The sequence below is a fragment of the Rhinopithecus roxellana genome, chromosome 3 (assembly GCF_007565055.1).
Source record: "Rhinopithecus roxellana isolate Shanxi Qingling chromosome 3, ASM756505v1, whole genome shotgun sequence".
Taxonomy (NCBI): Eukaryota; Metazoa; Chordata; class Mammalia; order Primates; family Cercopithecidae; genus Rhinopithecus; species Rhinopithecus roxellana.
This window is the reverse complement of record NC_044551.1, coordinates 54,032,215-54,104,303: the sequence shown is the minus strand read 5'-3', so window position 1 is coordinate 54,104,303 and position 72,089 is coordinate 54,032,215. Positions and strand designations below refer to the sequence as shown.

The window sequence follows — 72,089 nt, the reverse complement described above, 5'->3', positions numbered from 1 at the left end:
AAGCCATTATGTTTAGCAAACTAACACAGGAACAGAAAACCAAACATCACATGTTCTCACTTATAAATGGAGCTGAACAAGGAGAACACATGGACACAAGAGGGGAACAACACACACTGGGGCCTGTTAGTGGTGGGGGTGGACAGCATCAGGATAAATAGGTAATGCATGCAGGGCTTAATACCTAACTAATGGGTTGATAGGTGCAACAAACCACCATGGCATACATTTACCTATGTAACAAACCTGCATGTCCTGCACATGCATCCTGGAACCTAAACTTAACTTAAAAATTTCTTCAGCTTTTTTTTTTAATTGAAAGCAGGCATAGCATACTTTTGCCATATGAAAAAGAGTGAAGGAATTGGTTGAAAACCAATTGGTTGAAATAATAGATTAATTGGTAGGACAAGTTTTAGGCAAAGTATACTCAGATATGAGCTTTCATTATTTTGTACTACATATTTCTTTTTAGTTAGTTCTGATATCGACTTTTAAAAATTATCTTTAATTTTTATTTTAACTAAATTTACCGATTTTATAAGCAGTTTAGGGAGTCAAACAAACTTAACAATCTTGTTATAAATATCAACTTCATTTCTCACTCCCAACTCCACCACCATACCTCCAGGCAACCATTTTGAACCTTCGTAGCAGATTGTCTTCCTTTACCTTTTTACTTCAAATGATTATTACACGATTTCTTGACTTTTCCATTTTAGCCATTATCTGCTGATTTCCCAATATAGAAGATGAAGATTTGTTTATCTTTTGCTTCCTGTTTGCTCACATAAATACACACTTTTAATTTCCAATTTTGGCTCTATGGACAATTTTAGTTAGATCACCATTCAGTATTCACTCACATTACTTAAATGCTATCCTCACCTGTGCCACATAATATATTTCCTTTCTGCATAAGTTTTTTCTTTTTTATTGAAACTGAGATACACAGATTTGGATTAATTCTAATTTATAACATATACTTATCACTGGTTTATGTATGACCTTCTTTTAGTTATAATATTTAACTAAAATATTTAAATAATGTAATTAGCTTCCTTGGCCTGACATCTCAGATGAAACCTAGAGACTCGGAAATAACCTTCATCTAACCATCTTCTCCCCACACACAACCTATCTTGTTTTTGTCATGTCCTTACTACTTCCTTTTTTTTTTTTTCAATCACTCTGTTGCCCAGGCTGGGATTATAGGCATGAGTCACTGGACCCAGCCCTTACTTTCCTTTTTATATAACTTTATTGCATCTACATATATTCCTACATATAGGGATACACAGAGTTAGTAGATGAAAAGTGTTTTGGACCTCCCCCCAAAAAATCATTATATGAAAAAGACATGTAAACACGTTTATAGCAGCACAATTCACCAATTGCAAAAATATAGAACCAACCTAAATGCCCATCAACCAATTGTGGTTAAAAAAAAATGTGGCATATAGGCCAGGCACAGTGGCTCATGCCTGTAATCCCAGCATTTTGGGAAGCCAAGGCAGGTGGATCACCTGAGGTGAGGAGTTCGAGACCAGCCTGGTCAACATGGTGAAACCTTGTCTCTACTAAAAATACAAAAATTAGCTGGGCAAGGTGGTGCATGCCTGTAGTCCCAGCTACTTGAGAGGCTGAAGCAGGAGAATTGCTTGAACCCGGGAGACAGAGGTTGCAGTGAGCCAAGATTGTGCCACTGCACTCCAGCCTGGGAGACAGAGCAAAACTCTGTCAAAAAAAAAAAAAAAAAAAAAAAAAAAAAAAAGAAAAAAAAGAAAAAAAAGGAGTATAGAGACTACTCATACTCAGTCATAAAATGGAATGAAATAATGGCATTTGCAGCAACTTGGATGGAGCTGGAGGGCATTATTCTAGGTGAAGTAACTCAGGAATGGAAAACTAAATATCATATGTTCTCACTTATAAGTGGGGGTTAAGCTATGAGGATGCAAAGGTATAAGGATAATGTAATGGACCTTGGAGACTTGAGGATAAGAGTGGGAGTGGGGTGAGGGATAGAAGACTATACATTGGGTACAGGGTACACTGCTTAGGTGACAGGTGCACCAAAATTCTAGAAATCACCAATAAAGAACTTACTTATTTAACCAAAAACCACCTGTACCCCCAAAACTTAAAATTTTTAAGTACATTTTGGGGGTTCACTTGAATGGCAAACTTTGTAATTAGAACCAACCCTTTCACTGAGAACAAGTTGAAAAACTAGACAAAATATTTTTCAAATTTGTTTGAAATTATCAGAGAGATAACAAAACAGTGAAGAAAGATCATGATCAGGAAGAAGGAAGAAACCCAGAGAGGTGCGCTGGAAATTTGAGGCTGTATTCACCTCAGTTACTGCTGATTTTAGAAGAGGTGGCTGAATAGCTGAGGAAAGCTTTGATCGACTCAAAAGGTCAACAGGACAAAATTGGAGTTCAGTGCCCATTAGGATAAAGAATAGGATATTCCCCAGGTTTTAGACTGAGATCATTAAAAGCTAAATCCTAGAAATAGTGAACTGGAAATAGACTAGCCCTCACAAAAATTGGAGCTCTCCTGAAATTTTCTCAATCCTCTAAGAGATTAAGGTGATACAATTCTCTGAAGGTAATCATAGTCTTTTTGCAGATTTTCTTACTTTTAAAAATAAATTTGTAGGTAATTTAATGCAAATCCTTCCCAAAGTGTGCAAATTGCCTCTTGAGATACTTAAATTATGTTTGATCAATTTCATCTTCCTGAAGAGATTCTTCCTGGAGTCTTCTGACCTGTTCTATCCCAGGCATGTTCTCTAGGTACTGCTGTCACCTTGAGGTCTCCTTTCTCCATCCTGGAGACTCTCCTTGTCTCTGTTTCTTGGGTCCCAGTTCTTTCTCTTTCTTGCCTTAAATCCTTATTTTGGTGGAGCACATCCTCCTGTAACTTCTAGACAAAGAGATCAAGGGAAATAGACTTTTAGAGATCTTCATTCTGCCCTCACACTTTTGGATTGGCATGGAATTGAAACTGGAAAAATAATTTTCCTTCACAAGTTTGAAGGCACTTTTTCATTGTCCTATCACTTCTACTGCTATGTCTTGAGAAATATGGTACTATTCTGATTCCTGATCCTGTTATGAAAGTCTTTTCCCCATATCTCTGGAGATTGTGGGATTTCCTCTTCATCCCTGATGCTCTGAAACATCACGATGATATGAAATGATGTGGGTTTATTTTAGACTATTGTGCTAGGTAAACATGGCTTTCAGTTCTGAGGAATCCTCTTAAATTACTTTTTATACTTTCCTTGCCTTTCTCTGTTTCCTCTTTCTAGAGCTCTTAATATTTAAGTATCAAATCTTCTGGATTGGTCTTCCAATTTTCTTATTTTTTCTCTCCTACTTTCCATATATTTGTGTTTTTATAATTTTACCTTCTGCAATATTTACTAAATTCTGCCTTCAATATCTATCTCCTATTTTATCTAAACTCCCTTTATATTTGCTATTGCAATTTTAAGTTCCAAAAGCGTGTTTTTTTTTTTCTTGGTTGTGATTTTTTTTTTTTTAAACGTAGCACTTTGTTCTTTTTTAATAAAGGTTACGACTTCTCTTATGTTTCTGAACTTGATGGTGTACATCTCCCTGAAGTGCCTCCATTTCTTCCAAGTATATTTGGTGTCAGTCATATCAAGAGGCTTTCCTTGCCCTTCTGGTGTTCTCTGGCTGTTTTGCTGAAACCAAAAGTTGTCCACCAGAAAGCTGATTAGAAACTCTTTGCATGTGCACATAGCTTGTTGGCTACAGTCTTCACTGCTGTGCCATTTACCTGGGCCCATCCCTTGGGGGATGCCCAAGGTCGACGTGTTATTCTTTGAGGAGTTCCTAATGTCAAGGTCTGAGTTCTTTTCTCTCCCCTGAATAAGATTTCTGTTTTTCTGCCAGTAGCCTGTTGGTTTGACAGCCAACTGTCTAGGAGCTTAGAGGGTCAGGGGCAGTTGCTGTACAAAGTGGGAAAAGGATAAAAGAATAATTGCTTCATTAACACACTGTCATTGAAGCCTTAACCTCATCTTCAGCCTCGCTTTCCAGAGATACCTGGGTCTTGGGGGATTTTGTAATGTAAATTGAGTTTAGCTTTCCTCACTAACAGTTTAAAAATCTGCTTTCTCCAGTCCACTAAGTCCAAAATTTTGAGGCTGCTTTCTTCTTTCCTGTTCTCCCTTTTATTATACATGTGCCTTTAACTAGAAATTTGACTTAAGCTTTTTAAAGGATTGTCAGATCAATTCAACAAACATATACGGAGCACCTATCATGTTCCAGGTTCACAGATTAATCATATTAATGGATCTGTGGGCTTTTGGCTCTTATTAAATGCTGATCCAGATTGATAGATGTTTTTCAAGCTTCTATTGTTCTCTTGAAGCCAGTGGGCTACTTCATTCAGCTTTAATGTCTTTTGTTTAGTATAGTATCTCTAGGGTGCCATTAGTTATTTTTCTTATCTTCTATCAACTAGAAATTTTTTCCCATCTTTTCCTTTTAGATTTAGTACATAACGTATTTCTGAGTCTGTGTCTTCTATGTAATAATGCCTCCTTTACCAACCTGCAATAAATAGAGAGAACTTTAACCTCCAACTACTTAATAAAATTACTGCCAATTTGTGTTCAGGCTAAAAATGGATCATCCTCTCCACTCCAATTGGACAGTGCCATGATTCTTCCTGTGTCATAGACCTGATAATAGTGATTCAGATATATTATAATTAATCACTTTATCCATTAACATAATTATTACTTAATAGCACCCACTGTGTAGCAAACACTGTACAAGGGGTTTTCATATGTGTCAGAATTGTTTTCTGGAGGCATAGTGTCTGGATTACAACCATGCCAGTTATTAGTTATGTGAGCTTGAATAAATTATTTCTTTGTACTTTATTTCCTCATCTGAAAAATAAGATAATGGCACCTACATCAAATGACAACTGTCTCTTCTATAATATGAATATAACAGCATGTCCTCCAAAAAACCATTTTGGAGATTATATGACCTAATATATGTCAAGTCCTTAGTATGGTACCTGGTGCATAGTATGCATCATGTGTAATCTATCTTCATTACTATTATCTTATCATTATTTTTATTATCATCCCATTTAACAGACAAGGACATGGAAATATTAAAAAGTTGATTTAATTTCTCCATGGCTGCACAGTTACACAACAGCAGAGCTGGAATATACACTCAGGTAGTTCAATAATATCTTCTTCAAAGTCTCCATATAGAACATGTCCATTAAAAATGCAGTTTTTAAGTCACTGAATACATATTTATTATTTGCCAGTTATGTATGGATACATTGAATAAAGCAGTTTAAATTGAACATGACAGACTCAGTTGGCAGGAAGAGAGGAGAAAGTAAGGAGGGTGTCCATGTGTATTAGTCTATTCTCACACTGCTATAAAGGATTACCTGAGACTGGGTAATTTATAAAGAAAAGAAGTTTCATTGACTCACAGTTCCACAGGCTGTACAAGGGCATGGCTGAGGAGCCCTCAGGAAACTTACAGCCATGGAGGAAGGGTAAAAAGGAAGCAAGCACATTTTCACATGGCAGCAGGAGGGAGAGAGCAAAGGGGGAAGTGTCACACTTTTAAACCATCAGATCTTGTGAGAACTAACTATCATAAGAACAGCAAGGGGGAAATCTGCCCCCATGATCCAATCCTCTCCCACCAGATCCCTCCCCCAACATTGCAAATTAGATTTGGGTGGGTACACATGAGATTTGGGTGGGTACACAGAGACAAACTAAAACATTCTGCCCCGGCCTCTCCCAAATCTCATGTCGTTCCCACATTTCCAAACACAACCATGGCTTCCCAACAGTCCCCAAAGTTTTAATTCATTCCAGCATTAACTCAAAATTCCAAGTCCAAAGTTTCATCTGAGACGAGGCAAGTTCCTTCTGCCTGTCAGCCTGTAAAAACAAAAGCAAGTTAGTTACTTCCTGGGGAGACAGGCATTGGTTAAATGCTCCCATTTCAAAAGGAAGAAATTGGCCAACACAAAGGGGGTACAGGCCCCACACAAGTCTGAAATCCAGCAGGGCAGTCATTAAATCTTAAAGCTCCAAAATGATTTCCTTTGACTCCATGTCTCACATCCAGGCTACACTGATGCAAGGGGTGGGCTCCCAAGGCATCGGGTAGCTCTGCTCCTGTGGCTCTGCAGGGTACAGTCCCTGTGGCTGCTTTCACTGACTACCATTGAGTGCCTGTGGCTTCTCCAGGTGTATGATGCAAGTTGTTGATGGATCTGATTCTGGGGTCTGGAGGATGGTGGCCCTCTTCTCACAGCTCCACTAAGCAGTGTCCCAGTGGGGACTCTATGTGGGGGCTCCAATCCCACATTTCCCCCTCGGCACTGCCCTAGGAGAGGGTCTCCATGAAGGCTCCATCCCTGCAGCAGACTTGTATTAGTCTATTTGTTACACTGCTATAAAGAAATATCTGAGACTGGGTAATTTATAAGAGAAAGAGGTTGAATTGACTCATACGTCCACATGGCTGGGAGGCCTCAGGAAACTTACAATTGTGATAAGAAAGTGATGGAGAAGCAAGGACCTTCTTCACACGGCAGCAGGAGAGAGAAGTGCAAGCGAGGAAGTGCCACACTTTTTAAACCATCAGATCTCATGAGAATCCCTCACTTTCATGAGAATAGCATGAGGGAAACTGCCTTCATAATGCAATCACCTCCCTCCCTCAACACATGGGGATTACAATTCAAGATGAGATTTGTGGGGACACAGAGCCAAATCATATCAAGACTTCTGCCTGGGCATACAGGCATTTCCATACATCCCCTGAAATCTAGGCAGAGGCTCCCAAACCTCAACTCTTGTCTTCTGCACACCCACAGGCCCAAGCTCATGAAGTCACCAAGGCTTGGGCTTGCACCGTCTGAAGCAATGGCCCGAGCTGTACCTTGACTTCTTTTAGCCAAAGCTAGAGCTAAAGCATCTGGGATGCAGGGCACTACGTCTTAAGGCTTCACAGGACCTTCAACCTGGCCCATGAAACCATTTTTCCATCTTAAGCCTCCAGGCAGGTGATGGGAAGGGCTGCTGTGAAGGTCTCTGAAATGCCCTGGAAATATTTTCTCCATTGTCTTGGATATTAACATTCAGCTCTTCTTCACTTATGCAAATTTCTGCAGCCTTGAATTCCTCCCCGGAAAATGGATTTTTCTTTTCTACCTCATGGTCGGGCTGCAAATTTTCCAAACTTCCATCTGAGACCACCTCAGCCTGGACTTCACTGTCCATAACACTATCAGTATTTCAGTTACAATCACTCAACAACTCTCCTGGACATTCCAAACTTTCCCTCATCTTCCTGTCTTCTTCTGATGCCTCTAAAATGTTCTATCCTCTGCCCATTTTCCAGTTCCAAAGTTGTTTCCACACATTCAGGTATCTTTATAGCAAGACCCCACTTCTCTGGTAACAATTTTCTGCATTAGTCCATTCTCACACTGCTATAAAGAACTACCTGAGACTAGGCAATTTATAAAGAAAAGAGGTTTCATTGACTCACAGTTCCACAGTCTGTACAGGAGATGGCTAGGGAGGTCTCAGGAAGTCCTCCTGCCAATCATGGCAGAAGGATGAAAGGAGAGCAAGCACATCTTCACATGGTGGCAGGAGAGAGAGACAGAATGAAGGGGGAAGTGCCACATACTTTTAAACCATTAGATCTTGTGAGAACTCACTATCATAACAGAAAGGGAGAAATCTGTCCCCATGATCCAATCCCCTCCAACCAGTTCTCTCCCCCAACATTGGGAATTACAATTCAACATGATATTTTGGTGGGGACACACAGCCAAACCATATCGCCATGCAATGGGGGCAGTTTGGCACATGGTATCAGCCTGGGTAGCGTAAGGAGGGCATGCATTGAGGGGTAGAAGGGGAAGTAGCACTTGGTGCCCTTGGCAGAGTTTCAGACCCCAAGGGAGGTGAAGAGGGCACTTGTGTTGGAGAGGCAGCAGTGGCAAAGGAAGATGGGTTACATATAGAGACATTAACCAAATAAGGAAGTACATGAAAGATAATGGGAGAGGGGTTTCTCATTGTGAGGGTAGGGAGTTACAAATATGGAAAGGATGAAAACTAGAATAGACTTTGTGGTGTTGGACTGGAATTGATGGTATTGGTATGAACTGTGTATCCATTAAAGAAATGGACATCCAAGTTTATAATCTTCCCACAAAGAAAACTCCAAGCACAGATGGCTTCCAGGTAAATTCTCCCAAACATTTAATGAATAAATAATAACAATTTTATTCAAACATTTCCAGAAATAGAGCAGAAAATACAAAGATATTACAACAAAGGAAACTACAAACCAGTATCCCTTATGAACATAGATGTAAAAATTCTAAACAAGGGGGGCAGAGCAAGATGGCCGAATAGGAACAGCTCCAGTCTCCAACTCCCGGCGCGAGCGACACAGAAGACAGGTGATTTCTGCAGTTTCAACTGAGGTACTGGGGTCATCTCACTGGGGAGTGCCGGACAATTGGTGCTGGTCAGCTGCTGCAGCCCGACCAGCGAGAGCTGCAGCAGGGCGAGGCATTGCCTCACCTGGGAAGCGAAAGGGGGAAGGGAATCCCTTTTCCTAGCCAGGCGAACTGAGACACACAACACCTGGAAAATCGGGTAATTCCCACCCCAATACTGGGCTTTAAGCAAACGGGCACACCAGGAGATTATACCCACACCTGGCTGGGAGGGTCCCACGACCACGGAGCCTCCCTCATTGCCAGCACAGCAGTATGCAGTCTAACCGCAAGACAGCAGCGAGGCTGGGGGAGGGGCGCCCACCATTGCTGAGGCTTAAGTAGGTAAACAAAGCTGCTGGGAAGCTCGAACTGGGTGGAGCTCACAGCAGCTCAAGGAAACCTGCCTGTCTCTGTAGACTCCACCTCTGGGGACAGGGCACAGCTAAAAAACAACAGGGGAAGCAGCAGAGGCCTGTGCAGACCCGAACAACTCTGTCTGACAGCTTTGAAGAGAGCAGTGGATCTCCCAACATGGAGGTTGAGATATGAGAACGGACAGACTGCCTGCTCAAGTGGGTCTCTGACCTCTGAGTAGCCCAACTGGGAGACATCCCCCACTAGGGGCAGTCTGACACCCCACACCTCACAGGGTGGAGTACACCCCGGAGAGGAAGCTTCCAAAGTAAGAATCAGGTACACTCGCTGTTCAGCAATATTCTATCTTCTGCAACCTCTGCTGCTGATACCCAGGCAAACAGGGTCTGGAGTGGACCTCAAGCAATCTCCAACAGACCTACAGCTGAGGGTCCTGACTGTCAGAAGGAAAACTATCAAACAGGAAGGACACCTATACCAAAACCCCATCACTACGTCACCATCATCAAAGACCAGAGACAGATAAAACCACAAAGATGGGGAAGAAGCAGGGCAGAAAAGCTGGAAATTCAAAAAAAAAAAGAGCACATCTCCCCCTGCAAAGGAGCGCAGCTCATCGCCAGCAACGGATCAAAGCTGGTCAGAGAATGACTTTGACGAGATGAGAGAAGAAGGCTTCAGTCCATCAAACTTCTCAGAGCTAAAGGAGGATTTACGTACCCAGTGCAAAGAAATTAAAAATCTTGAAAAAAGAGTGGAAGAATTGATAGCTAGAATAATTAATGCAGAGAAGGTAATAAATGAAATGACAGAGATGAAAACCATGACATGAGAAATACGTGACAAATCCACAAGCTTCAGTAACCGACTTGATCAACTGGAAGAAAGAGTATCAGCGATTGAGGATCAAATGAATGAAATGAAGCCAGAAGATAAACCAAAAGAAAAAAGAAGAAAAAGAAATGAACAAAGCCTGCAAGAAGTATGGGATTATGTAAAAAGACCAAATCTACGTCTGATTGGGGTGCCTGAAAGTGAGGGGGAAAATGGAACCAAGTTGGAAAACACTCTTCAGGATATCATCCAGGAGAACTTCCCCAACATAGTAGGGCAGGCCAACATTCAAATTCAGGAAATACAGAGAACACCACAAAGATACTCCTCCAGAAGAGCAACTCCAAGACACATAATTGCCAGATTCACCAAAGTAGAAATGAAAGAAAAAATCTTAAGGGCAGTCAGAGAGAAAGGTCGGGTTACCCACAAAGGGAAGCCCATCAGACTAACAGCAGATCTCTCGGCAGAAACTCTACAAGACAGAAGAGAGTGGGGGCCAATATTCAACATTCGTAAAGAAAAGAATTTTAAACCCAGAATTTCATATCCAGCCAAACTAAGTTTCATCAGTGAAGGAGAAATAAAATCCTTTACAGATAAGCAAATGCTTAGAGATTTTGTCACCACCAGGCCTGCCTTACCAGAGACCCTGAAGGAAGCCCTAAACATGGAAAGGAACAACCAGTACCAGCCATTGCAAAAACATGCCAAAATGTAAAGACCATCGAGGCTAGGAAGAAACTGCATCAACTAACGAGCAAAAAAACCAGTTAATATCATAATGGCAGGATCAAGTTCACACATAACAATATTAACCTTAAATGTTAATGGACTAAATGCTCCAATTAAAAGACACAGACTGGCAAATTGGATAAAGAGTCAAGACCCATCAGTCTGCTGTATTCAGGAGACCCATCTCACATGCAGAGACATACATAGGCTCAAAATAAAGGGATGGAGGAAGATCTACCAAGCAAATGGAGAACAAAAAAAAGCAGGGGTTGCAATCCTAGTCTCTGATAAAATAGACTTTAAACCATCAAAGATCAAAAGAGACAAAGAAGGCCATTACATAATGGTAAAGGGATCAATTCAACAGGAAGAGCTAAACTATCCTAAATATATATGCACCCAATACAGGAGCACCCAAATTCATAAAGCAAGTCCTTAGAGACTTACAAAGAGACTTAGACTCCCATACAATAATAATGGGAGACTTCAACACTCCACTGTCAACATTAGACAGATCGAGACAGAAAGTTAACAAGGATATCCAGGAATTGAACTCATCTCTGCACCAAGCGGACCTAATAGACATCTACAGAACTCTCCACCACAAATCAACAGAATATACATTCTTCTCAGCACCACATCACACTTACTCCAAAATTGACCACATAATTGGAAGTAAAGCACTCCTTAGCAAATGTAAAAGAACAGAAATTATAACAAACTGTCTCTCAGACCACAGTGCAATCAAACTAGAACTCAGGACTAAGAAACTCAATCAAAACCGCTCAACTACATGGAAACTGAACAACCTGCTCCTGAATGACTACTGGGTCCATAACGAAATGAAGGCAGAAATAAAGATGTTCTTTGAAACCAATGAGAACAAAGATACAACATACCAGAATCTCTGGGACACATTTAAAGCAGTGTGTAGAGGGAAATTTATAGCACTAAATGCCCACAAGAGAAAGCTGGAAAGATCTAAAATTGACACTCTAACATCACAATTAAAAGAACTGGAGAAGCAAGAGCAAACACATTCAAAAGCTAGCAGAAGGCAAGAAACTAACTAAGATCAGAGCAGAACTGAAGGAGATAGGGACACAAAAAACCCTCCAAAAAATCAATGAATCCAGGAGTTGGTTTTTTGAAAAGATCAACAAAATTGACAGATCGCTAGGAAGACTAATAAAGAAGAAAAGAGAGAAGAAACAAATAGACGCAATAAAAAATGATAAAGGGGATATCACCACGGACCCCACAGAAATACAAACTACCATCAGAGAATACTATAAACACCTCTACGCAAATCAACTAGAAAATCTAGAAGAAATGGATAATTTCCTGGACACTTACATTCTCCCAAGACTAAACCAGGAAGAAGTTGAATCCCTGAATAGACCAATAGCAGGCTCTGAAAGTGAGGCAATAATTAATAGCCTACCAACCAAAAAAAGTCCAGGACCAGATGGATTCACAGCTGAATTCTACCAGAGGTACAAAGAGGAGCTGGTACCATTCCTTCTGAAACTATTCCAATCAATAGAAAAAGAGGGAATCCTCCCTAACTCATTTTATGAGGCCAACATCATCCTGATACCAAAGCCTGGCAGAGACACAACAAAAAAGAAAATTTTAGACCCATATCCCTGATGAACATCGATGCAAAAATCCTCAATAAAATACTGGAAAACCGGATTCAGCAGCACATCAAAAAGCTTATCCACCATGATCAAGTGGGCTTCATCCCTGGGATGCAAGGCTGGTTCAACATTCACAAATCAATAAACGTAATCCAGCATAGAAACAGAACCAAGGACAAGAACCACATGATTATCTCAATAGATGCAGAAAAGGCTTTTGACAAAATTCAACAGCCCTTCATGCTAAAAACGCTCAATAAATTCGGTATTGATGGAACGTACCTCAAAATAATAAGAGCTATTTATGACAAACCCACAGCCAATATCATACTGAACGGGCAAAAACTGGAAAAATTCCCTTTGAAAACTGGCACAAGACAGGGATGCCCTCTCTCACCACTCCTATTCAACATAGTGTTGGAAGTTCTGGCTAGGGCAATCAGGCAAGAGAAAGAAATCAAGGGTATCCAGTTAGGAAAAGAAGAAGTCAAATTGTCCCTGTTTGCAGATGACATGATTGTATATTTAGAAAACCCCATTGTCTCAGCCCAAAATCTCCTTAAGCTGATAAGCAACTTCAGCAAAGTCTCAGGATACAAAATCAATGTGCAAAAATCACAAGCATTCTTATACACCAGTAACAGACAAACAGAGAGCCAAATCATGAATGAACTTCCATTCACAATTGCTTCAAAGAGAATAAAATACCTAGGAATCCAACTTACAAGGGATGTAAAGGACCTCTTCAAGGAGAACTACAAACCACTGCTCAGTGAAATCAAAGAGGACACAAACAAATGGAAGAACATACCATGCTCATGGATAGGAAGAATCAATATCGTGAAAATGGCCATACTGCCCAAGGTTATTTATAGATTCAATGACATCCCCATCAAGCTACCAATGAGTTTCTTCACAGAATTGGAAAAAACTGCTTTAAAGTTCATATGGAACCAAAAAACAGCCCGCATTGCCAAGACAATCCTAAGTCAAAAGGACAAAGCTGGAGGCATCACGCTACCTGACTTCAAACTATACCAGAAGGCTACAGTAACCAAAACAGCATGGTACTGGTACCAAAACAGAGCTATAGACCAATGGAACAGAACAGAGTCCTCAGAAATAATACCACACACCTACAGCCATCTGATCTTTGACAAACTTGAGAGAAACAAGAAATGGGGAAAGGACTCCCTATTTAATAAATGGTGCTGGGAAAATTGGCTAGCCATAAGTAGAAAGCTGAAACTGGATCCTTTCCTTACTCCTTATACAAAAATTAATTCAAGATGGATCAGAGACTTAAATGTTAGACCTAATACCATAAGAACCCTAGAAGAAAACCTAGGTAGTACCGTTCAGGACATAGGCATGGGCAAGGACTTCATGTCTAAAACACCAAAAGCAACGGCAGCAAAAGCCAAAATTGACAAATGGGATCTGATTAAACTAAAGAGCTTCTGCACAGCAAAAGCAACTACCATCAGAGTGAATAGGCAACCTACAGAATGGGAGAAAATTTTTGCAATCTACTCATCTGACAAAGGGCTATTATCCAGAATCTACAAAGAACTCAAACAAATTTACAAGAAAAAAACAAACAACCCCATCAAAAAGTGGGCAAAGGATATGAACAGACATTTCTCAAAAGAAGACATTCATACAGCCAACAGACACATGAAAAAATGCTCATCATCACTGGCCATCAGAGAAATGCAAATCAAAACCACAATGAGATACCATCTCACACCAGTTAGAATGGCAATCATTAAAAAGTCAGGAAACAACAGGTGCTGGAGAGGATGTAGAGAAATAGGAACACTTTTACACTGTTGGTGGGATTGTAAACTAGTTCAACCATTATGGAAAACAGTATGGCGATTCCTCAAGGATCTAGAACTAGATGTACCATATGACCCAGCCATCCCACTACTGGGTATATACCCAAAGGATTATAAATCATGCTGCTATAAAGACACATGCACACGTATGTTTATTGTGGCACTATTCACAATAGCAAAGACTTGGAATCAACCTAAATGTCCATCTGTGACAGACTGGATTAAGAAAATGTGGCACATATACACCATGTAATATTATGCAGCCATAAAAAAGGATGAGTTTGCGTCCTTTGTAGGGACATGGATGCAGCTGGAAACCATCATTCTTAGCAAACTATCACAAGAACAGAAAACCAAACACCGCATGTTCTCACTCATAGGTGGGAACTGAACAATGAGATCACTTGGACTCGGGAAGGGGAACATCACACATCGGGGCCTATCATGGGGAGGGGGGAGGGGGGAGGGATTACATTGGGAGTTATACATGATATAAATGAAGAATTGATGGGTCCTGACGAGTTGATGGGTGCAGCACACCAACATGGCACAAGTATACATATGTAATAAACCTGCACGTTATGCACATGTACCCTAGAACTTAAAGTATATAAAAAAAAAAATTCTAAACAAAATTTTAGCATATCAAATACAACAATATATTAAAGGGACTAAAGGATAGTATATCATAACCAAGTGGGGTTCATCCGAGAAATATAGGATTGGTTTAACATTAGAAAATCAATCAATGGAATTCATCACGGTAACACACTAAAAGAGAAAAACATGATTATCTCAATAGATGAAGAAAAGGCATTTGACAAAATCCTGCTAAGATTCTGTTCTACCTCATCAAGCACAACCTGTGTTGAGAAGGATCATTTGAGAGGGAGGAACATTGATAATTGTCTATTCTTCAAGATATTCACAGCTGGGACTCCACAGCCATTATTGTTACATGTTGCTCAGGCATATATTCTAACTTTCACTTACCTCTTACCTAAATGCATTAGATTACCATTTAACTTGTTGTTTCCCAAACTCTGTTGCTTGAAACACCAGCATTCCTTGAAATATAAGGCCCTTTTTGGAACCTCAAGTGCACATTAACATATTAAAATTCTAAGTCCAGGGAAGAAACCATATCCAAGATCTTTTTATTTCATGTGAATTTCAACCATTGCTGTCTTTTCAGGGGAACTATTCTATACTTGCTGATAGAAGCATTTTATTTTGACCTATCCATCCACTTTGCTTATATATTACATAATATGTACAGGAGCTTGTAAAATAATAGCATGGCTAGAGCAGGCTGGGAAAACTTGGTGGAAATGTAAAATGTCCTGGACTCTTGCCTGCTGCCAGTTTACAGTAATCCTCCTTAAACACCACTTTTCTTCCAATGCTCCTCTGCCTGTGTAACTTCCTACATACACCAACTCTGTACTCCACCATGGAAATTAGTAAGTTTTCTTAGATATTTTTCCAATTATTTGGTTTTAATATCTTTTAAATTCATAAAAGACTCTCAAATGCTTAATTCAGATTAATAAAAACAATATGTTGACAATAAAATATTTTAAAACCACAGAAGAGATCAATGAAAAAGATAACTTTCAGTTGTCCTGGAGAAGCCCTTTAAGGGGTTTCTCTATATATACCCAGAGAAAGTAACGTGGTGAAAATGAAATTTCTACTGGTGTTTGCTAATACAGTGTTTCTTTCTATAAACATGGAAAACATATTAAAGAGAATTGTGTCCCGTGAGAGGTGAATCTATAAAGAAGCTGGGCATCAGACAGTCATAAACCTAACATGGGAAAGTAAAATAAAAAGGGAAACCCAGCAGAGCATTTTCCTTTTGTTGTGTTCAGGGCATTAGTGAATTATTCTTTGTGCAAAGCACTGCACATCTGGGAAGTGAATAGTTTAAATAAAGTAGTAATATATTTAAGAGTACCTTTTGAAAGTTAAAATCCCCAAGGAAGATAAACCATAAGAATCCTTTCATTGCAAAAAAGAATTCAAACACATTTGTTATAACAAAGGAGCAAAATGGATCATGGTATGTGTAATATGCTGACTGTACAAAAAACAGCATTCTTGCTCAGTCTGATCCTGCATAAGTAATTTTTCAATTAAAGTGCCTTTTCCTCAACACTTGAAATAGTTCTCAGATGAGTTGTAAAGCACTCATGTTAACTGCATTAGGCCAATGGTCATTTAGTGTAAACAGGAACAAGACTTCAGCTAAGCTAGAATAGTGTGACAAACATTATTTTGATTCTTCCTTCCTGTGAAGCTTTAGAACAAAGCTTATAAAAGCAGAAAGATACCGAAATCAATTTACAATGATCTGGCCTTAGCTGGCAAAATCAGGCCAAGCCCTCAAATACATAAGCTTTGAAGCACAAGTCCATTAGAAAATATACATTTGTATCTTAATATACTATCTACTTTGTCTTCCAGGTTCCAAAGGGAAACAAAAGGCCCAAATTGTAATTATTAATGGCTTCAGAAATACATAAATATTATCTATACTAAGAACATGTATAGAGGAATAATGTTGTAAGAAAAATTGTGGAGAAAACAGACTATTACATGGATTCACCAAAAATATTATTTTCTATCTTTCAGGAAAGAGGCTTTCAAAGCAGAAACAGTTTTAAGTTAAAGGAATCCATCTTTTCCCCCTTTTTAGAATAAAGGAAAAATTAAAGTTCTGGACATCTGAAAAGTCATATCCATTTGTACAAATAATTTTACTCCACAGTATATTTATCAAGGAATGCATATTTGGTTGAGACTTAGCATCTTAATAGTATTGCCATGGTCACTGTGAAGTATATTTAAAAAATGAAAGGTACAATCCCTGCCCTCTAAGGACTTTTTATCCTGTTAATTTTAAAATTCTAGAAATAATACCAGATATGGTTTAAAATTAAAATGCATTTTATTTTCTTGGTGAAACATACTTGTAGACATTAATATTAAGCAAAGATACAATCCTGAAAAATCTTTTTAGTTACATGGATGAAAATGGTCATCTTTATAATCCAGACAGCACCTACCACTAGAATAACCAAAAGAATAGCTGTTTTCCTTATTAGATTACTGGCTCACTAAATTTTCACTCAGAAAAAGACAGTTTCATTGACTTCTGTCATATTCCTTTTTACTAACTAGGACTATGTCCAACAGAAATGCAAGCCTATGTGCATTAAGGGATAGTATAACTATATTCACAGCAACATTATCTGTAATGCAAACTGTAAGCAACCCAGACGTCCAACACAGTAGAATGCATAAATAAGTTGTCATTTATATAATGGAATACTACATAGCAATGAAAATGAACAGACTGTGTCTACATTCAACATCATAGATAACAAGTGAAAGAAACAAGACAAAAGAATATATAAAGTATGACCTCATTCTGTAAAGTTTCCAGACACACAACACTAAACTACATGGTTGTATATGGTACATATGGATGCACATCTAAGTAGTAAACTGTAAAGAAAAGCAATAAATGATTACTTTAAAAGTAAGATTAGGCTGGGCACAGTGGCTCATGTCTGTAATACTAGCACTTTGGGAGGCTGAGGCAGGCGGATCACCTGAGGTCAGGAGTTCAAGACTAGCCTGGACAACATGGCGAAAACCCATCTCTACTAAAAATACAAAAATTAGCCCGGTGTGGTGGTGCATGCCTGTAATCCCAGCTACTCGGGAGGCTGAGGCAGGCGAATCACTTGAACCCAGGAGGCAGAGATTGCAGTAAACCGAGATTGTACCACTATACTCTAGCTTGGGTGACAGAGCGAGACTCTGTCTCAAAAAAAAAAAAAAGTAAGATTAGAACTTACTCAGGGAATAAGAATCGAGCTTGGAGAGAGGGTTGTGACTGGAAAGAGATCCACAAGACTTCTGACATGCTAGTCAAATTATTCTCTTCTCCTCCTTCTCCACCTACTTATTTTTACCATGGGTGGAAGTTACAAAGTGTATTAATTCTTACAACCATTTGTAAGCTGTACATGTCATATGTTATCACTTTCCTGTATGTTACACTTCAGAGTAAAACATGTTTTTTTAAAAAAACCCAAGGGTTACTGTACTAATACACACATGCGTGTGCGCGTGCACACACACACACATTCTAACTGGCTTCAAAGAGAAAAGAAAAAACCTTGATTTTATATTAGACTTCCCTTGTTCTCCTTCTCTTCTGCTGAGCACATATTAAGTGGTCAAATGTACTTACCAACTAAAGAGATAAGAGTTTCAAAGTGCGTCAAAATGTACCATTCAGTGTCATGAGTGTTATTTGAGAGCTTCAAAGACTTACATGGCTTTTTTGGCTGATGGTGGAATTGCATGTATGCCTATTCTCTCTCATTGTCTGTTGACAACACTAACTGATATATGACTATGCAGAAGTAGTGCTTGAAAAAAAATGGGCATTTTCCTGTGCTTACAGCTGTGACACAGAAGCAGCTCAACTTTGATCTTACACCTATGGCCTGCCCCTAAGTTTTCTGCTTTCATCATTACTGTGGATTCTAATCTTAGGAAAAGTCTGTCTCTTTGAAAAAACAAATATACAAACCTGAGCTAACCCAGCCATGTCAACCTATAATATTATTTATCTGCCTTAAGCCTTAAACAACCAATTTTTCTCCATGTTCCTGAATTAGTTGGGTACTAGGTTATTGTGTTACCAAATTAGCTCCCTTTCAACTGCCCTGAATGAAACCTGTAACAAATTCTAATTACTGGTGATGGGATATCCTTAGAGCCTCTTTCAGCAATTATCCCAATAAAAATCTTGGTTAACAGACTGACAATATCAAACTCTGACATATTACATCAGAAAGAAACTGAGTTGACCAATTTCCCATCTCTTTACTCCAGAATGGATTTTCTAAAGGAGCACAGAAAATCTATACAGCAATTTTATTCTCCCCTCTGTAATCATCGGTATTCTCTAGCTCCTGTGTAGGTCAAAATCAATTTAACATCTAAAAGTCCCTAAGGCCATGCACAGTGGCTCATGCCTGTAATCCCAGCACTTAGGGAGGCAGAGGTGGGAGGATAGCTCAAGCCCAGGAGTTCGAGACCTGCATGAGGCAACATAGAGAGATTCCATTCTCTGAAAAAAGGAAAAAAAAAAAAAAAAAAAAAAAAAAAAAAAAAAAAAAAAAAAAGATAAAAATACCTGAATCTGGTCTATGTTCTCAGAAAGTTGAATCTTATTTTTCAAAATCGATACGACCTAGTAATGTTCTGGTGCAAACAATATTGAAGGCAATACAGCTCACTCTTTATCATCCAAAGGTTATCCACAGCATAGCTTACTTCAAGCAAACCTTGATCCAAAGCTTGGTAAAATAATTAACGATATTACTTAAGTCACATGTGGTCAACAGTCTGTCTACTTAATCTATCATCCAGAATCAAGGCCTTAAAGGCAAAATAATTATTTATCTCTCTTTATTCTGGCAAAGATAAACATTGAATGAAAATGGGCATCTCTTTTCAGTCTGGTGCTTTATTTCAGCCTGAATTTTACTTTTTCTCATTTTTTAAATAAGGTAAATAGGAATGACTTCTGCAAGGTGGAAGGATAAAAGAGATATAGAACAAAGATCTGAAACAATCTTATAAACTTACATTATTCTACTTAAATGATGTCTAAATTACAGCCTAATACTTGACTCCAAAATACTATGGCTTAAAGGATATTTCTCCAAAGTTAATTACATACTGTAAGAACGTGATATGACAGAGCAAATATAGGCCATAACTGGTAACCCTATTCCCCAACATCACTGTTATAAATGGGGCATCTCTGAATTAGAGTTTTCTAAACTATCATGCCCATTCAAATACATTTGCCAAGCCTCATTTCATACTGAAATTATGTCGGGATTAGTTACTATTTGGCTGATGCATACCATGTTTACTTTCACGTTTAATGAAATGAAAACTGACATATAGCATATAACATTTTCTGTGGGAGCAGAAACCAATGTGATCTAGGACAAAATGTAAACTTCTTACATTTTAAAAAAGCATTTTAACAAGAGGAATAAAAATATCACTTTACATTTGTGAGTAACTAGGATTCAAACTGAAAGTCCTCTGATTCCATGCCACAGCTGTCCTTAGTTTGCTTAATAATGATTTATCCAAAATCTTCATATGAGAAAAGCAATTTTAGTAAGTAACTGTAACATCTCAGGCTTTTGTTTATCGTGAGACAGACATGTATTCTCATTTTTTCTACCCTCTGCCCCCAATAATCACTTATAGAATAAAATTTGAGTTAAAAAAGCCATGCATTTTCCAACCAAACATCTTCCCTGACAAATATTATTTGAAATTAGATTATAGCTATGTGCCTTCTTTTTCCACTCCTCAGTGGCAGTTAGTGGCAGAAAACAGATGATCAAAGCAACAGTAGGATCTAGAATTTACACATATTAGCATAGATTATTTTAATTGAATACAAGTCCAGAAATTACATATAAATGGTTTCTAAATCAAATATGGTTTAAAATTAATGAAGTACTTATATTAGGTTGGTGCAATTACCAAAAACCACAATTATTTTTGCACCAACCTCATAGTAAGAAGTTAATTCATTAGAATTAAGATCACACCTATTCAGATAATCATAACCATCTAGTAGCTTTAATTGCAATATTTCTTTTATCTCTCCTAAGATACAGAGAGCAAAATCATTATTTTATTGGATTACTTTATTTTTTTAATTTTTAAAGACAATATGTGATTATTTGTACAATGCTAGAGCTCTGAGTTGTGATAAATGCTATGTAAACAATTGTTGTTATATTTAAAATCATGCTTCCCTCAGTTTTTGGACAGCCAGTGGTTGCTTAAATAAATAAGTAATGTGCTGTGTATACACAGAAAATAAAAATTTAAATACCTATTTTTGTGTCAAATTGTGTTTCTTTAAAGAAGGCAGATGGACAATTCTCACTCAACACATAATACTTAGATATTTTAAAGTTGTTCTTGAACTCAAACAAGGAATTCTAAAACAATCGTCCAAGCATGAAAAAAAATATCTTGGCACATCAGAGTTTCCTAAAACGATTGCGTAAGAAACTAAAAATGGAAGACAAAAATCTTTGATTAAAACTTTTGTTACCAGGAAAAATTATAACAAATAACAATTACTTAACCAAATTTGCAGTAATCTATTTTATACCCACCTGTGGTCCTTGATATATTCATTGTTGCTTTTCAGTGATGGAATTCCCTCTCATTTAGTGGTCCTTTTAGGCTCAGATGTCCAGAGGTCTCTATGAATCAGGTGGAGGAAGATGATGGAGAAGCTGGATAGGAGAGAACATCGTGCCAAGGGCAGGGCTGGGTAGTGGCGAACATGCCACAGCTGTGCCCACTTAGAATCCTCAACAGTTGTCTAGGTCTGTGGTTCCTAAGCTTGTCTACAAATAGGAATTACCCGGGGAGTTAAAGCTCTCCTGGCGCCTATGTCCCACCTCGAGAAACAGTGATTTAATTGGTTTGGGATATGCCCAGGACTTTGGCATTTGAGAGCTCTCCAGGCAATTCTAATGTGCAGACAAGTTTGGTCACAACTCGTTTATATTATTTTATATTTTTGAAAAATTAGGTTCATGTCCATTTTAGTATGCTTCTTATATCAGTCTCAGGGTATTTGGGGAAATCTAGAGGACTACTCTAGAGGACTAGAATATTCCCATAACTGTAAATCCATGGAGGTAAACCAAGATTCAAAAGCAAAACTGCAACATAATTGATTTATCAATCATTGTCAAAAGGAGAATAAAAGTAGGAAATATAAAGGCATTAGAATAAGCTAAGATTTATAAAATGTTTCTTTAAGACAAGAATTACTAGTGTATGGATTTTTTTCCAAACTCAAGCCCTAGAAACATTCTTCTGTTTGCCACTCTAAAACCAGATGGAATAATCAGAGAACACTGTCTATAATAATCTGGGTTTAAGTAATGATCTGGATTTGTACGACCTAGTCCAATGTTCCACCTTATCAGATGGACCAGGGGCAACTGCTGGAATGAGGAAGAAGGAATTGGTATTACACATTAATAAACCTGTGGAGAAGCTAAGTTCATTAATGTTCTGTTGGCAGGAATCAAAATGACTTAGAAGCAGCCAAGCTGAATTACAGGTTTGATTTACTTAAGAGATACAAGTTATGTGGACTTCAGCATTTTTTTATACCCGCCTTTAGGCAGCCTTGATATTGAGACCTCATAACCCTTCCTTTCACAGTAAGATCCAGTTGTATTTCCCTGTGGCTTCTCCATTCTTGTGGGGGTATATGAGCTGTGAGTACAGAAGACATAGAATAGTTTTAAAAGGTCAAAAGTATCAGTTTATCAAAAGCAAACATTGGGAATACTAAATATCTCTGCTCCTTTTTTTTGTTTTGTTTTTTGAGACAGAGTCTTGCTCTGTCACCCAGGCTGGAGTGCAGTGGCGCCATCTCGGCTCACTGCAAGCTCCGCCTCCCAGGTTCACGCCATTCTCCTCCCTCAGTCTCCAGAGTAGCTGGGACTACAGGCACCCGCCACCACACCCGGCTAATTTTTTTTTTTGTATTTTTAGTAGAGATGGGGTTTCACCGTGTTAGCCAGGATGGTCTCCATCTCCTGACGTCATGATCTGCCCACCTTGGACTCCCAAAGTGCTGGGATTACAGGCTTGAGCCACGGTGCCCGGCCTCCTTTTTTTTGGGAAAAAAAAAAAAAAGTAAGCCTCACTCATAACAGGTGAGTAGATTGAAATTGGAAAAAACATATTTCAGTGTCAGGTTCACAATGGGAATATGTAGCTTCACTCTGATTCATGGAGCTAATGTGTCTTAAGTAGACAGAAGTGCTGAGCTGAATGTATTGCTCCTTTGACATGGAAACAATGACTAGATCATAATGGGGATATGTAGATGTTGCTTTCCCAGCCCTTCCCACCTCATGACACAATGTAATCTGCCATCAGTTCAAAATTCTACCAATAGCTGGGCAAACCAAGGCATTACCTGCTTACGTGGGGTAATGGTGCCTAAGAGAAGAGTATGATGGGAGTGAACTGTAGCCAGGGGACAAAAATAGTGAAAAGCAGCATGCATGGTTCAGTTTTAAAGGCTTCTTTGGTTTAATGCAATGGAATGTGTTCCAAATGTCAAGAAAGCTAATTCTCAAGATCTTCCCAGTCTCATTGAAAGCTGACTGCAAATCACCAAAGCACCAAAATAGAAGGTAGTTGTCGATTATTTCCAAATACACCAAATCATCCACAAGAACGTGCTCTTCTGACAAGTGACATGGCAACTGGGTTTTCATTTCAAGGGCCAACTGCAACCAGTTGTTTATTCTGAGGCTTTAAACAGGCCCCAAACTGAACTGTTTCGGTTTCAGATGGAGGGTTCATTTCCCTCCGTCTTCTGCTTTTGTTTCCCCCATACTTGCTGCCAAAGTTAGTCTCCCACCTACGCAATCAGCAAACCAGAAGTGGGAGTCATCCCGGGCTCGTCTGTGTTTCAGTGCCTCCCTCCACATCCTAGCCATCGCAGATCCTCACTAGCAAATCCATTTACCCCTACTCTCCATTCGTTTGGCCACCACTATAGGTCGCCACTACTACAGGTCGTGTCCTCATCTTTCACCCCTCTGGAGTTTTTTCCTGACCCATTACTCAAACATGAGCATACCATCTCCCTGCTTATCCTCTGACAGCTGTGCACCTGTACTCTTGCTTTTCCTCTGCCTGGAATGTTTATTTCCCCAAGTTCTTGCTAACTAGCTTTTGATACACTTAAGCTTAAGAAATGGCCTAATATTTTCTGTCAAACCTTTTCTGATTTATCAGGCTGAATTGGGTGTTTCCTCTTCTGTGCTGCTTATAATACCTTGTAATTTCTTTCTTATATGTTGGTCTTCTCGCCTTATTTATGACAGGGAGCTCCATATCCTGCTCAGTACACCCAGGACTCGGAAAGTACTGAGTCCACTTGTGTTAAATCAGTGATTCCTCATTTGCCTACTGGAATTACCTGGGAAACTTCAAAAAAATACTGAGACCTGGACCCCACTGCAGACCAATTCAAGTGGAATTGCTTGGGGTGAAGCCCAGATACTTGTAGTTTTAAAAAACTGGCCAGGTGATTCTAATGTATAGACAGGGTTGAAAACCACTGTGCAAAACTATTGATCTAAAATGCGAGCTGAAGCTGTTATCAAGAAAACAGGAAGTTGGATGGGCTTTTGCTTTTTGTTTTTTAAAGGATATTGTGTTAGTTATCTATGGCTGGGTAACAAATTATCCCAAAATTTAGCCCTTCAAACAGCCAGCCCTTCTCTCAGAGTGTCTCTTGGTCAGGAATCTGGGCACAGCTTAGTGGGTCCTCTGGCTCAGGGTTTCTTGAAGACTGCATTCATGAGGTGTCAGCCCAGGCTGGGTGCGGGGAGGAGGAGAGCTTGCATGTGACCTCACTCAAGTGGCTATTGGCAAACATGACTCCTCACTAGCTGTTGGTCAGAAGCTTTCTTTGGCTCTCCTGCCTTTCATCTGGACAGCTCATAGCATGGCAACTGGCTTCCGTTAAAGTAAGCATGTGAGAGAACGAGGGGGTGAGCAAGGTGGAAGTCGGAGTTTGTCTATAACCTGGAAGTGACATCCATTGCTTTTTGCCAGATTCTATCAAAAGCTCTAACCCAAACTTGATGGGAGGGGATAATACAAGGGCACAAACACAAGGAAGACAATATCTTTGGGAGTCATCTTAGGCACTGCCTACCACAGACATTTAATGATGATACTCTGCCTAAAAACTAATCTACCTTAAAGGAATCCCAACTGGACAGTCTTAAAATTAGGAGCATGCACATCAATGGTTTCCTTGAAGAACAAATGTCATATGCTTTGGTAGAGATGAATTAAAAGTAAACTGACAGGTGTACTTTCTAATAATAAATTTATATTTTTGTTTAATCAACTATAGCTGCATTAATTTAAGGCCATTTAGACAAGATAATATCAAGGCAGGCCAGCTTGCATAATTCCAGCCTTTACATGGCTTTATGAATTAGGTCAATGTGCTTTCCAAAGACTGAAAGTGCTCCTTCTTCTTTTTCCTAACATTTTCCTAGTTATACAAGTTCACAGAAAATAGGCCACTCTAAGGACTCAACACAAAATGTGGTTTTAGTAAAGAGCAGATACAGTAAATCTAAAGGCAAAATATCAAGCAAAATAGGCAAGTTGATGTACTGATACTAAGCTGATGAGAGTAATAAATTTTAAGTTTACTGCTCATTTTAGAGGGACAAGCTAATGTATTGAACACTGAATACTGATATTACTAACTATAAGCCTTCCTCAAAGTCCTATCAATACTAAAAGATTCATTTATCTGTGGAGTGCTCATCATTTAATGCTAAGAATGCAAGTTAGAAGTGCTTAACAATATCTAGCAAAGTGATACAAACTACTAAAAGTGAAAAGAAACCCTTATGAGGGCACAAATGACTTGCACTCTTGAAACCTGATGTTGATAGGACATTTACACAAAATCCTAAACTGAATTTATATTCCAACTAAAAAATGCCATCTCCTAAAATCGATTTGGTTTTGGTGCAGAGAGAAAGCACTGGCCTTCCAGATTCAAAGTACTGCTTTTGATAGCACCTTTTTCCTTGAATCATTTTCTAAATATTTGTTCAAAAATATTTGCAGCTTGTAAAACTTGATGGGATTTTTAAAAGGATATGATCATATTGCACACTTATAATAGATGTAACTGAGAATTGTGCTTTAAGTACTTTTTGCATGCACAGAAATTACTTATGAACAATCTGTTGTAGTTTGCTTTTAAAAAGATTAAACAGTACCGTTGGGGGAAATCTGCCCTTTCTTTCAGCTGAGGTGGCAATTCTCAGTGACGTGATTATAATCACTAAGACCTGGAAGATAAAAGCCATGATCAGCTACCATTAGCCAACATAAACAATTCCATGTCAACCACTGTTAGTTACAATAGATGTGAGGATTAAAGCCAGTAACCTAAAGATTGCTGAATCCCTACAGCCCTTTAACAAGCCTCTGAACCATCCAGATAGGGTTATTTGGGGCTTAAGTTTGAATATGTTAACCTTATTTAAAAGATGGCATTTCAGCTGCCAAACTGAAAGACAAAGGAAACAGACAGGTCACTCCAAAACCTGGTAAGCTTTCTTTTCACAGTAGTATGAGTGAGCAATTCTAAAATTACTTTCTGTGTATTCTAGTCATGAGCACATAAATAAATATTTTGAGGATAATGGCAGCCAGGTTTCTTTCTGTTAAAGGAGTTATAAATATGGAAAAGGGGGAAACTAGAAAGCAGCATTTGACTAGAGTTGAAGACATCAGTACAAATTCGTGGTTTTTAGTAGCTAGAAATAAATATAAGTATTTTCGTATGTATCCGTCTGCTGAGGGACTACAAGCAATGACATACCAGTAGCAATGAGCAAACCTGGCACTCAGTAGATCTTGGTTCCTGAATACCATTCCATGTGGAAAGGAAGCAGAGCTCCTTGGAGAAATAGCTAATTACAAGGCTAGAGTGGGAATAGTACAAGATGAGCCTGGAACATCTTGTACCAAAAAGCAAGAAAGTCCCCAAAGAATGATGAGGACACAAGTAAAGGACATAGACATCCTGGGGCTCCCATTGGTCAAAACTGGGACAGTTAGAACATAAAAACAATTAACAACAGTATTTGATTTGTTGACTAAGAATCCATGAGTCCATTCTGTTATAAACAAATGAAAAAATGAATGGGGGAGAAAGGAAAACACTTTCTTTCAGTAGAATGTCAACTAATAAATATTGAGTTAGAAAAATTAGTCACTCAAGTATAGGGAGGAGGAACAGGTTTAAGTGTGCCATGGTAAAGCATTCAGTCTCTATAGTACCCAGTGACATGGAAGAGCTGTTTCTCAATGGGGATACAGTTCTCTGCTGCAGATGGTATCACCTTGCTCCAGAATCTCAGGAGCCTATGTTATGACTCTTCCACTGGACTTGCCATAAATTCCACACTGCATCTTTTCCCACCACTGACACACTAGGGTTTGCTGGGTCATATGATCCAAGTGTCAGGGCTGCTTGTACCTGAAGCCTGGAACTGTTGCAGAGCCCTTTCCTGCTGTGGGCCCTGTTCAGAGCTGGTAGCTTTCCATGTCACTTGGTGTATGATGAGCTAGCTCATTACTTTTAGATGTGGAATGTGTTGCCTCCAGAACCCAAAGGGGCCTACCAAGTGCTATACTTCCTTATTGGTGTAGAGGCTGTAAGATGCAGCAATTTGTCTTTCACTTCGGAGAGGATATCTTGACACTGCCTTGAGCACTGGACCTCTAAAAACTTTACTAATGTGACTGGTCTCTGAATTCACATATCTTACCAAGGCCTTCACCATACTAGCAATCTCTTCCTCATCCTGTCCTATAAGTAGGATGTTGTCAATAAACTAGATCAGTGTGGTGTTCTGAGGGATTAGATGGTCCAGAGTTCTTCATATTATGACTAAGGGTCAGAGTTAACATAGGCTGAAGCAAAACTCAGCCTGAATATTTTTGTCTGTTCTACATGAAAGTGAACTATTTCTGATCCTGTTTTCCAACTGGAATGGTATAAAATGCATTTACCAAATCAAAGATTGCATACCATGTATCTGTATTGATCTGCTCTAGCAATGAGTCCAGCACAGCAGCTGAGAGCAGGGTTATTCTTTGGTTAAGTTAGCAGTAGTCTATAGTTACTGTCTAGGATGTATTCAGTTTCAAGGACCAGCCTGCAAATTAAAAGATATGACTGGGACCACCACTCCTCCATCCTTCAGGTTTTAAATAGTGGGACTAATTTCTGTCATTCCCCCAGGATACAATATTGTATCTGATTTACTATCTTGGCAGGAGTGGGAGGCAGTTTCAGTATTTTACTTGGCTCTCCTCACTAAGACAGCTTAGTCCACAGACCGAAGCACCCTTAAAATCCAATCCCAAGAGTGCTCCCCTGGTTCTTGTGAATACGTCAGCATGTCCCAGCTGGGTTATGTTGGGATTTAATCTTAGTTACTGGCTTGGCAGCCAGGAAAGGAAGTAGGGGAAGTTGGAGAAGGTGGGAGAAAGGGCTACTGCCTTGTGGCAGCCAGTTTCTGTATCTTCTAGCACAGCAGACATACTAGACCAGAGGGTCCAGAGGGAGCTGCAGGGGCATCCATCCAGACCCCATTCCATGTTCAGGATCCCAGGTTTCTCTACATTAATAGACCTGCCTGATCTAAATATTCAGTGCTCTGTCTCTGGAGCTCTGTGACTCTTAACAATTAGCTCTTGAACCTGTGGTTCAGCTGAATCTGTCCTACAGGTAATAAAGGCCTCTTTATAAGTCACCACAGAGCCTCTCATATTTAGCTATTAACTGCTTGTAAACAGTCCCATTTCTTATTTTCCATTTGCAGTGTTTAAATATGTTAGCAATAACCAGCCAACTCTGCTGTCTTTGCAAGCATTTTCAAATGCCTGTATCACACTTAGCACCATTATTTCCCTCTACTGGGACAGGGTTCCAAGTCAACACTGGTGAAATTAAGCAATTAAGCTGCAAAGTTATGCCAGGGATTATGAATGTTCCATCCACCAAAAAGGGTGACATCTTCTCGGTCAGGTAATGGATGGGACTGTTACCAGAAGCAGATGCCAAGTTGGGACTAAATGTGCAATACTTTTTATTAGGGAAAACATCTGTGAGAGAAGATGGGGAAGGAGCTGGGAAAGAACTGGTGGACTATCACACTAGGATGCAAGTCTGATCCCAAATGTAAGAGAGAGCAAAGGAAGGTTGGGTGGAAGTGTACCAGGCTGCCATGTAGCCTTTGGAAGGCTTGGCAAAGCAATGGGGATGTCCTTGAGCCTAAATTAGCTATTAGAAGAGTCTTGTGTCTCCTAGAATCTCTATGATGCTCAGTTGCTGAACTGTGAGAAAAACAAGGTCTTAGCACAATCACAGTGATGGATTTCACAGCATAGCAAGCAGCTGGGGCCCTTGGCCAATTTAGCTCCTGTAGTTGGGGGTCTGTGAGGTACATTCTCATAGCAGCAGCATCTTAGCAAGAGGCAGAGCTGGGATTCAAACCAGGTAGTTTGGTCTGAATCTATACTCTCAACTACTGTAGAACCAGAAGACATGTCTTGGAATTACAGAGGTCTGAAATAAATCTATCACGCAGAGGATTTGTAAGGAGCCTGGGCCTGACTAGTAGGATCTCTAGGATCCTCTAAGGAGTTTGTATCTCATTCTTCAGACAATAAGGTGGGGGGTACAGGGTGGGGCCACATCACAGATAATGTACAGTACTATATTCCATATGCATTATATACATGCATGAATAATTTACAGGCTCATGTGTAGCTTTGAGTTCTCTGTGGTATAAAAGGATTAGCAGATTTGAAGACAGATGCAAAAAAAAAGTGATTCCTGTACTGCATATATGATAAGATGTGTAATGCTACATATATGGTAAAGTGGTCCAAAAAGTACTGACAAAGCATTCATAACTTCTAGGGTATAAAAGTTTGAAAAAAAGGACCAAGACAAATTCATTTTCTATAACTCTTTACAAAATCATACTGTGGTACAAGGCAATCAAAAATCCACTGAATTTTTACTATTTAAAAATTTTTACTAATTATTTATTTATGTTTTTGAGATGGGAGGTCTCGTCATATTTCCCAGACTGGTCTCGAACTCTTGGGTTCAAGGGATCCTCCTGCCTTGGCCTCCCAAAGTGCTGAGACTACAGGTGTGAGTCACCATGTCTGGCCACTATTTACTACCAGTATTAAAATTTCTACCATTTTTACACAGAGGCATTATTTCTACTTAGGCTGTCAAATCTGCATTTACAGGCTAAATGAGGAACTTAACTACTATTTATAATATTAATTACATGACAATCTGTGTAAGCTACCAACAATCATCTTACAAATCAGTTCTACAGAATACAACCTTTTTATTATCAAAAGGAAGTTACATGGTTATTAATTAGTATCACAATAAACAGGTATTAACACTATTTTATGGATATAGGAATCTAGGCACAAAACTAAAGTTTCCCTGACCCACATAATGAGATAAAATATGAACCCAGAACTAGAGATTACATCAGATTCCTGTACACCTATATTCATTAACAGTACAACTCTACAATTGTGGTATAGTCCTACAACAGAATATTAAAACACAGAGATAAAAAAATCAAAAAAAATTGGTCCAACTTTCCGTCTGAAGGCAGGAATTATTATTATCTGCTTATTACAGAGAGTGGAAAATTAGTTGATCAAGGGCAAATCTAAAAATTTAGGAAAACTTCAAAGCCTCCAGAAACTCATCAAACTTGCCAGTATTACTTATCCTACTTCAAGAAGACATATATGAAACAGAATGGAGTTTCTGATTTCAGACTGTTCCACTTCCTTACTTTAAGCCAGGAAGCCTAAAAACATAAACTGAACTCAGCAGATGCAATTAAAAATTTGGGACCAGGATGTCTTTAAGTGAGGGACCAGGATGTGTAAGTGATGGTTTAGGAAACTATATTTATAGCCTGGTACCATTAAATTTTTGTTCACTTTTTCAAGTAGATTCCAAATATACACATTATACTCAGAGCTTTTTAAAGACACAAACTAGCTTTCAGAATTAGACTTTGGCATGCAATTCCAAATGATTTCTTATGTTCCATAGTTCTGAATGAGAACTAATGGTTCTGAATAGTTATGAGATTTAAAAATAAACATAAAAATTTGGATCAGTGGGAGAATTTTACTTGTAACTACTTGTTACATATCAGGGGTCTCTATGTAAACTTCTGAGATTCAAACACTTTACCTACAGGCAATCTGTACCCCACCATATTTCACAAGTGATTGCAATGTCTTCCTATGTGAACATACACAATAATGATAAAGGATATCTGTTCTAGGAAAAGCATATTTAAAAAGAAATGCAAGTATACAGGTTAGCATGAATGTTAAACATGAATTTCAAATTTGGCTTGAGCTTCCTGACAAAATTTTCACTATCAAAAACTGGCTTCCGAAACTATTCTAAGAATCACATACTAATATATCTTACATGGGACTTTATATAAACGATACTGAGGCTGGGTGTGGTGGTGCACACCTGTAATCCAAGCACTTTGGGAGGCTGAGGCAGGAGGATCATTTGAGGCCAGGAGTTTGAGACCAGCCCTGGCAACACAGCAAGACCCCATCTCTAATAAAATTAAAAAATTAAAAAGTTAAAGGGCACAATATGACACAGAGGACAATACCCTTGACAACATCACACTGCAAATCCAGTTAAAAATTTTTGCATGGTTACTTTAAGCAGTTAGCTTAGGTGAAGGTGGAAGGTCCAAATTAAAATGCTACTTGGTGAAGGCAATCGTGCTAGGGGCTGTTTTTGTAATACAAAGTTTTTACGCTGAAGGCTTCTTAAATGTGAATTAGTCTTCCCAATGGGATAGCAATTCTAATTTAATGGCTAGGAAAACCCAGTACAGAAATAAAAAGTTACTTGACATAGCTAAAAATCATTTAGGGACAGGCCTAACATTTGATCCTCTAGATTCAGCCAGAAAGTTCAGGGTCTCTTATAATTTTAGCAGGACTACAACCCAAGGCTTCAGATTTACTGGACATTTTGCTCCTCCAAAAGGATAGCCACTAACTACAGGGAATTAGTTCGCAGCATGTGCATGTATGATTAAGCATTGTGGAGATTAAGCATTGTAAATATGAAGTCTTGGAGTTAAAAAAGCACACACCCAATTTTCAGTATTATGTCAACAAATATAAACTACCCAAAACAGCAATATATAATCACCTATATTGACTATGCTCAAAAAACACACTGAATTGGTTTTAAAATGGCAATGGCCGTGGGAAGCAAGGAATTATCAACAAGAGAAGCACCTGCTATCTAATCTTTCTCCCATAATCTGCGTTTGGAATCACAGGCTAGAAAGTATCTAGTGAGGGCATCTAGTCTGCATACACACTCTTATCCCATTTTCAAAGATCTCTATTTAGATCTCTAGTCTAGCTTGCTCTTATCTTAAATCGTAGCACCTACAGCTTAGGACTAATTCCTTTTATCAATGAAAATGATGAATCACTACTTTCCTGTAAATACTTTTACAAAGTTGGAAATCATTAAGTAACTAGTCTTCTCTCATTAACAAGATAACTACAATTATTTGAACCTTTCCCCAAACATTAATCTTTAGACTTTGTCCTACTAGGATATCTCATCACTTTCCAAACATACTTCAACAGTTTGGTACTTTATTATGAGCTTCACAAATATCCAGAATTTAAATTATTTCATAATTCCTCCAAACATTCTCAGTTTTATTTGTAAGCAACAATGCTATATCATGAAATCCATTATTTAAAACAATGTTCTAGGTATTGGGGTAACTGACCTCATATAGCTTACATTCTAGTGGGAAAAAAAGTGAACCAGTACACAAGATATCAGATTGAGGTAAAAGCCATGGGGAAAAAAAAAAAAGTTATAGGGGTGAAGAAGCCTTTTATAATAGGCAGCACTTCATTTGAAACCTCTAGGAAGGCACTAGCCCTGCAAAGATATGAAAAGAATCTTTTAAGCAATTTTTGGCTAATGAAGGTTTAACGAGTTATTCTGCTATATATTTATATGCATTCCTTCCAAATTATATAACCTTGTACTGCTCCCTATTGAATCTTATTGTTCTTATTTTGAAGACTAATTCTATCTTTTACAAGCTTTTCATTATCTCCTTTAATTGGTGTATTCCATAAGTTTAAGATGCATGTCTTCTAATTTAAACAAGCATTTCTTAATAATATTAACTAACATTTAGTTTAGGAGGTGTTTCTGCCAAGTAACACTTAATAATGGTAGGAAAAATAATAACTGAAAGAACTTATGGGATAGGCCTAAATGAGTTTTCCAGAAAATAATGTGGTCACACTTTGCAGGGAAAACAGGCTGGAACAGGCAGAGTATGACCCATTCAGAAGATGAGGCTAATGGGACCATGAACCACTGATGGGTTGGTCTAATAGCAGTGAAAGAGCCCAACAGATAATTGAGAGGTTTATAATGTCATGGATGTGGGATGAAGAAGCCAATCAACTGGCAAGGTTGGAAAAAACCTTCCCCAGCACAGTAGCTCTCTGAGACATGCTGCCACCACCTGGGCAACAGGCAATTCTGAAGTTTGGGGGGATTTTAGTTATACGTTAACAATTATAGAATCAAAAAACCTACTTTCATTTTATAAAATTAGCATTTTTTTGTCAAGAAAAATGAAAGACAATGCTGATTTCATAAAATGAAAGTATGTTTTATGATTCTACAATTGTTTTGTGTTTTGACTGAAAAACAGCAGTGATTTGGCCAGATAACTTAAAAATCTTGCTTTATTTTTAAAGTCTCTAGTTCCCTATCTGTAAAATTAGTATAAAATACAATCCTGTGGGTTGTTTAGTTTCAGGATTAGTGATAATAAGTGTGAAGCACCTAGCCCAGCACCTGGTACATACTAAGTACTCAATAAGTAGCTTTTTTTTGAGACAGAGTTTTGCTTTTGTTGCCTAGGCTGCCAGGCTGGAGTGCAGTGGCGCAATCTCGACTCACTGCAACCTCTGCCTTCCGGGTTCAAGCGATTCTACTGCTTCAGCCTCCCGGGTAGCTGGGATTACAGGCATGTGCCACCACACCCAGCTAATTTTCTATTTTTAGTAGAGACAGGGTTTCTCCATGTTGGTCAGGCTGGTCTCAAACTCCCAACCTCAGGTGATCTGCCCACCTCGGTCTCCCAAAGTGCTGGAATTAAGTAGCCTTTTTTTTTTTTTTTAATGGAGTTTCGCTCTTGTTACCTAGGTGGAAGTGCATCGGCACATTCTCTGTTTGCTGCAACCTCTGCCTCCCAGGTTCAAGTAATTCTCCTGCCTCAGCCTGCCAAGTAGCTGGGATTACCGGCATGTGCCACCACGCCTGGCTAATTTTGTATTTTTAGTGGAGACGGGTTTCACCATGTTCATCAGGCTGTTCTCAAACTCCCGACTTCAGGTGATCCACCCGCCTCTGCTTCACAAAGGGCTGGGATTACAGGTATAAGCCATTGCACCTGGCCACAATAAGCAGCTTTAAAAAATATTATTATTCTTCAGTATAAACTTTCAAATATCAATAAATCTGATTATGCTAAGAAAAGAAAAATCACTAGCTGGGCACAGTGGCTCACGCCTGTAATCCCAGCACTTTGGGAGGCTAGGCAGGCGAATCACCTGACGTCAGGAGTTCAAGACCAGCCTGCCCAACATGATAAAGACCCGTCCCTACAAAAAATACAAAAATTAGCTGGGCATGGTGGTGCATGGTTGTAGTCCCAACTATTCTGGAGGCCGAGGCAGGAGAATCACTTGAACCTGGGAGGCAGAGGCTGCAGTGAGCCGAGATCATACCACTGCACTCTAGCCTGGGAAAAAGAGCAAGACTCTGTCTCAAAATAAATAAATAAATAAAAATAAATAAATATCCCATAAATACGCCTATTAAGAAATGTATTTGGAAAGCGGCCAGTAAGACGGAAGATGAGGAGGACGCTGAGAGCTGGGAAGAGGCGGCAGACAGCGGGCAGGAAATCCAAATCTCCTCCCAAAGTGCCCATTGTGATTCAGGATGATAGCCTACCCGCGGGGCCCCCTCCACAGATCCGCATCCTCAAGAGGCCCACCAGCAACGGTGTGGTCAGCGGCCCCAACTCCACCAGCAGGCCCACCCTTCCGGTCAAGTCCCTAGCACAGCGAGTGGCCCAGTACGCTGAGGCCCGGAAGCGGATCCTGGGCAGTGCCAGCCCCGAGGAGGAGCAGGAGAAACCCCATCCTCGAGAGGCCAACCAGGATCTCCCAACCTGAAGACAGCAGGCAGCCCAATAATGTGATCAGACAGCCTTTGGGTCCTGATGGGTCACAAGGCTTCAAACAGCGCAGATAAATGCAGGCAAGAAAAGATGCTGCCTTTGCTGCCGTCACCCCCTCCTGGGTCGTCCGCCACGGGTTGCACTGCCGTGGCAGACAGCTGGACTTAAGCAGAGGGAACGACCTGACTTACTTGCACTGTGATCCCCCTTGCTCCGCCCACTGTGACCTTGAACCCCATGCACTGTGACCTCCCCCCTTCTCCCCTTTCCCACTGTGATTGGCTCATCCACAAGGGCTGTCCCAAGTCAATGGAAAGGGAAAGGGTGGGCGTTAGGGGAAGGTTGGGAGGACCCACCAAGGACTCAGAGAGTCAGACAGTGCCACTTGGCCACTTGGGGTAAAGCCAATGCCAGCAATAAGTTTATCATGCTCATTAATTTGGGATTTCAAAACACAAATGAAAACTCACACCCACCCACCCCCAAGTGCATGTCTCCATCACTTAAAAAGTAAGTTCCATTTGAAAATATCCTTTTTTTTTTCTTCCTATTTTTGTTTGTTTATACAAATATCTGATTTGCAAGAAAAAGTGCATGGGAGGGGTTTTAGTGGTTTAACGAATTTTTAATTAAGAAAGGGTAGTTTGGTAGTCTACTTAAAAATGTTTCTGGGAAATTCACTAGAAACATTAACCAATAGGATTTTGGTGAGCTTAGCTTCTGTATTCCTACTGCCGCCCGGAAAAGGGGCAGGGCTCTGCAGCTGCCAGGACAGATGAGCACCCCATGCCTATACCTCCCTCCCCGAGCTGAGTCCCAGGGCATCTGGGCCTTGCCTGGAGACTGGGCTAGTAGCTCTGTAGGCTCGGAGAGCCTGGGGAGGGTGCCAACCCCACCTCTAGTATTTTGGGAGATAGGGAAAGGGGACAGACTTCCCCTTCCCATACCCCTCAGGGTGGTTCTCTACCAGCCAGGCTTACTACTAGAAGAGAGCAGAGTGCCAGGGAGTGAGACTGCATCCCTGGGCTTAGAAATGAAGGAGAGGAGACTTGTTTAGTATTTTGCCATCGGCACAAGGAAAACCAGGAGAGAGTCTGCCTCCAGGACTCTGAGCCTTCTGCTTTATATGTTCAGAAGGTGGATAGGTCTTCCCACTCCAGCATGGCTTGAACTCTTAGGGGTCTGCAGTGCTCCATCTCCATTGATGGCCCCAGCTCAGTAACTATACCTGGTACATTTCCTTTGTGCAATCAGTACCTCGAAGGCAGAACATTATGAATAAAGTTGGAAAAAGAAAAAAAAAAAAAAAGAAATGTATTTACATTATGTTTCAATGGAAGTAAAAAAACCTCACAAAATAAAATTTAGAGAAGAAACTAATTCCATCAAAGTAAGGTGCAGGTGAGAGAACTCTCAAAGTCTTTTAGACAAGACTCAATTGTTATTAAACTATATTATTATCTTGAAATAATATTATCTGAATCTTATTCTGGTTTCACTACTTGCAACTTTGACATGGGTTAGAATGAGATGTAATTTTGTACCAATCAAGGGAAAAATACTTTTTAAGCAAAAAAATGGCATGTGACTGCCACAGGACTTCCATTCTCAATAGAAAAAATAATTTTATAAGGCTCTACTTATAAAATATAATTGCAATAGAGTACACTAGTGCTGAAGAGGCTGGTGGTATGACATACTACACAGGAATTATCTTATGCAAAGGCAGGCCCTACTTCATTAACAGCATAAGGTTTAGTTAATTTGGCTAAACTTACATGAATAAGATTTCATTTCTTAGAAGTAAATAGAAGTAAATAAAGCAGACCTTATTTCCTTGTTATTCTAAATTGGTATTCTGACAGACATTTGAGAGAGAATAAAAACCTGATTAAGGATCTTCTCAAACAAACAAATAAGATCTTGGCCTGGAACAGAGGCTCACACCTGTAGTGCCAGCACTTTGAAAGGCAAAGGCAGGAGGATCACTTCAGGCAAAGAGTTTGGGACCAGGGTAACAGAGTGAAACCCTGTCTCTAGAAAAAAATTTTAAAAACTTAGTTGGGCATAGTGGCATGCATCTGTAGTCCCAGCTACTCTAGAGGCTGAGGTGGGAGGATTGCTTGAGCCCAGGCAGTCGAGGCTGCAGTTAGCTGTGATGGACTCACTGTACCCCAACCTGGGTGACTTGGTGAGACCCTGTATCAAAAAAAAAAAAAAAAAAAAGAAAGAAAAATCACTGAAACTCATTCTCTCTAGTTGGCCTTGACTTCGAACTGCATACAATAAGCAGAAAATTAACACTGGTCATAGTTTTTAAAAATAATGAGTATGCTAAGCTGGGCACGGTGGCTTGAGGCTGTAGTTCCAGCTACTCAGAAGGTGAGGAGGGAGGATCCCTTGAGCCCAGGAGTTCAAAGAGGCAGTGGGTTATGATCGCACTACTGCATTCCAGCTGGGCCAGAGCAAGACCATGTTTTTTTTTTTAAAAAAAAAAAAAAAAAAAAAAAAAAAAGGCCAGGTGCAGTGGCTCATGCCTGTAATCCCAGCACTTTGGGAGGCCAAGCCAGGCGGATCACGAGGTCAAGAAATCGAGACCATCCTGGCCAACATGGTGAAATCCCATCTATACTAAAAATACAAAAATTAGCTGGACATGGTGACATCCGCCTGTAGTCCCAACTACTTGGGAGGCTGAGGCAGAAGAATCGCTTGAACCAGGGAAGGTGGAGGTTGCAGTGAGCCGAGATCGCGCCACTGCAGGACAGAGGCTCCGTCTCAAAATTAAAAAAAAAAAAAAAAAGACCTTAAGAAAACTTGCAATAATGTTTCTATCAAATACCTTACTATGCTATTTATTTAGGTAAGAAAAATGACCAAATCCAGTCCAATTTACAGATTTTAAAGCTGAAAGGGCATTGGAGATTGCCTAGTATGCTTTCCACATATATAAGTGGAAACACACTCGGAGTGATTTATCAGAGTAAACATATCATTACTGTACCAAGACTGTGAATCTCAGTTCACGAGCTCAGACTCCTCATTATGGAAAGTAGTTCACAGTATTTGAACCAATCCTGACACCACCTTTAGTTAAGGCAATGCAGATTGCAGTAAGGAGCTCCACTGTGGCAACCCCTATGCTGTTCTTGGTCTTGCAGACTGTCCTGTAACTTGAAGCTAGATAAGCAAACTTAGACTGTAAAGGCATGGTCTAGATCAGCAGTCTCCAACCTTTCTGGCATTAAGGACTGGTTTCGTGGAAAACAATTTTTCCATGGATGGGGAGGGGGCATGCTTTCAGGATGAAGCTGTTCCACCTCAGATCATTAGGCATTAGATTCTCATAAGGAACACACAACCTAGATCCCTCACACATGCAGTTCCCATTAGGGTTCGCACCATGAGAATCTAATGATGCTGCTGATCTGACAGGAGGCGCAATTTAGACGGAAATGCTCACTCACCCATTGCTGACCTGCTGCTGTGAGGCCCTGTTCCTAACAGGCTGCAAACCAGGTACCAGTCCATCGTTGGGGACCCCTGGTCTAGATTACAGCTAAAGAGCTACAAAGGCTTTCTCCTTATTTGCCCTTTCTTTCTGCCCAAGACTTCCGTGCTTTTAACCAGGGATGCAGCACTACAAGTATCCGGAGGCAGTAACTGGGAAAACCATCTATCATGATTAAAATAAAACACGCATTGGCCTCTGGAACGAAGGATGCTAAAATAATACATTCTGACCACATCTTGGATTCACGACTTGGGGAAGTTTTAGAAAAATCGGTTATCTCAAGTAAGTATTCAGTGCACACAATCCAGTGACTGAGTCTGCTTTTTCTGGCTACTATAGGTACAGGCTAGGCCTAAGCAGCATAGGCGTTGAAACTATAATCCAGGTTTTCAAATAAAAAGGAGTAAGAAAACAACTGCTGGTAATACAACATCTAAAACATTAACATATGCCCAACGGACAGTATCGTAGATCGTTAGATTATCTGCCAAAAGTCTGTTCCCTGGTAAAAAACAGTTGTTGTTTTACCTAAACTAGTTAAACATGTCGCAGCTTGCTCCTGAAAGAGAACATTACATAGTCCTTTGGAGAATCAAACACTGAAGAGGTCTTGCAACATTTGTCAGAGGTAGTCAAACAGTGCAAGCAATCACAAAATTTGGTCACCAACCAAACCAGAGCTAATCTTTCAGTTCCTGTAAATTAGAAGGCAATATTAACTCACCCTTTTTGCATGTTGACTTTTGCATCCTTTTATTTGTGTATTGAAAGAACAAGCACCTCTATGGGAACTCTATGCCCTGACAGTTTAATTACTTATCAAGTTTACTCTGGGCAGGTATTGATCATTCTTTCGTGAAACGAATTAGATACTTAAATTAAAAACAAACAACAAAACCCCCCTTTTCACATAGCATGGCGGCATGTCCCTTAGTAACAAGGTTGAGTGGATCCACCAAGGCCCCGCAGCTTGCCTCCTTTACGTAAGGATGTAACTATTGCCCAACCAGAAGAGAGAGGTGTGGAGTGGGATGTGAACCAGGATGAACTCGTCGGAATCGTCAAGGGTCATTGTGTGACCCTTACCTTGACTTCGGGCGCTTTGTGGGAACCCAAATGCTTTCCTGCCGCTGCTCTTTGGTCTGAGTTTCTCTCAGCTAAACACCTCACCCACCCAGGACCCTCCAACTGTCCGGCTACAGCAGGGGATGGGGGTTGTCTTCCGATCGACCTCGGGAGGCAAAGGCAAAAGTTAATAGCTGCTTCGGAACCTCTCCTCGAGTCCTGAGGCCGCTCCACGCCTCCTCGCCCACCACTTGGTCCCCGCAGGACGTGGCAGTCTCAAGTTCAAGCCTGGAAAGGAGCCCGGGTGCCGTCACCTGCCCCGCGCGCCCTCACCTGCCCCGCGCGCCCTCACCTGCTGCTCCCCGGAAATCTCAGCGCCACCCTGTCCCCGCCCCCCACCCTCCCGCGTCCTCTAACTCGAGGTCCCAAGACCCACACAGCAATGGCGCAGCCGGAAACCGGCACCTAGACTTCCTAACGCTCGGCTGGCGGTTCGGGTCGTCTGTGGGCGGGACGCAAAGGCCGCGACTTCCGCCTTCCTGCTTCCGGTCTGGCGGTGAGTGGGGAGTGGGATCCGAGCCCCTGGGGCGAGGTAGGGGAAGCTGGTGGCTACCGCTTCCGTAGTTTTCTCCTGGTGTCCAGCAGAAACGGCTGCGGCGCAAGGTGTGGCTGGGCCAATCCAGGATCCCCCAGGACCTTCGGCTCTGCGCGACAACGGGCCCGCGCTTGCCAAGGCCGAGGGGCAGGAGTGAATGTGGCCCCGGTGGGTCTCAGGCCCCGATAGGGTAAGGAGGGAAGAGTGAGCAGCGGGGAAACGTAAGAAATGAGGGAAAGACAAAGGAGCAAGGGAGAAACGTAAGAAATAAGGGCAAGACAAAGGAGGAAGTGCAAACGGCCGTCAAGTGTTACCAGTTGCAGCCGCAGGGGCCACGCGGGTCTGGTTGGGAGATCGAGCCGGGTCGATCCGTTTTGGGCGGAAGAGTAGGATTTATTCCTGAAAGTGTGGAGGCTTGGGTGTTTGGGTCTGAAGTTGAGGTGCAGGGAGATGTGTGGCCTGTGGACCATGACTCTTACTGCAAAAGTTCTTTTGCTTATCTCTGAAACTTACATTGTTTATTCGCTACTGAGCTGGAGAAGGTGAAGGCAGATCGATCTGAGTAGTACCTAATTCTGACTGTATAGGTGAGGTCTTATGAAGTCCGGGAGCTAAGATATTTAACGTATTAGGCACTTTCATGTGTGTTCAGTTGAAAATCGTGGGAAAGATATAATTACAACCAGTCATAGTTTTCCTGGGGTAATGGGACTGTGGGTGAATTACTATAATTTGTTTGGTTATGTCTTCTAATTTTTTAAGTAAAGGACACAAATTGTATGATAGATCCAAAAAAACCTTTAAAGAGTAAGATGAGGTGTTTGATTTTGTAGTGGTGTACCTAATCCAGTAAATGAATGAATGGCAACATTTTTAGTATAAAAAGTTGAAAATCTAGGAACGGCTATGCTGTGTAAGTCAGTGAGCCAACTTGTCTTCTATATGTCAATGAACTAAAAAAATTTTATCATTGAAATAAGTAACTTAGTAAAATACTTGATTTCGAGTAATTAGGATTTTCTTACAGGGCACTTGCAATTGTGGTAAATTCAAATGAGGAAGAAACATATTAAGTTACTATAATGGATAGGCAATTTTAGATGTCATATAGGTTGCATATATACAATATAGAAATTTTCCATTTAAAATTTTATTACAATTATCCTGAAAGTTGACTTAAATTTTGTTTTATTTTTTGTATTCTTTCCAGCTAGCCAGTTGTACAGAATTTAAATCATCTCTCAGATGTGTACAGTAGAACTCAAGAAGACAGACTACCAAGGGTCATCTGAAGTCGTGATTGGGTCACTAATAATACCAGGACAAAGTTAGAGATCACTACTCAAGCATAAGGCAGATAATTTTTTAAAAAATTCCAGTTGAAATTGTAAGTGGATGTATATACACTCATTCCCTACTCAGATATTCTAATTCTCCACTTTGAATAGAGGTTGACACAAACATGAAAGGTAGAAGAGCCTCTGGGGCAAAATAGAAAACATCACTCAAGTCACATAATCCTCATTTGCCAGATGCTTTTTCCTTACACTCAAAAAGGAACAAAACACATGGCATCTTGTTAAGGCTACTTTTCTCATTTATTAAATTAGGCTTATTCCAACAGAGGTCCTCAAAGCTGAAAGGGCATAAAATAGCACAGTACTTTTTGCTGCTTTGGCATATTAATGTGATGTCATGACTCCCTTACCCTCCCTTTCCCATTCCTGGAAATAGCCATCTCTCCTTCTCTGTGAGCATTGCACATACTCTGTGGCTTGTCCTTTTCAAACACCAAATTTGCTGATTTGTATTTTTGTTAGTAATACTAAGGATATGTCAAAAAATGACAAACTGTGTTCAGCTCTTTCCTGGAATGACCATAGAAAACTCAAGATTCTTATGAAAGCCTCCTGCTAAATAAAGTTTGTCTTCCATATAGGAGGCATGTGAGAATGCATAGTTCTTATGACAGAGTCACATGGCTTTTTAAAATCTTCTATAACTTTACATCTTTGAAGTGTCACTATTCTGGCTGTCTTAGATGAATTACTTTTTCCTAACTGGAAATAGTCCTTATTACAGTAGTACTAATTAGTACTTTTTAAAAAAGCAAACTGAGTGATAATGGAATCATGAGTTAACTGGTTGTGTGAGGAAACTTTTTCAAAATTTGATTAACCACACAGTCTTCTGTTTTTTTCCTCTTTGTTCTCCACCCACCTTCTCCAGCCCCAGTTTTCTTAAGACTGCAGTGAAGATGTTTGATATAAAGGCTTGGGCTGAGTATGTTGTAGAATGGGCTGCAAAAGACCCATATGGCTTCCTTACAACTGTTATTTTGGCCCTTACTCCACTGTTCCTAGCAAGTGCTGTACTGTCTTGGAAATTGGCCAAGATGATTGAGGCCAGGGAGAAGGAGCAAAAGAAGAAACAAAAACGCCAAGAAAACATTGCAAAAGCTAAACGACTAAAAAAGGATTGAAGGACTGAACAGGCTCTGCAACCAGAGGAAAATCATTTGGAAAATTATGCAGCTTTGGAAGAACCCACTAAAGTTTCTTCTTTGGATTTCTTGACAGTATTATTTAGTAAATGAAATCTGACCAAATGGAAGAATCATGTTAGTTCTGACCTCAATACTGTAGTAACTTTTAGGCTTGGGTGTAGAAGTTTATAGGTTTCTATTGACAGTTATTATAAATTATCATTTACTGTGGTACAAATTCTTTATAACTGACTTAGTCATTTGCCGCTTAGCAGTTTATCTACTGAAATGAAAACATCCTGTGGGGAAAAGTGACTTTAGATTATGAACTCAATTCAAATGAACTCTAAAATCGGGTCCTGTTTTGGACAAAGGAAATTAAGAATGTAAAAGTCAGAACTGTCTTGTTTGAGGTAAAAGTATGCTTTGGCTTAAAAGAGATACAGTATATTAATTATGTCTTTTGTTATTATTGCTTATTTCTTAGAATCATTTCTGGCTTTCTCAAAACAAAATAATATTAATGAGTACTTCTATTTGCTGCATTTTTCTTATAGCCTTTGAGACAGCTGGTAATTATCAAGTCATTTTGCATTTTTTAAAACAATTTTATAAAGAATTCTCTTATCTTGACTATGTAGAATACCACCTACTGGATAGAACAATTTCTGTACTCACAAACACTGCCATTTTCTTAGAGATGGCTTGTTGAGAGGAGTAACACTATGGTTTAAAGCTTGCAGTAAAAATGCCAAACACTGTAGTACTTTGGAACCGGTTTATTCTTGTGCTAAGCAGAACTGTAAAATAGTTAAAATGTCTTATCAAGTAATTTGCCGATTATATAGACACCACTTTTGTATTTTATTTCATTCTTTGTTTTAACTCGTGGTAGTGATATTTAATACTTTCTCATCAGTTTCAAAGTAAAACTTTAAATTTCACATTTCTTTTAAAGAACTTGTAAAGCATAACAGTGATGTCATACTTCCTAAGTGGTAAAGAAAGGTATAAAATTTGGAAACATTTTGTTGGGCATAGTAGTAATTGGGTGAAAAGGATAAATTATATCAAAATGAGAATGTGCTGTAATTGGAAGTAAGGAGCTAAAGGATGTTTCTTGCAGTTAAGTAGTATAACTGGAACGTTTTAGTATTAAATGTGGCTTTTATAAATGCATGGTCCAATAATTTTGTTCACTATTAGTATTTAATTCACTGTCAGTTTATTAGTGTTTTCTGTACCCTGATAATGAATTTTAAATTACAAAAAATTATTCAGCAGCTACAGTTTAAAAATGAAACTAGATAATAAAACAAATTTGATAATTTTTTGTAAGGTCCTGGATTTTATTTTTTGGTGGAACTACAGTTTTAAGTTACATTATGTTATGCAGGTTAGAATTTTCAATTACAGCTAAGCATACTTGTAAAACTTCAGGACTATATCTCAGAACCTAAGGACCACTGAGAATGTTTATGGATGAGTTTGAATAACACTTAATGCTATTCTTTTAGATTATCAGTCTCTACTTGGTGCCAGTGTGAGCAACACATTATAACTCAAGGCACTGAAATAATTCAGTGTTAAGATATATGTAAAATACATGTGGTTTTCTGCAATCAAGCTGTTCATGGAAAGAATTTATGTACATGTTTTACTTAGGGTCACATTTTAGAGTAAAAGTATTGAAGCAAAGGATATAGTCATAATTCTGTTATCTACTAAAGTTATGGTGTTATCTGTTCCATTGTAACAACTTAAAGGTATCTAACTAAAGTTCTGTTTTTCTATAATTTGTTAGCCTTAACACATGCCAATTTTGTATTTGTTTGACGTATGCTTTTTTTCCCACTTTTTCCCATCATTTAGAGAGCCTTTTTATATATGTGAGATTGAGATTTTACTGTGTGTGTGTGTGTGTGTGTGTGTGTGTGTGTGTGTGTGTGAGAGTGGTTGGGGGAGTAAAGAGAATATTGTGAGGTTTGGGATTCTTCAGAAAAAACCTCTCACTGCAACAGAGTAGTGTTGTTAAAGAATCCCATTTGCTATTTAGAATACTTTTAAGAAATTGTTTATCTATTACATTGTTTCTGAAGTTCTGAGAACTAAGTACAATCAATTACCATTCCAAAGCTGGTCTTGGGGGGAAAAAGAAAGCTGTCCCCTGGCTGCCTGTAACAAACATTTTATCAAAAATAAGCAAATAAATAAAAGTTTGTGTGTCAGAACTTGAGCCATAGTATCCATATGAAAACTTACAGCATGTTACTACTTATCAGATATATAAGGACATTTTAAATTTTACTTATTTGTAATAAGCAAACTAGAAATAAGCACAGGTGGCCGGGCACAGTGGCTCATGTCTAATCCCATCACTTTGGGAGGCCTAGGCGGGTGGATCACGAGGTCAGGAGTTAAAAAGACCAGCCTGGCCAACGTGATGAAGCCCTGTCTCTACTAAAAATACAAAAATTAGCTGGGTGTGGTGGCATGTGCCTGTAATCCCAGCTACTGGGGAGGCTGAGGCAGGAGAATTGCTTGAACCCAGGAGGTAGAGGTTGCGGTGAACCAAGATTGCACTACTGCATTCCAGCCTGGCGACAGAGCGAAACTCCGTCTCAAAAAAAAAAGAAAAAAGAAACAACAAAGGAAGCTGTGGGCTGGAAACCTAATGTTGAAATAGATCTTATATTTTATATGGTTCTAAGTTAGAGGAAATTTGATCTTATTGAGGAATGATTGCTTTTATGTTTGCTACTGGTTATAGAATCATGCTGATTTACTTCATATCTGGAATAAATAAGGACAAATTCTGCATTTCTCAAACATATTAAAAGGGATCACATGGTCAAATACCCAAAGTTTGGGAAACACATGTACAACTTAGACAAATTTCTGGATGATCTCTTGGAGTTTTTTAACTTGACTACCATAGATTATCCTCTACACTTCTCTTTTTGTCCGAAGAACTTAAGTACAATTTGGGAAAGCCTACTCTAAAACTCAGATTACATTTAAATAGCGTAGTTAATGAGATAGCTTTTAAACAATCAATATAAGGGTATTATATTAATTCAAGGTTAAATGACATCCAGAAATCTGTTATTAAGAATGGAAAAGGATTATTTCCTCCATTTTTGTTGGTTTTTAACTTCAGGTATCTAAGACATAATAAGCTAGCTTTATATAATTAAACCCAGTAGCCAGCATTTTCTGTACTTTGTGTCAGTTTGTGTTATGTGAAGCTATTTTTGTAAAAACCAAAAGTATGCTATATGCATGTATAGCAGAGGCATAGAATGGAAGGCTTTACTTCTGAGAAAGTACTTAAGTATAAATAATATTCTTCATGTTAACATGAACAGTTTTACTTTTGAAATTGAAGAGTTTTTTTGGCATAGGTTTGAAATCTGTCTTAAATAGACATTTTCATAATAAACTTGTAAATGTCCAGAGTATAATTATGATATGAAATATGGTGGGCAAACTAATATTTAATATTTTTAATTCTGCTTTGTGTCTGGCCTAAACGCAAGGTTTTTTTTTAGAAAAGTTGTTTAGAAAGGCAAATAAATATCAATTAGGCCAAGATTATAATTCACTTTGTATGCAGGATATTTAACTCTGTGCCAATACCACCTAACTAATGTGATCAGTCACCCTAAACATGTCAGCCTGGAGGAAAGGGATATGGATAGGTTATTACAAATTTAATTTCCACCACCCCAGAAATCCCCTTGAAAGTACAAGCTCTACTAATAATGGTGGCTCTATATCATCATCTTTAACATAAGGCATTTTCTAGAAGGGACTCCTGGCCAAGATTTTCTCATGCTGCTTATGCAAAACAGGTATTTTAAAATGAAAACCATAAAAATTAGTAGTTAACTTCTGCCATATCTAAGATGTTTATAAACAGACTATGTGGTAAACATTTGCAAAAGGTGTATATGGAATGCAATTAATGAGGTAACAGGAATTTGGCAGTAGAAACACTAGTGTGTTAAAACATTTACAATTTTCTCTATAATCCAGTCTAGCAGTTAAGAACATCTCAATTCACAGTCCCAACTATACCACAAATTATATCTCTTTTTTTTTTTTTTTGGAGATGAAATCTCGCTCTGTCGCCCAGGCTGGAGTGCAGTGGCCGGATCTCGGCTCACTGCAAGTTTCGCCTCCCAGGTTTACACCATTCTCCTGCCTCAGCCTCCCGAGTAGCTGGGACTGCAGGTACACGCCATCATGCCCAGCTAATTAAAAAAAATTTTTGCTGCAGGGCATGGTGGCTCATGCCTGTAATCCCAGCACTTTGGGAGGCTGAGGCGGCTGGATTACCTGAGGTCAGGAGTTCGAGACCAGCCTGGCCAACATGGTCTCAAACATGGTAATGAAACTCTGTCTCTACTAAAAATACAAAAATTAGCTGGGCGTGGTTGCACATGTCTGTAATCCCAGCTAGTCAGGAGGCTGAGGCAGGAGAATCGCTTGAACCCTGGAAGTGAAGCTGCAGTGCGCCGAGATGGTGCCATTGCACTCCATTTCAAAAAATAAAAATTTTATAGAGATGGGGTCTCGCTATGTTGCCCAGGCTGGTCTCAAATGCCAGGCCTCAAGCAATCCTCCCATCCTTGCCTCCCAAAGCACTGGAATTATAGGTGTGAGCCACCCTGCTGGCTGCATATATCTCCTTTCATATTACCTAGTGACTAGTTCCTTTTTTGCCTCTGTGGGAAAATGTGGTATCACTTTGTAATGATATAATAAGATAAAATATTTAACCTGATATTATATAACAGGGCTGCTGGAGTGTTGGGCTTGTTGTCATTAACTGTAGTGATTTTGTCATTTGATTACTGTTTTAGTAGAAATGTTTTATATAGTTTTATGTTTCTGTAGTGTATTTCTTAGGCAGTTAAAATTTTTACCTGCTATTAAGTAAAAATTTTAATCTATGTGTTTTTAGGAATTCATTGTTAATGCTTAACCAAGATATTCAGAGTGTAAAAATTTGGGTCATTCAAAAATCTCCTTAAGCTGATAAGCAACTTCAGCAAAGTCTCAGGATACAAAGTCAATGTGCAAAAATTACAAGCATTCCTATACATCAAGAAAGACAGAGCCAAATCATGAGTGAACTCCCATTCACAATTACTACAAAGAGAATAAAATACCTAGGAATCCAACTTACAAGGGATGTAAAGGACCCCTTCAAGGAGAACTACAAACCACTGCTCAATGAAATAAAAGAGGACACAAACAAATGGAAGAACATTCCATGCTCATGGATAGGAAGAATCAATATTGTGAAAATGGTCATACTGCCCAAGGTAATTTATAGATTCAATGCTATCCCCATCAAGCTATCACTGAGTTCACGGAATTGGAAAAAACTACTTTAAATTTCATATGGAACCAAAAAATAGCCTACATAGCCAAGACAATCCTAAGCAGAAAGAACAAAGCTGGAGGCATCATGCTACCTGACTTCAATCTATGCTATAAGGCTACGGTAACCGAAACAGCATGGTGTAGTACCAAAACAGATATATAGACCAATGGAACAGAACAGAGGCCTCAGAAATAACACCACACATCTATAACCATCTGATCTTTGACAAACCTGACAAAAACAAACAATGGGGAAAGAATTTCCTATTTAATAAATGGTGCTGGGAAAACTGGCTAGCCATATTTAGAAAGCTGAAACTGGATCCCTTCCTTACACCTTATACAAAAATTAACTCAAGATAAATTAAACACTTAAATGTAAGATCTAAAACCATAAAAGCCCTAGAAGAAAACCTAGGCAATACTATTCAGGACATAGGCATGGGCAATGACTTCATGACTAAAACACCAAAAGCAATGTCAACAAAAGCCAAAACTGACAAGTGGGATCTAATTAAAGAGCTTCTGCACAGCAAAAGAAACTATCAGAGTGAACAGGTAACCTACAGAATGGGAGAAAATTTCTGCAATCTACTCATCTGACAAAGGGCTAACAGGCAGAATCTACAAAGAACTTAAACAAATTTACAAGAAAAAACCCCATCAAAAAGTGGGCAAAGGATATGAACAGACACTTCTCAAAAGAAGACATTTATGCAGCCAACAGACATATGAAAAAATGCTCATCATCACTGGTCATCAGAGAAATGCAAACTAAAACCACAATGAGATACCATCTCACACTAGTTAGAATGGTGATCATTAAAAAGTCAGGAAACAACAGATGCTGGAGAGGATGTGGAGAAATAGGAACACTTTTACACTGTTGGTGGGAGTGTAAATTAGTTCAACCATTGTAGAAGACAGTGTGGCGATTCCTCAAGGATCTAGAACTAGAAATACCATTTGACCCAGCAATCTTATTACTGGGTATATACCTAAGGATTACAAATCATGCTACTATAAAGACACATGCACACATATGTTTATTGCAGCACTATTCACAATAGCAAAGACTTGGAACCAACCCAAATGTTCATCAATAAAAGACTGGATAAAGAAAATGTGGCACATATACACCATGGAATACTATGCAGCCATAAAAAAGGATGAGTTCATGTTCTTTGCAGGGACATGGATGAAGCTGGAAACCCATCATTCTCAGCAAAATAGCACAAGGACAGAAAACCAAACAACATGCGTTCTCACTCATTAGTGGGAGTTGAACAATGAGAACACATGGACACGGGGAGGGCACCATCACACATCAGGGCCTGTTGGGGGATGGGGGTGTAGGGGAGGGACAGCATTAGCAGAAATACCTAATGTAAATGATGAGTTGATGGGTGCAGCAAACCAACATGGCACATGTATACCTATGTAACAAACCTGCACATTGTGCACATGTACCCTAGAACTTAAAGTATAATAATAAAAAAATACAAAAGTAAATAAAAGCATTCATAATCACACATACACACACACACACACACAAATTTGGGTCATTCATTCAGTAAATATTGAGCATCTATTGTATGCCAAACACTGTGAGAAAAACTCTCTTTTAGAATAACAACAAAAACTTTGTTGTGCACTCCAGAAAATGTATGGCACTCTTAATGTACTTTTGTATATAATGTTTTAATATGTACATTGTCTTCTGTCTTCTAGTGGAATTAATTTCTGCTTTTTGAGAGCTTTCTCCAATTTTCTATTTTTTCAAAGTAATTTTCATTCTCATGGAACTCCAGTTATTGCATTCTTTCTTTCTCTACTGTCCTTTCAGACTTTGTTATGGATTGTATACTTCTATTGGTCCTAATTTCTCTCTTCAAATTCCAACCAGAGTCCCACCACAAGCTAGCTTTTGTCCCATCCTCTCATCAAGGTCTTAGTGTTTTTTTTTCACTTATCAACTAAGTTTTCTTTGACTCTACATGTTTTATCCAAGTTCACATTTTTTATTAGTCTTTTAGAATCTTACAGGTCACCTCTCCAGAAATAAGAATCTTCATTCTTTTTTCTCCTACATTTGATCAGTTGGGAGAGCTCACTATTTTACCCTCATTATTTGTACCCAGTTATATCTATGAGTGGTTCCCAAATGATCATAAAGATCCAAAATGTACTAAGCATTCACAGCTACAGGATCCTTCTCAAGGGAGTAATCCAAAGAGGGAAAAACCAATCTAAGCAAATTCATAAATAACAATGACTAAGTCAAATGAAGGATTTTAATCTAAAAGTAGTTAGGTTTCTATAGTACATAATCTCACATTTCTTGTGCATACTAAAAATGAACTCTTAAGATTAATGGAATAGGAAACTATTGTATATTCAGAAAATACAAGGTAATTAAGTTTTGACTTCTTTTATTTGTTAAAATAGTCACATCCATATACATGAAAAGATTTGACCATAATGCATTCATTGACTGTGGCTCTTGCCATCTTGTGGCATCCAGGATCCTGGCTGAAAGGTTTTACCAGTGCTGCTGGGAGTCACTGAGGGTTCTTCCTTTCCGAAGTATGGAGCAGAGGCATGGCCTTTAATTTGAGTTTGAACTGGTGGAGGCAAGAGTTCCTCATTGGTCTCTTTACTAAGGAGTTTTTCTTTTTCACAAAAATCTTGGCTTTTTATTTTGACTTCTTCTCTGCATTTTTCATTCTTTACTATTTCCTGCATGTATATATAAATGGAAGAAATTATTAAATTCCTAGTTAAAAAAACAGTTTTTATAAAAATAGCCAATAAAAATACATATTATATACATATAAATACATACATACTTTGCATTTAAATAATATACAGATATGTATATAAGTTTGAAAAAGCTGTATGATTACATACTAGTGTTACATAAACAGTTCTGTCCTGATTTTATGCTATAATAGACATGAAGCACCCCATAGTAGAAATATTTACTACCCAAAAAATGAAACAAACAAATGTCAAATGTTACACAAGAGCCTGAGACACTCTATGAAAGATTTCCTAAGCTTAACACTGATTTCTGCCCTAAAACTCAGTGACTGTACTTTTCCACTGGTGAGAAAGAAGTGCTCTGACTACCCTTTTTTTTTTTCTTTGCTGTTCAAATGTGTGCATGCTAATGTCACCCTCTGTAGTACCAGAACCAAGCCCCATCTATTAATATTTCCTTTTCTCTTCTGGAGTGGTACGGCAGGAAAGGAGGAGGGTAGGAATGGAATCAGGTTTTGGCATGCCTTAGACACTGTTGCAGAGAGGCTCTTTGCTATTGGAAATACTTTCTCAAATCTGTGCAAACAGATTGTACAATGCAGTTCTGTTCCTCAGAATTCTATCTAGGAGGATCTATACCAAAAATTACCATCAATCCTTTGTTACATGTTTCCTTGAATAAAAGACCATCACATTTAAGAAGTATCACTATAGCATTAAAAAAGGCAAATTCCACACATAGTTTCAGAGATATTAATATTTGAAAAGATATCTTAAAAACAAATGCAATACAGTAATTACATCTTTGGTCTTTATTCATTCCTTCTCTGTTTTTTTTTTATTGTTGTTGTTGTTTTGAGAAGGAGTTTCGCTCTTGTTGCCCAGGCTGGAGTACAATGGCGTGATCTCGGCTCACCACAACCTCAGCTCACCTCAATCTCCACCTTCCAGGTTCAAGTGATTCTCTTGCCTCAACCTCCCGAGTAGCTGGGATTACAAGCATGTGCCACCACACCAAGTGAATTTTGTATTTTTAGTAGAGATGGGGTTTCTCCATGTTGATCAGGCTGGTCTCGAACTCCTGACCTCAGGTGATCTGCTCGCCTCAGCATCCCAAAGTGCTGGGATTACAGGCATGAGCCACCATGCCTGGCCCATTCCTTCTGTTTTCACAATGCATGTCTAAATGTGTGAAATTTTTTAATGTTCTTTTTGCTTACTTGTATTACCTGATTTTTAAGAACATGTTATTTGTAATGTGAAATTAGAACGTTAATGTAACTAATATCTGACAACACTGACCAAAAAACAAGTTCTCTGAAGTATTTTAAAATTTCAAAACTTTTAAAAAATGTCAAAGGGCAATATCTGGATATCTAAATGTATGATATCACCTGTTTCTCAAGTGAGTTTCAAGTAATATTGATTGTATAGTCCTTTAAAAGGTAAGCTCTGATATTAAAGTAACATTTAAAATAATAGTTTGTACTTAAAGGGGGAAAAGTTTTTGTGGTTTTAGTGTTATAGACTTAGTTTTAGATGTGAAGAAGGGCCCATCTAATGAAACTTCTCCCTCAAAGCAAATATGTGCAGTAAAGAACAATCTTTATAAATATTCTTGTAATTTTCACAACACAGAGCAATTCCCCATGAGTAGTTTAATCACCACAGTAACTGAGCTTCTGGGTAGTTGTTACAAGTGAGGGTGAGAGTAGAGAAATCAGGTTTTCTTTTTCCTATAACCTCTAGAATTGTTATATAAGGTGACGATATATCACAAAGGAAATCCCTCAATATCATACTGGAAATAGCGGAAGTAGACAAAAATTCAAGTTCCTGTGTCTTCATGGAAGCTCGTTCTTTGGAGCGGAATGAAAAGTTCAGGATCAGGTTAAACTTGCACTAGTAACCGACCTCAAGTAGCAAGAGGATACTCAGAAATTGGTATGGAGCTTGGTTGGATTTTGTATAGTAGATCAGTCACATCACCTGAAGCTCTGCCCATGCCTACTTTATTTACGTAACCTCTATAGTTGCAGTCTTACTGTTGGTACATGCATATGCTTTTTGATGAAAAGAAAATGGAGGACAAAGATCTGTTCTTGTTTCTCCTGCCTTCACATAATTTCTCTTCATTCAACATTACTTTTCTAAGACTTTCTTATAATAGCTATTGAGGCAAATGAAAAGTCAATCTGAATATATTAATTATTTTTACATATGAAGATGGTTAAAGATTTCAGAGTTGAAAAATATGGAGACTATAATTTTTCCTAAAAAAGAATTTTTTTGTTTTTCTGAAAAAACATAACTGGTACCAGGCAAAATTAAACAGAGAGTAAATCATTTATGAAAGAAAATACAGTCTTGTAAATATTTGGAATTGAAGGGCCAGGTTCTGTGGCTCACGCCTGTAATCCTAGCACTTTGGGAGACCGAAGTGGGCAGATCACTTGAGGCCGGGAGTTCAACACCAACCTGGCCAACATGGGAAAACCCTGTCTCTACTAAAAATACAAAAATTAGCTGCACATTGTGGCGCATGCCTATAGTCCCAGTTACTTGGGCGGCTTAGAGGCAGTAGAATTACTTGAAACTGGGAGGTGGAGGTTGCAGTGAGATGAGGTCGTGCCACGGCACTCCAGCCTGGGTGACAGAGCAAGACTCCATCTCAAACAAAACAAAAGAAAAAAAACCCAAACAACAACGAAAATATTTGGAATTGATAAGGAAGTAGTTAGGTGGAGAAAACAGGATAGGAATTGTAGACCTTAAAGACTGTTAAGAAAGTCTATTTTCAAATAGAAACTACCATAAAGCAAGTATTTTTCCTTACAATTCCTCGGAACAATATCATCCTATATCTCCATATATTTATCAAATAACAGTATGTTTCAGTGTTTGTGTAAGGATAAAGCAGGAACGGGTGTCTTTCTTTACATAAATGTTTGTATTTTAAAAACAAATATTCATCATTTTACTTATTTATCTTGCTGCCAATAAATATTTTTCTTTAACATTTAAAAAAAAAGATGGCTGAGGCCGGGCGCGGTGGCTCAAGCCTGTAATCCCAGCACTTTGGGAGGCCGAGATGGGCGGATCACAAGGTCAGGAGATCGAGACCATCCTGGCGAACACGGTGAAACCCCGTCTCTACTAAAAATACAAAAAAAAAAAACTAGCCGGGCGAGGTGGCGCGGGCGCCTGTAGTCCCAGCTACTCGGGAGGCTGAGGCAGGAGAATGGCGTAAACCCGGGAGGCGGAGCTTGCAGTGAGCTGAGATCCGGCCACCGCACTCCAGCCCGGGCGACAGAGCGAGACTCCGCCTCAAAAAAAAAAAAAAAGATGGCTGAATGGTATTTTCTCACTAGTATTGTACCATGATTTACTTAACAACCACCTCTACTGTTGCTTCCAATATTTCACTTCTTCATTAAAAAAATAACACTGTGATGATAATCCACATGGGTAATTCTTTGACTCAGACAGGGTTCCAATCCCAAATCTACCATTTGCTAGCTGTGTGACACCAAGAAAGCTACTTAACTTTTTTAGTCTCAGTTTTTTTTAATCTGAAAATGGGGCTTATACTCATAACAGTATTGTTTCTTAAGATAGTTATGTATTACAAGGTGAGTAAGCTTTTATAAAACAATGCCAAATGGGCCGGTGTTTTGGCTCGTGCCTGTAATCCCAGCACTCTGGGAGGTCAAAGCGGACAGATCACTTGAGGTCAGGAGTTCGACATCAGCCTGGCCAACATGGCAAAACCCTGTCTCTACTAAAACTACACAAATTAGCCGGGTGTGGGGGTGTACTCCTGTAATCCTAGCTACTCTGGAGGCTGAGGCATGAGAATCGCTTGAACCTGGGAGGTGGAGGTTACGGTGAGCCGAGATCACGCCACTGCACTCCAGCCTGGGTGACAAAGCAAGACTCTGTCTCAAAATAATACATAAATAAATAAATAAGTAAACAATACCAAATGGAAGTATCTTCCTTTTGTTCCCCTTAAGTAACCTCTAGAATTCCCTTAAAGATCGAAAAGTTTATGCAGATTACAGATTTTTCCATATTCTAATGTAAGCCAAACATTATTGATTTAAAAATTGAATATTGTTTATATGTGACTATGTAAGTATAAATATTTATATCTCAAATTACTCATATGTATACTCTTCACATTGTTATTCTCTGAACGTTTCTCAATAGTGGCGTAGAATTTGGGCTCTGAAGCCAGACCACTGAATACAAATCCCAGTTTTACCATTTACCAGCTGTGTAACTCTGAATATTATTTAATTTCCCTGTGTCTCACTTTTGTGTTGTGTGAAATGGAAATAACGTTGTCTTCTTCAGTGAGCTGTTGTAAAGGTTGGGAAAGAACTGGCTACTGGGCAGTGATAGTACAACAGAAGAAGGTACAAATATATATATATATTTTTGAGACGGAGTCTCACGCCCAGGCTGGAATGCGGTGGCCGGATCTCAGCTCACTGCAAGCTCCGCCTCCTGGGTTTACGCCCTTCTCCTGCCTCAGCCTCCCGAGTAGCTGGGACTATAGGCGTCCGCCAAATCGCCCGGCTAGTTTTTTGTACTTTTTAGTAGAGACGGGGTTTCACCGTGTTAGCCAGGATGGTCTCGATCTCCTGACCTCATGATCCGCCCGTCTCGGTCTCCCAAAGTGCTGGGATTACAGGCTTGAGCCACCGCGCCCGGCCACAAATATATTTTAAAATAGTGATTGTTTATTTCATTCTGTTAAAAAATAAACATACCAAACTTGTACACATCTCTCTTTGAAATGGGTAGAGGTGTTAGTAAGTAAGAGGCAATCTACTAGTTTCAGACAAAGATGGAATAACTGGTACCAGGCTAGTCCTCCTGCCATGACACAACTAGAAAACTGGACAAAAATACATTTTTCAGATACTGGACAAAAGGCAGCACAGTAGTGTGATCCCTGAAGGGCATCAATGAGTAACAAATTAGATAAGCCCTATATCATCCCAGCTTTCTGGCTGGAGACACATTACTGGCTGCTACCGGGGGGTGGGGGAGGGGGGGTGGGGATGGATCCAACCAGAGGATGGTGGTTTAGGGAGAGAGAGAGATGGTTGTTTAGGGAGTGTGAGAAAGTTGGAATATGCTAGGATACGTTAGGCAGAGTACCAGAATACACAGAGAAAGTTTCAGAAATCTGCATAGTAATCCAGTTGAGTGTCCAGCTAAATATTAAGCTGTCCATGTGCAGGGTGAAACTCCATAAAGCAAGAAGGACAACTTTTCGCTAAAGAATACTGGGGAACTGTAGTGAAATTTTAGTGAAAATTGCTGGAGCTGGCACTGGACTAGGAAAAAGTCAAGTTCTCACCAGCCAGGGAGAGCTCATTGAACACCTGAGACATTGTAAAGATCTCGGAAGGGTCACTCCTTAGGTGTAGGGCTAAACTAGCATGAGAGTACAGCTTATTGAGTGAAGACTTATGCTGTACAATACAGTAGGCACTAGCCACATATCATTTAAATTAAATAAAAAATTCAGTTACTGAGTTATACTAGCCACATTTCAAGTATTTCATAGCCAAGTATGACGAGTAGCCACTATATTGGAAAGTATAGTTTTTTTTTTTTTTTTTTTTTTTTTTTTTGAGACGGAGTCTCGCTCTGTCGCCCAGGCTGGAGTGCAGTGGCCGGATCTCAGCTCACTGCAAGCTCCGCCTCCCGGGTTTACGCCATTCTCCCGCCTCAGCCTCCCGAGTAGCTGGGACTACAGGCGCCTGCCACCTCGCCCGGCTAGTTTTTTTTTTTTTTTGTATTTTTAGTAGAGACGGGGTTTCACCGTGTTAGCCAGGATGGTCTCAATCTCCTGACCTCGTGATCCGCCCGTCTCGGCCTCCCAAAGTGCTGGGATTACAGGCTTGAGCCACCGCGCCCGGCGGAAAGTATAGTTATAAAACATTTCCATCATTGCAAAAATTTGGATTGGACTGCACTGCTCTAGATCTACCCTAACAAAACTTAAAAGTAAGATTCTAGCCATGCATGGTGACTCACGCCTGTAATCCCAGCACACTGGGAGGCTGAGGTGGGTGGATTTCTTGAGTCCAGGAGTTTGTGACCAGCCTGGGCAACATGGTGCAACCCTGCTGCTACAAAAAAATACAAAAATTAGCCAGGTCTGCTGGCATGCAGCTGTAGTCCCAGCTACTCGGGAGGCTGAGGTAGGAGGATCACTTGAGCCCAGGAGGTCAAAGCTGCAGTGAGCCAAGATCACACCACTGCACTCCAGCCTAGGCAACAGAGTCAGACCCTGTCTCAAACAAAACAAAACAAAACAAAACAAAACAAAACAAAACAAAACAAAACAAAACATAAACCAAAAAAAAAAAAAAAAAAAACCAATAAAACTTGCAAAAGTTTGGGCTGATTCAAATGTCAATTAATGGCCTTCCAGAACAAAACTCAGTATCTTCTAAAGGAAGACAACAAAACTGAGATACTAAACATAATATTTCACTGTTCATCATGTAATCAAGAGGTGAAGAGGAAAGGATGACCCAAAACCAGTCAACAGAAGTAGACCTAGACATGATAGAAAAGATGAAATCAACAGACAAGGCCTTTATCACAATTACTATAAAAATGTCTAAAGAGTTAAAGAAAAAAAATCAACATGAGGAAAGAAATGGGAACTGTTATAACGAACCAAATATAACTTCAAGGTGAAAAACATAACCTATGAAATAAAAAAAACTGAGTGCTTAATGGTAGGTTAGATATTGTAGAAGAACAGTGAATCTGAATATAAGACAATGGAAAATACATAAACTGAAGCAAGAGAGTTTTTAAAAAAGGCTAAAAAATGAACAGAGCCTCAGTGAGCTATTGGACAATACTATGCAGTCTGACATACATGTGATCATGGAAGGAGAAGAGAAAATAATAACTAAACTATTCCAAAGAGATAAAAATATAAATTCACAGATCTAAGAAGCTCAACACCTCAAGCAGGATTATCACAAAACCAAGGCACATCCAAATCAAATTGCTAAGTATTAACGATAAAATATTAAAACTAGACACAGGAAAAAAGACACTTATACAAAAGACAAAGATATGAAATAACACTGAGTTCTCATCAGAAACAACTTAGAATCCTATATCCAGTGAAAATATCTTAAAAATGAAAGTATTATAAGAACATTTTCAGACAAAAGCTGAATTTGTCATAAGTAAACCTCTACTACGAGAAACATTAAAGGAAATACTTCAGCTGAAGGAAAATGATGCAAGATGGAAAGCTTGTAGAATGAATAGCACTGGAAATGATCAGAATGAAGGACTTCATTGCAGAGAAAAACACCAGAGTTTTGGACACTCTGCTGGATACCTGAAACTCTATGTCCACCAAATCTAAGTTCCCTGAGCACATGAGGAGCATTGTTACATTGTTACACTGTTCATTGAAACTACCAGTATGGATTTTGAGGCCAGTCATGACTATACTGCCAAGCAAACTTCTCAAGCTTTGTAAACCTGGTTCAGGAGACACACAGCCTGAAAGACAAGAGGGCTGTTGTTACCATGTGCAGCCCTCAAATTAACAACACTCTGCCTCATTACCTCCTTATTCCCATCAACAAAAAGTCTCTACTCACCAACGCTTCCATGTTTTCCACCATTGTCTTGGCTCCCTTGACTAGGGATATAGAGCAGGATATCAGCAATGGCTTTCTTGTCCATCTGAAGCAGAACCTCATGGAGTTGACAATTGAGAGTCAACCCCTTCTAAAGGGTTGCATGAGGTCAACTCCTTCTAAAAGGGTCAGATAAAGAGTCACCTGGAGTGAAATACTGAAGAATATCATTCTCCACCAATCTCAGGGAAGAAGAGAAAGAAACCATACTGACAATTAAAAAAAGGCATGAGCTGTATCAAAATATGTGTGTCCAAACTTTCCTTAAATGTATGTGTTATGAATGACCAATGGTCTGTGACAGTCTCTCTCATTTCAGGGGTGTTCAGCTGGAGCAATTTAGTTTAGGCTTGAGTTGTGTATGGAACTCTTGAGTTGTGTATGAAAACAAATTATCAGTTGTAAAAAGTATTATAGGGTAAGTATCCCTTATCTGAAATGCTTAGGAACAGAAGTGTTTGGGATTTTGGATTTTTTTGGATCTTGGAATATTTGCTTTTTACTTAACAGTTAAGTATCCCCAAATCCTTTGAGTGCCTTAATAGTGCTCAAAAAGTTTTGGATTTTGGAGCACTTTGGATTTTGAATTTGAGCTGCTCAACTTGCATGTATTTAATGTTTGAATTTATATATTTTTCTGGTCAAAATTTAATATAAATCATCATTGTTTGTGAAGGATTAGATTAAAAAAGAGAAAATAAGAAAAGCTCTAAATGCCTTTAACAAGCTCATCGTTGTTTTTGTAATGGAGTTAATGGTTATTTATAGTGTACTGTTCATTTACTCAGTGATGTGAACTTAAGCCCCCAAAAAGTTGTGGCTCAAGTCCTTTCCAATGGCGTTACTTTGCCAAGAGCCCTGGTTAAGAGCCCTTTTGGTAGCTATATTATTGTTGCATTCAGTGTTGCAACTTGCTATGTGTAGTAATGACAAAAGAGATTTAAAGTTTGTTTTTTAAAAAAACAAAACTTAAATATGGAATCTACTAACATGTTGTCTTATCACTCACTCACAGACATTAGGCATGATATTATAATAAGTAGTTATTCTGCTCCAATCATACAGTCCCTCATGCAAAATCCTAGTACACATTAACTTTCCACAAAGGAAAGGAATTCAGCTTTAATATACACTTATTGCTATGGAAGTTATTAGATAACATAAGTGGATATTTGAATTATAATGAGGAGGTAAAACAAATGGCAGAAAAATACCAGAGGTCTCTGCAATGATGTGTTGGGAGACAGAAAGAAAACTAAGGCCATGTAAACCTGGGCTTTGGAAATGCACTCTAATATCTGAGGCAAGGCTAAGAACTGATGACCAGTGAGTGCTCTCTGATGAAGTTATCATGACTAGAAGATAAGTTTAGATTACTTGATGAGTACTGGGGAAAAGGAAGAGCTGAGAGATATCGGAATAGGTTCAAAGGTTACCCAAAGAGTTTTCAACCTCAGGTATCCATCATTCTGCTTCTCTGGAGTCACACTCAGACCAGAGGTGTGGGAGTGAACATTTCTCAGTCTATACTATTAAATGGAATCAAATATTTAGATGCAGAGCTAAGTATATATACAAAACATTTTTTAGAAATATTATCTATTATACGTATACTTAATGAACAAGAGAAGGTAAATACAAATTACACACATTATAAATACTCATTTTTACTAATTTAAGATATGTAAAATGTCACTAGAATTTTTTTATGTTGTCTGTGATGTGTGTATAAATAAAAATGAGTAACTGTTTTCAAACTATCATTCAAGATTTCAATCCCTTAGCCCAATTTTTCTCCTTTAAAAGGCTCAAACCTAGTGAACTGAGAATTCTTCTATGAAGGAGTGTTTCAGTAATACTTTATATGTACATACATATGACGTTGATGGTGTAATATTCATGGTAAGCATAAAATTCCATGATAATAGACTTCAAAAGTATTTGAATAATTTTTATATTGATAGACATGGAAATGGAATAGAGTTAATGCTCAGTCCTTTATTAGGGAATTAGAAATTTGCTTTAAAAATGTTATGAATCCAGGTAGAAAAAAGGCAGGCTGAACACACACACAAACACACACACAAATATGCCATTTCTTCTTTAATGTTCTGGCTCCATGCTCCTCTAAAGTTTAGTGTTTATAAATGGTCTCCATTTAGCTTCAAGTACTTGTGAATTCCAAGTATATCATATATAACTATGTTCAAACTGAAGTTCAAAACACATGCCAAGACAAAATCTAAATATAGTTTAAAATAAATTCAACACTGCTTCATTGTTAGAAACTTTACTATATTCAAGAGCAAGTTAAGACTCAGGAGTCAGTCTTATGCCCATGTCACTGGGTTCTTTTTCAGTCTTCTGTGGGAACAAAACCATAGCTTATTTATAAAGTTATATTACATATTCAAGTTATATTACATATAAAAAATGAGAACCTGGATTTATCAAAAGGTATAATTTCAGCTCTACTAATTTCTTTCCATAATTTAAACTATATATATTAGCAAATAATTTTTATTTTAATAAATATTAAAAATTTTAAAGTATGAGTACATTGCCTTTGAGTCAATTAAAATGTTTTTCATAGACTACAAATTATTTATGTAGATTATAAGTGAAATTTGGCATCAACTATGTTTCGGGACCCCATACCAGTAACATTTGTTTACTATTAGATGGTCACACGCAGGAAGTAGCCTCCCAGAATATACCACACAGCTCCCCCATCTTCAATATAATTATAAAATTATAATGGGAATTTGGTGTTTCAAAATGTTCAGAGCTGAATATTCTTTTACAGTGTTAATTTTGTAACATGCTGAGAAACAATTCAAGCCTAGCAAATGCTATAGTGATGTCTCAGCTTGAATATATTGCCAAGTTGTTTAATTAAACTACATTTTCTAGTTCTACAAGTTGAACTGCCAGGATGAAATAAGTTATTAGATCACCCTTTTTCATCTACGAAAGAAAAAGAAAAAAGAGGGAGGTACATAGATCACCAAAAGGTATTCTGTATTCAGGCCCGAGAGAATGCCTGCTAGATTAGTAATCAAAAATATATTTAATCTTGCCTAGATAGGAGTAGAAACCCAAAGAGTAAATAAGTGACAGAGCTTAGGTTAGTATGATAGTTCTGGGTTGCTAAGAAATCTATTAGAATAAAACAACAGGCAAGTGAGTTATGCTTTAGCAGAAGCTGCTCCTGCTACGTGTTCTTGCCAATCACTAGTATGCCTCTGCCAAATCAATGTCACATTTAATTTATTCACATTCAAATCTATTGCAAACACCCTTTGATCAATTACAGTAATGAGAATGTACACGGAGTTTTGTTGTTTTGACATGCTTTCTTGAACCTTCCTCATGCATTTTTTCAAAACATTTCTAATTGCATGAAGGCTATCTCAATGATTCCTGTTATTTGAGGGGACAATTGTATGGTTTGTTTATATTCTTTGCTGGCTAGGAATTTCTGGTATTGAGTTTTCTTTCTTTGAACCTGAGCCAGATTAATTATTAAATCTCAAAATGTCACTAAAATGAACTAATCACAGAGCTCAAGTCATTAATAGTTTTGCAGGTGGTATTTCCTTTAATAAAATAAATGAACTTCCATATATATGCAAAAAGGGCCTCTGAGCATAAAGACACAATTATTTAATTGAAAAAGAAATTTAGCAGTTAAACATTAATAAAAAATAATTAGAGTCACTTAATGCTAGTCCTATTTAATTAAACTACTCTGGTGGGAGACAAAGAAAACCTTGCTCCCTTGTGTGGGAAGAGGAAAGACCATAATCCCTGGGAGAAAAAGCAATGTCAGGTCCCCATGGCTTTCCAGGCTTGGCCTCAGAGACAGGGAAAGAAATGGCAGAAAGGCAAGAGCCCTGTAGGAAAGACAAGGCTCCATTTGTGAATGATTGCTAACATTCATTGAGCTGTTATGTGCCAGCTGCTGTCGGGAGAAAAGAATTCTTCTGGCCTAGGTTGAGAGAGGGAAGAAGAGTTGGATGAGAAGAAGTAAGACATAAAGAAGCTGCAACTTAGGCTATATAGAGCTTGCCCTAGAGAATAAAAAATGTGGCCAGAGGCAGCACCCTCTAGGACTTGTTGCAGGGGACAACAGGAGCTACAGTCCTGAAAGATATACTCATTCATTCATGTGTTTTTCATTCATTCATTCATGTAATATATACTGAGCACCTACAATTTAAGGGCCTAGGGATACAGAGATCAAAACCTAGTTCCTATTCTTATGAAGCATCTTTGAGGAACAAAGAGGATGGTCAAAGGAGGTACCATAGGGAAAAGCTGGGTAAGCTCCAATGGCCAATTATGTGGCTAATGTTTATGGGTCCTTTCCTACTTTCCCATTCACTAAATGATTGGTTCATGCATATATTAACTGAGAGCCCACTAAGTGCCAAGGATTGAGTTAAAAGACACAACTTTTACCCTGTGCTCAAAGAACTCACAATCTAAGGAAGAGAGGCAGGTTTAAAAAAATTAAATTATAATATGATAAATCCTGCAACCATATAAAGCAAAGAATGTTATGAGAATGCAGAAGAAAAGCTAGTGTCCCAATCATTATTATTAATTAATTAACTAATTAATTATTTTTTTTGAGACGGAGTTTCGCTCTTTTTGCCCAGGCTGGAGTGCAATGGCGTGATCTCAGCTCACTTTAACCTCCGCCTCCCAGGTTCAAGCAATTCTCCTGCCTCAGCCTTCAGAGTAGCTGGGATTACAGGCATGCGCCACCACACCCAACTAATTTTGTATTTTTAGTAGAGACGGGGTTTCTCCATGTTGGTCAGGCTGGTCTCGAACTCCTACCTCAGGTGATCCACCCTCCTCGGCCTCCCAAAGTGCTGGGATTACAGGCATGAGCCACCGCCCCCAGCCCTGATGTCCCAATTATTATCCACAGAGTGTGGACTGGAGGGTTAGAGAAGGTGATACTTCAGTATTAAACAATCAATCAGAATCAACCAGAGAACTGAGAAGAGAGGGGCATTCTAGGAAAATGTAAGCATGTGATCAGAGGTATGAAGGAGTAAAGCAGCAAAGCAAATTTAGGACACTGTGAGTGGTTCATATGGTATATAGGGGTTAGAACATGCTGAATCTTGCAATGCAGTGTTAGGATATTTAGGTTTCACCCTGAAAGTGATGGTGAAACATTTTAGGCTTTGAAGGAAGGGCAAGATTTCCAGATAAAATACAGGATGCTCAGTTAAATTTGAATTTCATATAAACATCAAATAATTTAGTATTTATGTCCTAAAAATTATATGGGATACACATGTAAAATTATTCCTTGTTCATCTGAAATTAAAATTTAACTGGTATGCTGTATTTTTATTTGCTAAATCTGGCAACCATAAGCAGGAGACGTATATGTTTATTCCATATTTTTAAAAAGATGACTCTGGCAACTATAGAAATTAGATTGGAGAGGTGCAAGACTGGAATAGAGAAATCGGATAGCATGCCACTGCAGAAATGCAAGTAAGAAAATCATTAGGGCAGGAACCAAGACAATGGTATTGAGACAGAGAAAAAAAGATTGTTAAGATATTCAATAGGAAAAAGGTCTTAGTCACCAATATGTAGAGGTGAAGAAGATGAGAACAATCCCTGTTTCTAATCAGTGATGACAGTGACACTTTGCAAGCTGAGGAACTTTGGCTGGCGATGCCCCTCCCAGGCCTTGCTTGACCACGCTACCTGCTGCAGGAGACAGCTCACCTACTCGGCCCACTTGGGCCAAGTCTGGCTTACACACTGGTTCCTGAGTTCTTGAATGAGGATGTGCTAATATTCAAAGAGTGAATAAGGCAGGGAGTTTTCTTGAGTGATGAAACAGCTTTCAGTGGAGAGGGGATGTAGGGGTGGTCCCCCTATCCAAAAGTGGAAAAGTACCCCTAATATGGCTGAGTCGGAAGCTTTTTATGGCTCAGAATGGGAAAGGGACAGGCTGTAGGGAGTACTGGAAAAGGCAACATTCAATTATTAAAAGGCATTATTCAGAAAGAATCAGGAAAGGGCAGGCAAACAGGAACATAAGTTCTCACTCTGGGTTGCAGGTTTCATCTGGGACCAGCAGCCTGGTCTTTCAGACTCCAGGCTGTTTTTGGCTTGAAGGTGGAGTTTCACCAGGGACCCGCCACTATTAGCCTAGGCATTTGGCTGCCTCCTATCACTATCAACAGATAATGCCATTAACCATGGTAAGAAACATAGAAAAAGAGTTCTGCTTTAAACATACTAAATTTAAGTTGTCTGTAAAATATTCAAATATCTTTTCATCAAACTGTTAGCTCCTTCTTGGCCACACTTCAGAACACTGAAATGCTTCAAGGACTCAATTCTAGCCCTCTTTTTTACTATACAGATAGTCCCTGACTTACAATGACTCAACTTATGATAGTGCAAAAGCGACACACATTCAGTTGAAACTGTATTTTCGAATTCTGAATTCTGATTTCTTCCCAGGCTAGTGATATGCCATACAATACTTTCTCGTCATGCTAGGTGGTGGCATTGAGCAGCAGCTCCCAGTCATCAATTTGATCACAAGGGTAGACAACCCACACTCTACAGTGTACTGTGTTACCAGATGATTTTACCCAATTGCAGGCTAATGTAAGTGTTCTGAGCAGGTTTAAGGTCGACAAGGCTATGAATTTGGTAAGTTAGGTGTATTAAATGCATTTTTGATTTAACAATAGGTTTATTGGGATATAACCTCATGGTAAGTTAAGGAGTATCTATACTCTCTCTCAAAGTAATCATTTCTTATCCCAAGTTTAAATATTGTCTACATATGCGGAAGAAGCTCAAATTCATTTCAAGCCTGACTGCTCCCCAAGCTCCAGAATAATATGGCCAACTATCTGGGTGGACATGGATGTCTAACAAAAATGTAAAATTAAATATGTCCAAAGATGCCTTAGGCTCAGAGGGCTAACTTAAGGTCATACAATTAGACTACACTTGAAACAAGTTTCTGCCTCCACTATATTTTCCTTCTGCCTTCCACTACTCATTACTCTTTACACAGTTCTTAGCAAGCCACACACATGGCTTTGCATACATGGTATCCTGCTGCCTGACTACTAGAAGCTTTGTTTTCCCTGACCCCTAGAAGCTTTGCCTTGTTTCAACATGGCCTAGTCTCCCTTTCCTCACATGCTAAGATATAAGCAAGATCCAAGGCAACACCCTACTTCATGAACATAGAAAGGAGCCTTCCAGCTAACCGGAAGTCCTAAAAGTTAATTACTATACTCTCAAAGTAGTCTCTGTGACATATCAAATGCACACCAGTGGGCACAATCTGGGGAGGAGGAGGCTGTTACTGGGATGTCCACATGGTGGGAAGAAGCACTTTAGCCAGCAGCAGCTAAATTAGCTTCCCTTCCTGCAACTGTGTACATTTACTAAAATGATTCCTATTTTTCTTTACCACCTACATTTACCTAGTACTATATTTTATCAATTCTTCCTTCAAAATTTACCTTGAATTGTGCATTTCTCTTTATCTCTATTGCCAACAGCATTTCTTGCTTGGACTATTATTGCCCCCTAATAAGTCTCCTTGGTCCTCTATGATCCAGTGTCCACAGAGCAATCAAAGTGACCTTTCATGCCACTTCTCACTAACAACCCTTTAAATGGGTCCTTGGAACAAAATCCAAACTTGCCTGTGGCAAATATGGAGATATTTGGATAAGCCCTTCTTCAAGGAAGGACTTGCTTCCCAGCTGCAGTGAATGCTGTGAGCAGACAGCCTGCAGCTGTCAACAATTTTAGCATGTGCCACAGCTTGTAGCCACCTTTCTAGTGGTTTTCCAGAGCAGCCGACATCTAGTAACTGAATAAGGCAGGCAGGGCCATAAAGGCCTGGACATTTCAACCAGATGTACAAAGACTCTGATGGGCAATACTTGCTCCAGAGCTTCTCACTAAATTGGCTGAAGCTTTTTTGGGTCTACATCACAGTTCGACTTTGTCCTCTGTCCACTCCTATTTTCTTCCTCTTCCTTTCATAAGGATGCCTAATAAATACCTTCTATCTCAATGTCTGCTTCTGAAGAACCCAAATTTAACAAGGCTCCAAATGACCCAATTGCTGCCTACCTCTCCAATCTCATTTCATGTCATTTTCTGCTTTGGTTATTATACTTCAATCTCATTAGCTTCTTTGTTCTTTAAACACTGCATTTCACGTGGCCTCTTTTGGCTCTCTGCCGGAAAGTCTTTTTCTCTCAGTTCTTCACATGGCTAGCTAAATCTCAGATTTCAGGGAAGGCCAATAACTTAAAGAGAACTTCCCTGGCTAATCTATGAGATCCCTGGTTGGTGATCTTTCCAACCAGACACAAGAACAACACCCAGTTTACTTTGTAGTGCTTATAATATCTCATAATCTTTATTATTTATGTATTTGTTTATATGGCTTGACTAGAATATAAACTCCAAGGGCCAGGAATATGTATAGTTCACTGTTAACATTCCCAGCATCAAGTTTAGCATATTATGTAAGTGTTGAAAAATAATTTGTTGAATGAATAAATGACTCAATGGGTTTAGCTCAAGAGAGAGGTTAGGGCTGGAAATCTGGAAGTATATGTAGTGGCTGAATCCAAGACAAGGATGAGATTGTCCAGAGAAATGATAGAGAAGAAGAAGAGCCAAAGGTCAAGAACAGATCCTTCACGTGGACCACCAAAATTTAAGAAGTAAAGGAAAAACAGGAACCAACAACGGGTTGAGAAAGAATGGTCTAAAAAGTGAGGGGATAATAAAAACGGCATTGGTAAAAGTAGCAAATATTGATGCCTCACCCATATTCTCTCAGCTTACTCTGTAGCTTTCTGAATAGCTTATTTAGATGAAGCTTGTTTCTTACTTCAAACTTCTGCAGTTCTTGGTCTGAGGACCATATTCACCTCATATAATGGGCAGGATGAAAATACCAGGGAGTTAACACTCCCTAGGAGTGAGTCTTGGTGAGAAATTGGTGGATAAACACCTCAGCTTCCTTGCTCTTCAATGGAACAACTCTGTAATGTGTTCCACAGTCTCGCAGAGGGCTCCTGGCAAAACTGAGCTCCAGTTTGCCCATAGCATTTAACCAGCTTATTAAGGCACCTTTTAGTGACCTTCCTTTTTTCCCTTTCTTACTGTTCAACTCTAATGCTTTTAGAAATGGCCTTGCAAGTAAGTTACTTGTATCCAAATTCTTGTCTCAGATCCTGGTTTGAAGGGAACACAAAACTAAGATAGTAAAGAAGCCACAAGGGGAAGGAAATTTAAGACGGAAGGCAGTTAACTCTATGAAATGCAGGTGGGGTTAGAATTGAGACATATCCAACGGACTTAGCATCAAAGAGGTATTTGGTGACCTTGAGAGAGAAGTTTGAAGGAGGTTATGGAGGCAGATGCAGATTGTACTGGAGGGAGAGGAAACAGTTCCCAAATAAGTCTTCCATAGATCACACTAGCTTTCCAGGAAATTAAAAGGTGCTTGACATGCCAAAAAGTTGTATGGTCGAATCAAATTGGGAAACAGACTTTCCAGTTCAAGAGTCCCCAAATTTCCCCCACTCCTTTTGGAAACCTACCCCTTAAATAAAAGAGATACCAAGATTACAAAAACTCAAAGCCCTTTTTTGATAAACAGTGTGTCATCTAAAACAGCAAATGACAACATAATAAGATGGAAATAAATAGAACAACAAATAATTTAGCAGAGTAGAAAAGGAACAATCCTAAATGTCTGCAAACAGGGATACTGGTGAGAAAAAAAGCAATCCACCCTTTCTGAGACCCTCAGAAAGGCACAGAAACCAGAAATACCAGAAAGGGGGAATAAGGTATATAGAACTAAAAGCTGGAAGATTAATTTGAAAGGCTGTGTAAGAAGAAGTGACTATCTTAGGATACCACATCTATCTCAGCAGTTATTTTTCTATTTCTCCATTCCCGTAGGAGACAAGATATAAATATATATATATTATATATAATATATATAGTCTCTGAAGAAACTAATAAAGACAGGGTTAGATGTAGGGACCAAGAAGAGGGCTAGGTTGAAGTGCCACACTGTAAATGGGGATAGTGGAAGATGGCTAAGTAAAAATCTGCATTCCAAACGGTGAGCCCCTCAAGCTCCTATATCCACTTAGTTTGAGAAGGCCAGCAGCTAAGCATACACAACCCACCCCAATCCTACTGATTTATTAGTAAAGGTCATTAATTCTGTAGCATTGCCCATGTGATTCTGGCTAATTACAGCCTTGGTGGTATCATCTAACATGTTTCTTTACCCCTGTATTTCATGTAAACTGGCAATTATATCCAGAGCAGTGGTTCTCAAACTTCAGTATGCTTTAGAATCACCTGGAAGCTTATTAAAACACAGATTGATGGGCTCTACCTCCAGAGTTTCTGATTCAATAACTGGGGATAGGGCCCCTGATGTGCACATCTAACAAGTTACTAGGTGATTCTGATGCTTCTGGTCCAGAGATTACACATGAGAGCCACTACTCCATAGTGTGCAAGGGTCAGCAAACTATGGGCCAAATGCAGCCTATCTCCTTTTTAGTAAACAAAGTTTTACTATGACACAACCATGCTCATTCATTTATATACTGTCTTTGTCCACTTCTGTGCTACACAGCAGAATTAAGTAGTTGTGACAGAGACCACGTGGCCTGCAAAAATGAAAACACTAATGAGTCCTTTTCCAAAAAAATTTGCTGACCCTTGATCCAGAAGGTTGCTTAGATTTTTTGGCATGAAAACTTCACAAGTGTATCACGTCAGGAGAAACAAAGTCTAGCTAGTCCAGACTCAGTGGTGGTTTCAGGCCTATTGTCCATTATGAAGTACTCTACTGACCTTGGTTTTAGTACCTAGTCATGATCACTGCTTAATGTATTATTTCTTTAAGGGTTACAAACTGTAATTTTTCTGATCCTATTGTTCTTAAATTTATTAACTGTTATTAATATACAAAGAAGAATTTCCCCTCATCAACTATTTGGTTACTGAAATAGTTTGTATAGGAAAAGCAGAATAAATGCTTGAAATTTCCCTCCTTGTCAATATTCAAAATAGTTAAGTTCATACTATAGAAACTTTCAAAGGTGATCAAGTAATACGTTTTAATATCATGAACTCATTTTATATATTTGAATGTTTCAATACATTGTTTTGGTTAGTATTTCTATTTTTGATGCTCAAACTTGACCCATCTTTGGCCAGTGGGAGCCCCTTCCAGTTGGCTCCTATATCCTTTTGACAGGATCTTCTTGGTTTATTTGCTCTCTAGTGTAAAAAGATGTCCTAGACTCTCCTTGTACATTTCCTGCCCGAGACTTGACATCCACTGTTTCTCTAAGGAGTCCTGGTTCCTTAGAGCAGAAAATGGTTCATAGTCCGAAATGAGATGTTAATTGCTACTGGACTGTCACTGCTGTTAGGTCTTTCCAGTGGATAGAACTAGGAAATATGCTTTTTTATTTTTTCAGAAAAAATATGTCATTAGTTCACAATGACATTTCCAATTCAAATTTAATATTGTAGGTTTTTAATTTCTTTTCTTTTATGCTATAAGCTTTGGTTCCTGAGAATATTAATATATTTATTTTAAATATGTGTGTAAAATAAACATGCCAACATTACTGCTAACAAAATTATTAAATATAATTGAGGATTTCTTTGTATTCCTTTCTTTTTGTCCTTGGAATATACCCACTGAATTGAATTGGGAATGACAGTAAGAAGAGTAAGACAAACATTTTTTAAAATTTTAAAAAAGGATAAAAAATGAATATACTCACTGATATACAATGTCTTAAAGTCATGTGAAATCATTTTTTTCCTGTGTGATTATGCTACCTACTTGATAAACAAATAGGTTCATTTGTTTCAGGGATTTTTAAAAAACTTGGAGGGGGGGATTAATTTTGTTTTGTTTTGTTTTTTTTTTTAAATCCTGGACTGGGCTTGACTGAACACTGCAATATGGCAAGTGAGTCAGGCAAGTTATATAAGATCTTCGGGGAAATTCTTCGGGTTCAATAACCTGTAATGTTACTTTCATGATAGCCAAGAGTGCATCCAAATCCTGTTTCTCAAGAATTTTGATGGTTTCAAAATCTACTGTTCCCTTTTCAAAATGAATTACATGCCATACAACAAATTTAGGAAGGGTCTTGTGATGCCAGAGCACCCCAAAAGTTGGGAACTTATAACTTGGTTTCTATTGATATCCTCTGGGATGGCAATTCATAACTTATTTCAAGGGAAATTATATTTGTTTTAGGTATTTAAGTACAAGCTTCAGCAACAGTGATAGTAAATTCCTTGAATAGTACCAGTTAATAAGGATACAAACTAAAGGTTCATTTTGCCACTCGCTAGGCAAAACCATTTATTTAAAAGATATCAATGTTGGTTTCTTTGCATTCTGGCAAAAAAAAGCTCTGTGGTATTCAGATTAGATGAACACTTTTTAGAATAATTATTGAGAATGTTTCTTTTCTTTTATACTAAGTTATGTTTTGACTGTGGCAGGAATTAGAAAAGCTCTTATCTGGAAAATTTCTCAAGAATACCTGCAATATTAGAATTAGAAAGTCTTTTTAACATGCCTAGGTTGAACGAAAAGCTGGGTTTTATTTGCATAGCGTATGCTAATAGCATTTATTTTCTACTCTTATTTACTTACAAGTACTTTTCCTTCTTAAATGGAGAGGAAACTGTGATGTTTTCTTAGGTGAAACCATGGGATGTATTAATCTTCCCTGAATATGTCATTGGACTTGTTACATTAAGTATTTTGCCAATATGCAAATAAATTTTGTCAGCAAGTATTATTGTAGTGTGAAAATATGCACTGACTTTAAAAAATGATTGCATTTAAATCACAATGCAATGTAAATTTACTGATAAAGACATCAATTTGGTGATTAAAGTGTGGAAATCATTCTACAGAAAATCTTATTAGTGAGGTTATTTTCAACAAACACATACATAATGAAATGTTTTTATGATAAACTGCCATGTAACTTGGTGGTAATCCATCATACAATTAGTTTAACTTTGTGAAGGAGACAATTACTGAAACCTTCTGCTTATTAGTCGTCACTAAAATAAACCTTTTCCTTGTTTTAAGAAGAGGCACTGTCAAAACAGATAATTATAGAAAAGCTAGAAACAGTTTGAAAGATGGGACCTGTCACAAAAACTTTATTTTCCTTTTCAACATTTCACCTTATATCCAATTGTGAAAATCAGAAAACATTGAATTTTATTTCTACATACCAAGAACTACATACATTAAAGATGAAAAGCAATCAATTTTTAACTGAAATGTTTTTCATACTTTGAGAACAAATGAAAGAAAAACACATTTTTTAATAAAAAGAAATCAAGTTAAGCAAATACCTAGATTTATGACACTTACTTTAA

At 38.7% G+C, this 72,089-nt stretch overlaps 2 protein-coding genes and 1 pseudogene across 6 annotated transcripts; 2 read left to right on the top strand and 1 right to left on the bottom strand.

Moving 5' to 3' along the window:
- Window positions 1-34,726: 34,726 nt before the first annotated feature.
- On the top strand, window positions 34,727-35,158 carry LOC104681636 (annotated as a pseudogene).
- A 4,955-nt stretch (window positions 35,159-40,113) lies between these two features.
- Window positions 40,114-44,067, top strand: SMIM15 (small integral membrane protein 15). 5 transcript variants are annotated; one of them, XM_030927643.1, is made up of 3 exons: window positions 40,114-40,205; window positions 41,455-41,631; window positions 42,474-44,067. In XM_030927643.1, the coding sequence occupies exon 3, from the start codon at window positions 42,502-42,504 to the stop codon at window positions 42,724-42,726; it is 225 nt and encodes a 74-aa protein (XP_030783503.1). In that variant the 5' UTR covers window positions 40,114-40,205; window positions 41,455-41,631; window positions 42,474-42,501; the 3' UTR covers window positions 42,727-44,067. The 5 variants fall into 5 exon arrangements, with proteins under 5 accessions (XP_030783503.1, XP_030783502.1, XP_030783505.1 ...); XM_030927642.1 differs by having other exon boundaries at window positions 40,181-40,434; window positions 41,459-41,631; XM_030927645.1 differs by having other exon boundaries at window positions 40,183-40,205; window positions 41,459-41,631.
- Window positions 44,068-50,538: 6,471 nt separating this feature from the next.
- LOC115896332 (NADH dehydrogenase [ubiquinone] 1 alpha subcomplex assembly factor 2-like) lies at window positions 50,539-58,752 on the bottom strand. Its single transcript, XM_030926619.1, has 2 exons — window positions 58,548-58,752; window positions 50,539-50,862 (listed from the first exon to the last, which is right to left on the bottom strand). The coding sequence occupies exons 1-2, from the start codon at window positions 58,647-58,649 to the stop codon at window positions 50,611-50,613; spliced, it is 354 nt and encodes a 117-aa protein (XP_030782479.1). The 5' UTR covers window positions 58,650-58,752; the 3' UTR covers window positions 50,539-50,610.
- Between the last annotated feature and the right edge of the window lie 13,337 nt (window positions 58,753-72,089).

Excerpts from the sequence above, each read along its gene's own strand:
- SMIM15 (XM_030927643.1), top strand. The coding sequence starts at position 42,502 with ATGTTTGATATAAAGGCTTGGGCTGAGTATGTTGTAGAATGGGCTGCA.
- LOC115896332 (XM_030926619.1), bottom strand. The coding sequence starts at position 58,649 with ATGAGGTTCTGCTTCAGATGGACAAGAAAGCCATTGCTGATATCCTGC. Across the intron at positions 50,863-58,547 it reads TGGAAAACATGGAAGCGTTG|GAAATAGTAAAGAATGAAAA; the intron begins GTGAGTAGAGAC and ends ATATACATGCAG.